The sequence below is a fragment of the Oryza brachyantha genome, chromosome 1, assembly GCF_000231095.2.
Source record: "Oryza brachyantha chromosome 1, ObraRS2, whole genome shotgun sequence".
In the NCBI taxonomy this organism is placed as follows: domain Eukaryota; kingdom Viridiplantae; phylum Streptophyta; class Magnoliopsida; order Poales; family Poaceae; genus Oryza; species Oryza brachyantha.
The window spans coordinates 3,637,379-3,698,326 of NC_023163.2; the positions used below are offsets into that span (position 1 = coordinate 3,637,379).

General features: G+C 43.2%; 3 protein-coding genes and 1 non-coding gene across 4 annotated transcripts; 1 reads left to right on the forward strand and 3 right to left on the reverse strand.

Annotated features, from left to right (window-relative positions):
* Positions 1 to 32,050: 32,050 nt before the first annotated feature.
* Positions 32,051 to 34,004, reverse strand: LOC102700935 (transcription factor MYBS3-like). The gene is made up of 3 exons (XM_006643802.3): positions 33,354 to 34,004; positions 32,645 to 32,841; positions 32,051 to 32,541 (listed from the first exon to the last, which is right to left on the reverse strand). The coding sequence occupies exons 1-3, from the start codon at positions 33,724 to 33,726 to the stop codon at positions 32,248 to 32,250; spliced, it is 864 nt and encodes a 287-aa protein (XP_006643865.1). The 5' UTR covers positions 33,727 to 34,004; the 3' UTR covers positions 32,051 to 32,247.
* Positions 34,005 to 41,288: 7,284 nt separating this feature from the next.
* LOC121053356 lies at positions 41,289 to 41,412 on the forward strand. Its single transcript, XR_005811039.1, has one exon. It is a non-coding gene; the product is annotated as a small nucleolar RNA snoR83 (small nucleolar RNA).
* A 1,367-nt stretch (positions 41,413 to 42,779) lies between these two features.
* Positions 42,780 to 45,802, reverse strand: LOC102701211 (protein NDL1-like). The gene is made up of 11 exons (XM_006643803.2): positions 45,638 to 45,802; positions 44,884 to 44,983; positions 44,692 to 44,789; positions 44,489 to 44,577; positions 44,339 to 44,399; positions 44,169 to 44,255; positions 44,011 to 44,088; positions 43,861 to 43,917; positions 43,704 to 43,759; positions 43,480 to 43,615; positions 42,780 to 43,380 (listed from the first exon to the last, which is right to left on the reverse strand). Exons 1-11 carry the CDS (start codon positions 45,695 to 45,697, stop codon positions 43,159 to 43,161), a joined length of 1,044 nt encoding a protein of 347 aa, XP_006643866.1. The 5' UTR covers positions 45,698 to 45,802; the 3' UTR covers positions 42,780 to 43,158.
* A 12,732-nt stretch (positions 45,803 to 58,534) lies between these two features.
* Positions 58,535 to 60,135, reverse strand: LOC102701486 (1-aminocyclopropane-1-carboxylate synthase 7). The gene is made up of 3 exons (XM_006643804.2): positions 59,818 to 60,135; positions 59,555 to 59,715; positions 58,535 to 59,435 (listed from the first exon to the last, which is right to left on the reverse strand). Exons 1-3 carry the CDS (start codon positions 60,127 to 60,129, stop codon positions 58,535 to 58,537), a joined length of 1,374 nt encoding a protein of 457 aa, XP_006643867.1. The 5' UTR covers positions 60,130 to 60,135.
* Between the last annotated feature and the right edge of the window lie 813 nt (positions 60,136 to 60,948).

A 60,948-nucleotide genomic window follows, 5' to 3' on the forward strand; every position in this document is an offset into this window, starting at 1 on the left:
TAGAAAAAGGAAAAATAAGAACAACATAGGATTCTGACAGAAATGCAAATTTAAAAAAGATGATTGCAAAACACGAACAAAATGTCAGTATGACCGTTTGATTAGACTCAAAGGATTTTTTTTTTCCCATGAGGTTCAACCTCTTGTTAAATTTTCTCCAAAACTTGCATAGGAAGAGACATTTCATAGAAATTTTATAGGATTTCATAGGGTTCATTACTTTGATTCAAAGAGCTTGGTAGGAAAAAATCCTATAGGAATAAAATCCTCTAAAATTCCTATGAATTTTCTTTGAATCAAAGGAGGCCTAAGGTCCCCTCAAATTCCTACGTTTTTTCTGTGGTCCAATAAAACAGTCATTCCTATATTTTTCGTGGGTTTTGCAATCATCTATTTTACACGTACATTCCTGTCAGAACTCTGTGTTTTTCCTATTTCTCCGTTTTTTCATTCATGTGAATTAAAAGAACCTTAGTGAACTCTCTGGGAGTTCTGATGGGATAGCGGGGTTTGACCTTCCATCGTCGTCCAGGCCCGAAAAACAGCTGCTAAGGTGCCGTTTAGTTGGGAAAATTTTTGGGATAGAGGTCACATCGACACGTACGGTTACACATTTGAAGTATTAAATGAACTCTAATTACAAAATAAATTACAGATTCCGCATGAAAATCACGAGACGAATCTTTTGAGTCTAATTAATTCGTCATTAACACATGTTGGTACTGTAGCACTTATGACTAATCATGGACTAATTAGGCTCAAAAGATTCGTTTCACGATTTTTCATAACTGTGTAATTAGTTTTAATATTCATGTATATTTAATGCTTTATTTAGGTGTCCAAAGATTCAATGTGATTTTTTTACAAAAGTTTTTGGGAACTAAGGGCATGCACAGTACTTCTATATGGCGAGGAGCTCTAGCTCACCACGTAGGAGTTAGATCACCAGGTCAGCGTGGACTGTGTCCCAGCCAGGGCGCACATTCCTTGTCGAGGGAACGGTGGCCCGACACGCCGCCTCCCGCCCGCCGTGCAGATCTACCGTAGGGATGCGGCCGCCGTCCTGACGCGCCACCGGTCGGATCCACCATGGTCCGATGAGCAATCGCCCGCCCGTCGCCCGGATCCGCCGCCAGCCGAATCCGCCGTGGCCCAACGCACTACCTCTCGCTCGCCGTCCAGATCCACCGTCCCGACGCGGCCGCCGCCCCAATACGCCCATCGTCCGACACGCCGTCGGCGGCCACCGCCGCCGCTCGCTCCGTCGACCGGGAGGGAGAGAGATGAGAGAGCTCAGGAGAGGAGAGAGAGTTGACTGGGAATTAAAATAAATTTTATGGGTCCACCCAAAGTATCGTGTTATGTAAGATATGTAGCTTCATACTGACATCTGTTTTTTGTACGAGATTGATTTGCATGGTGCATGTCCTAGATGTCGTGAATCTTTATCCTCTTTCACAGAATCACAGTGCACCGCGAGGATGGCAAGTGCACCGCGTGTGCGAAATCTTATCCTCATTCACAGTGCGAACGTACAGACGCAGCGAGGGGCACAGGGAGGGAGCCTGTCCGATCGAGATCTGTCAGGAGAGAGAGAGGGGAAGGAATCGTGGTTGGGTGGGTGGAGGTGGTACGACGGCGCTCCACGCGGCGGCCGGAGGGGCTAGCTAATCACGAGATGTGGGTACGTACGGCTCGCGTGAGCGGCGGGGCCACGTCCCACCCACCCCCCGGAGCCCCGACACGACGCCGACGCCGACGCCGCGACCGTGCATCGTCATCACTGCCTCTACAGTGCCTGCCACTCTGTCCTGCTCCATAGTAGTAGTAGTATCGACCGAATCCACTCTATCCATCTCGTCGCTTTTGGCTAAAAATCTTTTACTCCTCCGTTGTTTCTATCAATCCTACCGCTCTATTTCTATAATTTTTAAAAAATATTTATTAATATCTTTTAATATATATACAGTTTAAAATTATTGGGATAACATATAGTCATTTAATAAAATTTTGATCAATTATAGATTTAAAACATCATATCCTTATCAAAACCAAAAAAATTATTAAACCAGCTTCTTGCCCATTCGTTCCATATAGGCGTGGTTGTTTCACATCTCATCTATGAGCAGTGCATTCAGAAGGCCGGGCTACAAGTACGAGAATTAATGCGGATGTGGTTCCACTTCCATTCCATCACGGCTTTTAAGGCCTCGTTTGGATTGAAAAAGATTTTGAAAAACATCACGTCAAAATTTTAAATACATATTTAAAATATTAAACATAGTCTAATTACAAAACAAATTTTAGATTCCGTCTGAAAACTATTAGACGAATCTTTTAAACCTAATTAAGCTGTCATTAGCGCATATTGGTTACTGTAGCATTTATGGCTAATCACGTACTAATTAGGCTCAAAAGATTCGTCTCACGATTTCTCACATAAATGTAAAATTAGTTTTTCGTTTTATCTACGTTTAATACTCTATTTAGGTATTTAAAAATTTCATGTGATGTTTTTGGATAAAAATTTTTGGAACTAAACAGCCCTAAATGGCCACATCATGCTGCCATAAACCGGGCCGTTGAAGATAAGGTGCAGGTCGCTGGGGAGCAGCATGACATCCCATCTCTCGTCTCGATCGGTTGATTGACGTGCTTGCTTGCTTGGCCGATCGGTTCTCTCCGGTGTGGCTCGCCATCCCCGACGACGCCGATGCTGCACTCACGTGACATTCGATCTCACCACCTCCCTGCCACCGATAGTAGCTAGAGGAATTTGTCCAAAGCTGCTAGCTAGCTCCGCCTTTGGCTTTTTGCAAGCCTGCGGTTTCGACGTTGTTTAGTTCCAAATTTTTTTAAAAAAAACATCACATTAAATCTTTGGACATCTAAATAAAACATTAAAGATAGATAAATCAAAAAACTAATTACATAGTTACAGAAGAAATCTTGAGACAAATCTTTTGAACCTAATTAGTACATGCTTAGCCATAAGTGCTACAGTAACCAACATGTGCTAATGATAGATTAATTAGGCTTAAAAAATTCGTCTCGCGGTTTTCTGGCTAGCTGTAAAATTTGTTTTTTCATTCGTATCCAAAAACCCTTCCGACATCTGATCAAACATTTGATGTGACACTTCTCCCAAAAAAATTTCCAAAACTAAACGGCCCCTTCGTGCGTGGCCAGCAGCAGCAAGCAAGGGATGATGCCACCTTCTTTGCTTTGCTTTGCTCCCTGCCTAGGTTGCTCCCTCATTCCCTGCCTAGGGTGTGTACCCATCATTGCAGCACATCTATCCCCTCGATCGATCCCCATGCTCTCTTCTATCTTTGCCTGCAGACCCATGCATGCACCTGCTGGCTGTCCCTGTAGCTTCAGACCCAAGGCTGGCTGACATGTTCCCGTGCAGGAAAACCCATGGTTTCGGGATTGAGATCATGCGCGGTCCCAACTGCAGTTACAGCTTAAGACTGCACGTAATTTCATCCATTCAATTTGTTACTTTTCGGATTACATAAATTTTATAGGATTTTTAGCGAAAATAGTATAATTCTTTTATTTTCCCTTTAAAAATCGTTCAAACCGAATAGGCCTTAAGTTTAAAGTTCGAGTGCTACTGTTATTGTTACATGTAGTAGTAATTATTTGGTGATGTATCGGATAAATGCTTATGTTGTAGTAATTATTTGGTGATGTATTGGATAAATTGCATTTATCGATTTTAGATCATTAGATTTGCATCATGCAACCTATGTGACCGCTTAAGTTACCATTACACTAGGTATCGTTCAGTACTGTAGAAACCCTTTTTCTTTGCTTGCCTGCTTGGCGCTTGCTCAGTTGCTCCGATCTCAGATTCCAGAATCTTCTTTTGCTTTCCAGGACAGAAACTTTTTATTTTAAAACTTTTTAATAAATAATTTTATTACTAGATCTCAGAAAATGTTTTCACCATATAAACCTTTTGTTTACGTCATCAACATTAACGTGGCGAAACGATTTGCCACGCCATTATCGGTAGCATGGCAGTGTCTTACCATGCCATTCCACGCCGACCAGACTGTGTGGCAGCGTTGTCTTGTCACGTCACCAATGTTTTTTTTTAACGAACTAGCAATATGCCAATTTTATTGAATAGAGAAATAGGACACGCCACCAATACTTACTGACGTGGTCAGAAGGTTTAGTTTTGAAAAATTTCGCCCAAGTGATTTAAAAAGGTTTAACGGTGCCCTTCCCTCCTCCTGCCCGTCCGTCCATCCATGCATGAATAATCCGTAGGCGCGCGACCTCTCGTCCTGCCTCCTCCGGCTAACCAACCAACCACGCCTCGTCCGTCCGGATAAGCGCGACACCGCGTCTCGCGCGTACATGCACCCGGTCGGCGTGGACCACCGCACCGCACCGGATCCATCCGTCCATCCATCCGCCGCTGCAGGTTTCTACTACTCCCAGTATCGTGCACGTACAGTGTGCTTCTCTGCTGCTGCTTTACTTAAAAGCGATGGGGTTAGCCATAATTAGGAGGAAAGTCACCCTAGTCTTCGACTTTGTTTCAGCTAACCTTTTATGATCATTATTTTAAGGGGATATATAAGCGAATAAGCTAACTAATATAACGTGGGAAAATATCGCTCTGTTAGATCAGATATATAGTTTTTTTTTAACAGTTCAAAAAACTGTACATGTTCATGTAATCTAAGATCTTTAACGGCCTTAATTGACCTCCGGATTGGGAGACGGGAATCTTACCAGGTTTTGTTCGTGGTTATCCGCCATAGCTTGAGTTCTCCGTGCTCTACGTACGGATTGTACTTTTATGTTCCTTTATGCGGCAAGCAAGAGACTTATCTTTTCGTTGGTCGTCATGTTTATAAACTACTCCCTCCGTTTCATAATGTAAGACGTTTTAGCTATATTTAGATTTATCTATTAACCAATATATATTGTTTATATATATGTCTAGATTCATTGATATCTATATGAATTTAGGATACACTATAAAATCTTATATTATGAAACGGAGGTGGTAAAATTAAACTTTTTTAGACTTAAATTTATATTTAATTTTATTATCAAAATTTATTTTGCAACTTTTACTTTTAATTCGATAATAACACGTACATAATTTATTCATGAATCGTTTTATGTTTGCAAATATTCTATTTGTTTTTTTAAAGCCATTGTTTTTCTTATAAGACAAACAATGAGTATAAAATTTCGTCCGTAGATGACGTACTCCTTCAGTCCTATCAGAATTAAACCTAGGAGGGAATACCATCTTAGAAAACTTTTCTTCGTCCGTACTATTCCGTCCAAAAAAAATAATTTCTGGGTTTTCTAGGTTGAGCGTTTTACTATTTATTTTATTTAAAAAATTTATTAAAAAATTAAAAAAAATAATCATATGTAAAGTACTATTCATATATCCATGTTTTATCATATAGTAATAATAAAAATATTAATCATAAAAAATTTTAAATAAGACAAAGAGTTGAAAATTCTCAGAAATTCGTTTACGGAGAAGGCTGTAGTTTTCATGGGACGGATGAAACACGTTCTATGGGGGTGATGGTGATGGAAGCAGAACAACATGCCTCTCTGGACACTGTGTGGGCAGGATGGAGAGGCCATTGGACACGCAGTTTATTGTCTGCACTCCAAAATCAACCTCGCTATCGCTCGTGGACCAAAGGCTCGACGACTTTGGACGTGCGCATTGGATACGTCCGATATTGTCGTATGTAGTGGCTACTGTCATTGTCATTTTTATAAAGGTGATGGTTTGATTTTTTCCATAGAAATAAAATCAAACGGCATATTTATAAATAAAAAAATAATTTATAAATAAAATTTTTATATACATATTAGCTAAGACTGAAAATAAACTTCGGTAAAAAAATTTAAAATTAACTTTAAACTTAAGATTAAAATTTTAAATTTTAGCTTATATACATATGTATAAGCGAAAAGATTTAGGTGTTATATAAAAGAATAGTGGATAAGTTGATATTTAGTTATGGTCTTCCTGGCTAGTTAGGCTAGGCCACCCTACAAAGGTTATAGTTATATTTACTATTTGTATAAACCCTAGTTCGATCTCACCCTACTTCTATTTTAAGAAATGAAATGAAATAGGATAGGTCTTATCTGATACTATTGTTTCTTCGCTTATGTTTATAAGCTAAATCTTAAATTTTTAATATTAACTTTGAAGTTGATTTTGAGATTTATTTATCCTAGTTTATTTTTTAGTTTTTACTTTTAGATAGTTAAAATCACGTATATAAAAAAGTTATTCGTAAAATATTTTTCACTTGCCTATTAATATGTTGTAAATATGTTATAAAATATTTTTCGCTTATAAATATGTCGTAAATTTATTCAACTGGACATTAATATACTTGTACGGTGTTTTATGACACGTTAAGCAAGTTCAATAGTATAGCCAACTACTGGCTCCAATTTATTTATAGTCAATCTAATAGCCAATTCATACAATAGTTACCTACAAAACATCAATACATGGTCCCACGTGTCATATACACATTTTGTCTTGGAGCTCATGTGCAGCTAGCTACAAATTAGTAATCCACATCTATTCTCTCTCTCCTCTAATCTTTTTAAAATATGTTTATAGTTGGCTTATAGCCTGCTATTATATCTTCTGGCTTATAGTCTGCTATTATATCTTGTACCTTATCTCAACCCCGCCTTTCCAAAGCATGGGGGAGGAGGAGGTGGTGGTTGGAAGTTCTGGCATGGTGCTTGGAGCCCAAGGTTTGGCCGGTTCCTTCCTTTCTTCCCCTCCTTCCCCGTTGGCCGTATCGCGATAAAGATCAACAGGCCGGCTTTATCCTCTCTTTGTCCTGTTGGGTTTGTTGCCCATCACATGGCCATGCTTACTCCACAACCGCATTCATGTGTGCACTAACACACCCTACAAAGCAACAAGTACGTGCCACTGCACTTTGTTTAGTACTCTCTCCCCGCACCCTATAAAAACTTTATTTTTAACCCTTGTTATTTATCTTATAAAATTTTATTTTTAAAGTAATTATTATATTTGAGTTTGATATAAATGGTAAACAATTATATTAAAATTTCAATGTAAATGATGTATTTTAGTCATGTACTGATAAGTGTCATGTAGTTTAAAAGTGAAGTTTCTTTTTTGGACGAAGCACTCCTCCTATGGTAATACTCTAACACACTAGCTTAATCGCACCAGCTAACGTCATCATCTTTTCCGCTTATGATTACACCTATAAGTCAAAATTTGAATTTTTAATCTTAAATTAATTTAATTTTGGGTTTTATCACCGAACTTTATTTTTCATCTTTTTAAATCGATAAGAATACATATATATATATATATATAAAATTTTAAGTCACAAATTATGTCTTTGCCTTTTTTTTTTCAATCATCTCCCCTAATTCTCTGAGACCGGTAGGAGTGTAGGTCCAAATCGGAATTGTGTGTAGAGTAGGTGTAGTTAATTTAATCACTCGGCTGCCGGGTGTGGTTGTTTGCTTTCCACTTTGAGATCCTCGCGGGCCCTGCACGTGTGCCTCGCCGTGTGGCCTTTGCTTTGCTTATTTTAGCTCACAACCTTAGCTTAATTATGCCATGCTATCTATCTGGCTGCATGCGTACGTAGCACACTGCAGATTCTTCCTTATCCCTCCTCCCTTGCTACCTGTAGATAGATGGTCTAACTATCTGATGGTCATAGGTTAACCCATAATCAACAGAATAAACAACACCAGATTAGTACAGTTGCTGTCCTCTTCGATTCTTGGATGGTAGTACGATATTTATATGGCCTACATGAGTAGCATGGTATAGAGTATCATCTCTCTCTAGCTTTTATGTGTAGCAAATCTTCAAATGTCCACCAATTAACAACCCGACCAAGTCGTTAATCTCACTGGACTCAACCATATAAATTACTGCTGTTTGGGTTTGCAACTTGCAGCATCTTTTAGTTCCACCGAGAGAAAAAAGGCACATGATTAAATTTTGCGTCGCTATCAGGTTAAGCAGAACCCGTAATTTTGGGGGGCGCTGTATACACGCGTAGACCCACGGTTTTCGGGTTTTTATTTAACGTCGTTAAATTTTACATCTACAGTTCGTTTTATTTAAATTTAATATGCAAAGTTAGAATTTATTTTAAAGTTTTTTAGTAAAAAATTAAATCATTATAAAATAATTAATAATTTTATGATAAATGTTTCAACTTAGATTTAAAAATCAACGGTATATAGTACGAAAAACGAGAAAATAGTCAGGATTGGTGACAAATCCGCGGTTGAACCGAAGTCCAAGATCGTGGCCAATGGCCGGCCCCGTTTGTGGGCACAATTATATGAGCAGAGAGCATGTAAAAAGTAGTGTATTATTTTTTTTTTCGCTGTGACCTTGGGCAAATTTTCAGCGGCACGGGCGAGGTGATGGGGCAGCGTGAGAGGAACTCGGTGTGTTGTTAATTGTGGAGCACGTAACAGCGACGTGCTGATGTGGCCGGTTCGGTGGCCGCGTTATCCTCATGATCTATCAACTAGGACATAATTAATAAACAATCATCCAGGGCACCTAGGACTTAGGCAGCTTTCGAAGTTGACTAGGTCAGCATGGCTAATCAGCGCACGTAAAACGAAGAAAACCATCAATACATGATTAATTGAGTATTAGCTTTTGTAAACTTGAAAAATAGATTAATCTGATTTTTTAAACAACTTTCATATAAAACTTTTTTCTAAATAATACACCGTTTAACCGCTTGAGAATCGTGCGCGTGAAAAAAGAGAAAAAAATACCGTTGGTTGGTCGGTTTCGAACGAGGCCTTAATTAATAAACAATAAACCATGTGATTGCTCTCGGAGATCAGTGCTGTGTGGAGCAAGGAGACAGAGCATAGAGGGGTGATAGTTTGTTTTTTAAAAGTCAACGTCCAAACGGCATACTTGGGTAATGAAAAATAATTCGCGAATAAAATTTCTATGGACGTGTTCTTAACGATTAAAAGCTAATGCTAAAAAAATGAACTTGGGTGAAAAACCTTTAAAATCAACTTCAAATTAAAGTTAAAAAATTTAAATTTTGACTTATAAGCATAATTAAAAGTAAAAAGATACGATTGATAAACCTGGTTAATCAGTTTTGTTCGTACACTGCAAGACAGCCAAGGCTGATATACATCGGTTATTTGCAAAGTCTGTCTCTTATAAGTTAGCCAATGCAATTGTACAGCTACATTTTGAGATGGAGCGAGTATGATATAGCTGAAGCATTGATCGAAGCTCTCGCAGAACAATTTGAAGCAGAGGATGAGATAAGAGTGACGATCCATGGCGACAAGTGATACATACATCGAAACACCCTGCCTGCATCGATCTCGCTATCTTGTCGTCCGTGGCCGTGGGCATATGGTCGCCGGCGACACGATCGATCAATCAATCGACCGACCGATCTTACGTTGCAATCTTAACAGACCATACCAACCGTAACATGCATATATATTCTCATTATCAGCCTTCTGACAGAGAGATCAAACGATATTTTTTAACGAGAAATAGTTTATAAATAAAACTTTATAACGACGTAAGAACCTAATTTGAAAAATAAAATACCCTTAAAATCAACTTAAAATATAAAATATAAAATTTAATTTATAAGTATAAACCTAAAAAAGATGGGGATGAGATTGCCTACTATACAAAACCTGGCCTTTTGTTGGTGGCGACCGTCTGCCGGCCGGCCGTCGGCGTCTGACAAGCCAATCCCACCTAAAAATGAGCCCCGTCCCGTTGTGAGTAAGAACGGCCCGGGCGGCCGACGTGGCACGGCGTCGATCGATCCGGATAAGATCAGTTTATTTCCATCCATGTCGTGGTCGGAACATGCATGCAGGCAGCGAGCCAAGTTGTAGTAGTAACAAATTCAATTAACTAGAGGCAGATTAATCAAGACGCTAGTAAAAAGCGTCATTATGGCCGCATTATATTATGGATTGCAACTCAAGCAAAGTGTACCGTCCGTCCAGCTTATATATAGCTAGAGTGAAGCCTGATCGATCGAGCCATGTGTTAGATTTACTGCAGAATTAACTGCATGTGACTAATTATTAATTGGAGTATAAGACATCGGTGATGGCGACGTGGCGGTGTGATCGTTGTGAAAGTATTGGTTGTAGCTAGTGGTCGAGCTGCAGATCGATGGGAGGAATGTTTTGATTTCTTTTGTCGCAAGGTTTGCTTTAGTTGTGTGGTCGAGACGAAGGCAGGCGGCACGGGTACATGCATGTGCCCTGTCCTGGTCTGGTCTTGCCACGTACTGGTAAAAAAGGTTAGCAGTAGATGCTTAAATTGTATGGACAGCTACGACTGCACATGCTGCTAAAATGAAATGGCGGATTCTATATCGACGAGGGTGTTTGGCCGTTGAACCGAGCTGCATATCAAATAGCACTCCATTTTTATCTTTTGTTTATGTTCATAAGCAAATTTTAAATTTTATATTTGAAGTTGATTTTGATGTTTTATATCATATCTTATTTTTTAACTTTAACTTTTAAATCATATTTTTTTACATTGTTCGTAAATATGTCGTTGATACAGGAGACAGGTGGTGCGTAGAGTTTGTTTGTGTTGAGACTGGTAGCGACGTACGAATGCGGTTGAGTGATAGGAGGGACGTGGTGCCTGGCGGCGATCTCCTACATGGTAGGGGCATATGCATGTGCGACGCTGCACACGGTCTCTCGAAGGGGCTTACGCGCGTTACGCCGCCGTGGACGGGACGGGGAGTTGATGGTACGCGCGCACGCAGCAGGCCGAGCTGCCTCCCCGCTGCGGTGGCGCCAGCGCAGGACAGACACCACGCGCGCGGTGGCCCGGACTTTAGTCTTTAGGTACGTAATAATCGGCTGTACATTGGAGTGCATTATTATTAGGCATGTTTAACTGTTGAGAAAAAATGTTGTTTATTTTTTCTTAACTATTGGTACAATCCCGATTTATGCCACTTTTCTTTTTTAACTCGTGCATACTTATTTATATAGTATTTTTGAATTCACCTGATTCCAAATGATATTTTTAGATGAATAGTACAACCTCCGTCCAAAAATAAACGAATTTATGTGTTTTTGGATGGAATTTTCGACTCTTCGTCTTATTTGAAATTTTTTTATACTTTACACACGACCATTTTTTCAACTTTTTTAAAAAAAATTCAAATAAGACGGCGAGTCAAACGCAGAAGCTAAGAAATCCAGAAATTGTTTTTTTAGAAATTGTTTTTTTGGACGGAGTAGTATTATACGATCAGGATAATAATGATCTTGGCCGGACTCAATTAACCGACCGACAGCGGTGGTTTTTTTAAACACCAGCAGTATATGTTATTTTATTGATGAAAGGTGAAACATAAAATGTATCTGATTCTTTGATAGCTCCTTAATAGTAGGAAGCAACCACTATAAAATTAAAAAAAAAAGTATACTCTATATATGTTAAATAATAAACCTATATATAAACTTATTTAAAAAATATCATTTCGTAGTTTCGAAAGTTTCAATGGGTTAAAAGCACGCTGCCGCCACCATCTGAACATTGCACAAGACGAAAGAATATAAATAAATGCTATATAACTCTTATGTCTACACTTGAATCGGCCAAACCGACGAGTGGACCATTAAAGCGGTGAACCGGGTACCCGACGGTTTAGTGCCATTACTGATCGGTCTAGTTTTCTAAACGATGTAAAACTTTATAACATTATCTATATATCTATATGTTTACATATAAAATGTTATTATGACGCTAATAAATCTAAATATTTATACACAATATATATACTCTCTCTGGTACATAATGTAAAATGTTTGAATTTTCTGGTTATAATGTTTGACCATTTGTCTTATTAAAAAAAATTATGGAAAGATCATTTATTTTTCTTGTGACTTACTTTATTATTATTAAAAGAACTTTAAGCGCGACTTGTCATTTTTTATATTTGTACTATTTACATTATGAAACGGCAGTAGTATTATACTCCCTCTATTTCTAAATGTTTGATGTCGTTTACTTTTTTAATACATATATGACTATTCATCTTATTTAAAAAATTTACATAATTATTATTTTTTTATATCATTTTATTTATTGTTAAAATACTTTTATGCCTATATATATATATAACTTTACATATTTTTTAAAAATAAATAAAACGAATGATCAAATATGTGTTAAAAAGTTAACGGTGTCAAACATTTAAGGACATAGGCAGTAATATAAAACAGAGAGAGTGCCATGCTTCCGAGTTGGAACCCAATCTCGCCGTGGCTCAAGCGTGCTCTGCTGCTCGCTAGTCGCTAAGCGTGCCCTTGTTACATGTCCCTTCAATTCTTTCGCTCTGTCTGGGCTTATGTTGTGCCGGCCCATCTAACTGATTACGGAGGCGGTGCTGCCGACGCAAATGGGCCGATGTATTAGATGGGCCGGCGTATTCATCTCGATTCTCATTAACCCCTGCAGATGCCTGCCTCAATTGGACATCCATCTGATGCATTTTACGGACTTGGCTGGCATCTAGTGCTGACGTCATTTTTGGCTGGAGCCTGTCACTGATTATGTCACCGTGATTGTCATGTACTCCTTTGCAAGAGAACTCATGAGATAGCCGATGATTGGATCTTTCATCACATTTGTCAAACACTCGAGAATAACATAGTCATCTTTAGGATATTTGGAAGAAAAAACCAAACAATATATTTATAAATAAAAATTAATTTGTGAATAATTTTTTTATATACGTATTCATAGTGATCTAAAAGCCAAAGCTAGAAAAAAAACTTTAGTAAAAAACCCCTCAAAATCAACTTCAATTTAAGACTTAAAAATTTAAAATTTGGGTTATAACCTAGACCCAAAGCCATGCAAATCCGCTCTCCTTTCTTCTTCGGGCACCATGCATTTGATCATTTGATGTTGTACGGCCATGTCCTGTTACCAAATTCATTTATTTTTGGGAGTACTTTGCAACTATGATGACTCGTTTCAGGACTATAGAAGATCCAAAGTTTCATGTCGTCGGTCTTGTTACGCAATTTATCTGTTGGTGCAGATATTTTTTCTTTCTTGCAGGTAAATTCGAATCAGAGTACATCTCCTGAAACCCCTACGTCTAAAACTTGAAAGTCGTTGAGTGGAAATGAGTTGTGCAGATTCTCGTCTATCCTATATATATGTAAATCTGTCAGTATATGCTATGTTTATTTTAAGCTGGCATTCTAATTAAGTTAAGCTGTGGCTTTTGTAATTCATGTTCATTTGATCTATAACGTCTGCAGTAATTGGGAAGTAAATGTCAAAATGAATTTTATTGTTAAAAGAAAACGTTGTCACTTGCTCATGCCAATTCTTGAAGCATTAATTATTGTATGCGCAGTTTTCATGTCATAATTGTTTGATATTCCCTCCATCCTAAAAAGAAGTTAATATGGCCTCATTATTTGTTTTAAATAAAGCTATTTCTTCATCTAATTAATCATCTCAGTCAATAACAATTATTATCCATTTCATTTTTCTGGCTACATCTACTCTTTCTAGAAGGCCACATCATTGTTAAATCACAGCCGTCCGAACAAATCCGGTGAGCTCTAGATTTTTGCCACGTGTCCATAGATTTCATCTCTTCGTATACCTATTAAAGTTCACCCCCAATAAGTGCAATTAGTGATATCCATCTAGGTGATGATTCAACTGCTTTGGGCCAACAGCTCATTGTTGCTCCCCTTCCCTCTTTATTGCCCTCGCATGAAACTGTAGTTGTCTGACCCCTTTTTAATTGATGCATTTTCTATAACACTTCTCATTCTCTTCCCCATCCAAACAATGCTCTCTTCTTCCCTACCTGCTAGTGCTTCTTTTTTATTAATGTTCTCAGTGTAGCAATATTGTTGACACCAGGCCATTATTACAGGGGATGGTAATAGGTGCAATTTGTTGGCCCATAAATTTAAGCGATGTGTTAAAAAGATGTGGGCTGAAATTTTATAAATATTTGAGCTAAAAATATATTAGGAATGAATTGGGTTATGAAAGAATCCATTGGTCTTGGTCTTACCACTCCTAGGCATGATTCTCATATAGAGTTTGTCAGAAATTAAAAAACAGTTTGATCTAGAGCTAATGCATAATTACCTAATATTCAGAACACAAGAAGTAAAGAACATGTGCAACGATTGCATGACTACACAATTTAATGCATTGTATAATTTATTACAGTTTTGCTCTAAATGTTCTATGACAAAAATATTTAAGTGCAATCATTTTTTGTTGTTGTCCAACTACATGTATGTAACACATAGATTTCTATAAATTCCCACCGCAACGCGTGGGGTATCAACTAGTTTTCTTAATTACTAACCAATCATAACCTTTGTACCGTCATTAATTCTCACCTACCTTTTAAATTCACATACCTAGCTCTAGAAATTGTACATTATTTTAAAGCCAAGAAAAATTCCTATCTTAGAATTACGATCATGGCCGGTCTCCTTGCTCAGATTTGTAGTCCTATGTCACGCCCTGAATTTTACCCTAGCCAAGAAATAATTAAATAATGTATTAAAAATAATTTGTTAATTAAAGTTTAGGAGAAAAGCAGTGTTTAATTTAATTTAATTAATTGGAAGCTTTTCGGAATGTTCTAAAATGTCCCGAAAAGCATTTTAAATCATTAACAAGATTTAAATTTGAATTGCAGTCAGTAAAATTTGCTTAAATAAACTTAATAAAAATCGGCAAAATTAGAGACAATTTCATTTTTTCCCTCCTTCCTTATTCTTCTTTTTCCCTTCTCTCTTTTTCCCTTTTTCCCTTTTCTTTTCCCCTTTTTCCCTTTTCTTTTCCCCTTCTCCTTTTTTTTTCCTTCCTGGCTGAGCTCCTCTGCCTCTCCCCCGTGTGCACGATCTCCTCCTCCTCTCCACACCGTGCACGCCTCCACCTCCTCTCTCACGGTAAAACTAATTCCTATCAATTAGAATTCTATTTCTTATCCCTTTGAAACATTATCTATTCCTTATTAATAGGAGATATGTAACAAGATCTATCTCTAGCTTCCCCCTATAAATACCCCCTACAGCCTTGCCTCTTTTCCCCGTCTCCCTCTCTCGTGCCCCTCCCGCCACCTCCTGTCCAGCAGCAGCGCAGCCGTCCGCTGGTTTTCCTTCCCCCGAGTCTCAGGTTTGCATCCATTTTATTCTTGCGAATCAATCTAAATTCATCTACCGTTTAATTGTTTAGGTTTCCTAGTCGAACAACGAGGAACAACCGCAATCCGTCGCTGATCTCTCCACCAAATCTCAGGTTTGCATACGTTTCACTCATGCGAATCAATCTATCATTAATCTACCGTGTAATTGCTTAGGTTTTCCAATCTAATAGCTAGCGTGAGATTGATCTACGGTGCGGAATTCAATTTTGTACGTGTAGATTGATTTTACGTTAAAATCGTTTAGTTTTCAGTTTAGCGAGTCGTTAAATCTCGATTTAACGGGTCGTCTAATTCCCATCGTTGTTTTGCTAACCGTGCATGGTTTCGTGTTTCGGATCTAATTCGTCGTGCCAATCTATATTCACGCATGTTTTAGTTCTGTCACGCGAATACACGTCCTGTTCGCAATTTTCCGAGTCGCGGCCCAACTAGCGCTCGGAGTCCCCATCACCTCCCTCGGCCCATCTCCCTCCTCTCCTCCCTTCCCTCCCGCTGGGCCGGCCTAGAGGCCGTAGCCCACTGGCGCCCCGTAGTCCGGTTCACCGCCCCCTTCCCGGCCACCGACAAGTGGGGCCTAGCTGTCGGAGGCGTCTCCCTCCTCTGTCCGTCTGCTTGCGCGCGCGCTAGCTGCGCCGCGAGTCGATCTCGCCGCCGCCATGGCCGTGTGCCGCTCGGCCGCCGCCCTTCGCGTCCTCCCCGCATCCATCTCGCTGTGCCGCCTCGCCGTGGCTGTCGCCACCGCGTCGCGCTCCGCTAGCCGCACCGTGCCCTCGCTCCCACGCCCCGTCGCAATCCTCCGGCCGCACTCCGTCCCACTGTGCCTCGCGCCACTGCGCTGGTCGAGCCTATCGCCCGGCCGACTAGCCGCGTCGCCGTCCTGCTCCCCGCGTCGCGCCACGCCAGCGCCCGCGCCATCGGCCTTGCCACCACCACCTTCGCCTCGCCGCCACCGACGAGGTGTTGCCGCCGCCGTTGCACGCCCGTGCCAGCCACGCCGTCGTCGTCATTTCCCCGAGCTGGCCACCGACCGCCTCTCCATCGGCCGCCGCGCGTCGCTCCTCAGCCGGTCGCGCCGCCTCCGCCGTCCATCGACGACCGCCGACCACCGCTCCGCCGTCGTACCGGTCGCCGGCCGTCAATACCGCGCCGCCACGCCAACCACCTAGCCGCGCCCCCGCCACGCCACCTCCTCCCGCGCGCAACCGTCGCTCCGCTTTGCCCGGTCGCGCCCTCCGCTCTGTCCGCTCTGCCCGCTCGCCCGCGCAATGCGCGCCACCTCCTGCAACCCCGCCGCTCGCGCCGGTGTAACGACCGACGTCGTTTTTCCCACACCGGCCACCGCCGAATCCGTCGCCTGGCGTAACCACCTCCCCGCTTCTCCTGGCGCCGTCCCCTTTCCCGCGCCGAAGCCACCACTGACTCCATCTCCGCGGCGCCCGCGTGCGCGACGCGGTCTCTAACCGCCGGCCGCGATCCACGCGCCGCCACGCTAACCATCCCCGCCCTAGCCAGTGCCGTGCAACTATAAACCCCCTCTCCTTGCGCGCTGCCGCCGCTTCTTTCGGCAAGCGCCGCCACGCCACCGTCGCCTCGCCACCGATCGATCTCGCCATCGGTTGCCATGTGCCGCCGCCCACTCGCGTCACCCCTCTGCCTCGTCGGCGCCGACTTGTTGCCACCCTCCGCGACGCCGCCCCAAGCCGCCGCCGGCCGCGCCTGGGCGCGTCTGCGTTGATGGTTGTCCTTGCCGCCGCGCCACGCCGCTCCCCTCCCTCTCTGTCGCGTCGCGACGCCCCTTCCCCACATCGTCAGTCGCCGTGGCACCGTCGCCGCCTCTTCTTTGCTCTGCTGCCGCTGCTCGCGCACGAGCATGCCAGCGCTCGCCGTGTGCCGTCGCCGCGCCATTGGGCAATGCCCTCTCGTTGGCTCTCCCCTTCCTCGCCTCGTGTGGCCACAGGCCGGTGCTTGACACCGCCACCCGATCTCGCCGCTCGTAGCCGCTCCGAGCCGCGCAACCCTGTCGCTGCCTCCGCCTCCTCCACACCGACTTGCCGCCGCCGTCCCCGCCGCTGGTAAGACGTCGCCGTCCTCCCTCTCCCTCTCTTTTCCTCTCCGCCCATGGACGCCGAGCCGGTGTTGCCGCCGTGCCCTCGCGCGCTCTGGCCGTCGCCACCGTTCGTCCCGGCGTCGTCTCCCTCGCCTCACCATCGCCGACGCGACCCCGCCGTTGCTAGGGTGCGCCCGTGTTCGCTGAGTCGTCGCCGTATCCGCCCCGCGCCGTCGGCCGATGTCCTCCCTTCTGCACCGCCCGTCAGTCGCCGCCCTCCGTGCGCTGCACGCCGTCCCCGCGCTTCCCGGGTGTCGTCGCCGCCATCCCTTTCTCTTCCCCGTCCTCTCCTCTCCCTCGCGCCGCCGACGCCGCTCCGCATCGCCGCCGCTCTTCTCCGTGGTCACCCCGCCGTCGACCGCTGCCTCCCTCCTCGCTCCCCCTCTCTTCTCCCCGGCTCGCTACCCGCGCGCCACCTCGCCCCGGCCGCTGCTCTCGCGCCGCCGCGCTCGCATGTGCGCTTAGCCCCGATCTCCGGTGCCGCCGCTCGTTGCTGGCCATCGCTGGGCGTTCGCCATCGCTGTCCGCCACCACCCGTCGCTCGGTCGCCCCCTGTTTGGCCGAAGCAGAGCTCCCTCTTTCCCCCTCTCTGTTTTCCTCTCACCGCCAAGTGGGCCTCTTTGGTCGGCCACCCCCTCCCTTCTCTGTCTCCTCTCCTCCCCGGGCCCACGTGTCATGTCACGCCCTGAGTTTTACCCTAGCCAAGAAATAATTAAATAATGCATTAAAAATAATTTGTTAATTAAAGTTCAGGAGAAACCCAGTGTAATAGATTAATTTAATTAATTGGAAGCTTTTCGGATATTCTAAAATGTCCCGAAAGCATTTTAAATTATTAACATGATTTATATTTGAACTGCAGTCAATAAAATTTGGTCTAATAAACTTAATAAAAATCGGCAAAATTGGAGGCATTTTCTTTTTTTTCCCTCCTTCCTTTTTCTTTTCTTTTTCCCTTCTCCCTTTTTCCCCTTTTCTTTTTTTTCTTTTCTCTTTTCCTTTTTTTTTCTCTCCTGGTCGCTCCTCCTCCTCTCCTCCCTGTGTACGCACGATCCTCTCCTCCTCCTCCCCAAGCCATGCAGTCTCATCTCTATCTCCACCAAAAAAATCAATTCCAATTAATTCTAAATCTTATCCCCTTGAAACATTATCTATTCTTTGTTAATAGGAGATGGATAACAAGATCTATCTCTAGCTTCCCCCTATAAATACCCCCTACACCCTTGCCTCTTTTCCCCGTCTCCCTCTCCCGTGCATCTCTAGTCGCCCCTTCCGCCTCCGCTATAGCTGTGCTGCCCCTATCCCAGCAGCTGCGCAGCAAGCCGCTAGCAGCCCTGCTGCATCCTGGTTCGCAGCACGTCGCCGGCTGGTCTCTCTCCTCCAAATTTCAGGTTCGCATATATTTTATTCTTGCGAATCAATCTAAATTAATCTACCATTTAATTGTTCAGGTTTTCTAGCCTAACAGCGAGGAACAACCACAATCTGTCGCTGATCTCTCCACCAAACCTCAGGTTTGCATACGTTTTATTCATGCAAATCAATCTATCGTTAATCTACCGTGTAATTGCTTAGGTTTTCCAATCTATTAGCTAGCGTGAGATTGATCTACAGTGCGGAATTCAATTTCGTAAGCGTAGATTGATTTTACGTTTAGTTCTAGTTTAGCGAGTCGTTAAATCTCAATTTGACGGGTCGTTCAATCTTGTCGTCGTTCCGCTAACAGTGCACGGTTTTGCGTTCCGGATCCGATTCATCGTACGATTCTCTAATTCGTGCATGATTTGGTTCTGTCGTGTGAATGCGTGTACTGTCTGCAATTTCCTTAGTCGTGTCCCAACCGGCGCTCAAAGTCTGCATTGCCTCCCTCGGCCCACTCCTCCTCACTCTCCTCCCGGCCAGCAGGCCACCGGCCCAGCCAGCCGGCCCGCTCAGCTCGCCTCAGCCTGTCTCCCATCCGCCTCTCCTCCCTCCCGTGCGTGGGCCGAGCCACGGCCCACAGCCACCACGCGCGCGCCAAGTCCAGGCCGCCTCCCCTCTCCTCCCGGGACGCTGACAGGTGGTCCCCACCAGTCAGCCCCATCTTCCACCTCCAGTTGGCGCCTGCGCCCGCACGCGTCGCGCCCGCGACTGCATCGCCGCGCCGCCATCTTTGCTTGCCTCGGCCGCGCCCCGCTCGCCTCGCCGCCGCGGCCTTGCGCCGTCGTCGCCATTGCATCCCGGTCGCCCCTTCACATCCTCTTGGCCGCACCACCCCGCGACGCCGCCGTTGGCCGCCGCCCTTCGCATCCTCCCCGCCTCCGTCTCGCTGCACCGCCTCGGCATGGCCGTCGCCACCATGTCACGCGCCGCTAGCTGCGACGTACCTGCGTCGCCTCGCCGTGCCGCGCCGAGCTCGTCTCAGCTGCTGCCTCGCCCGTGCTGGCTACGCTCGCGCTCGAGCTGTGCAGCCGCGCCGCCCGCAATCCGCGCACCCCGTCGTCGCGCTGAGCTGCATTGCCCCTCGCCTCGCTGGTTGTGCCTCGCCCGTGCCGCCGCGTCGTCGGTCGAGCCGCCTCTCCACCCGCGCCGGCCCAACGGCTGCGCCGCAACTGCCGGGCGTCACCACCAGCCGCAATCCGCGCCGCCGCTAACAACCTCCCGCTTTCGCCGCGCCGCCGCTAACAACCTCCCGCTTTCGCCGCGCCGCAACCACCCCGGTCGCGCCAACTACCTCCCCGCCCTACGCGCCGGCCTCCGCCTTTAAATCCCCTCCCTGGCCGCCACTCGCTCCCTTTCGTCGTCGCCTCTACGCTGTCGCCCTCCTCCGCCTAACCCACGCCCGGCCGATCCCGCTGCTCGAGCGCCGACGCCCCACCTCGGGATGTCACCGATCGTCGCCAAGGAGCGCCGCTCTCGTCGCCCGTGCGCCGTTGTCATCGTGCCGCCGGACACCGATCGCCGCCCGAGCGTCGTCATCCTCGCGCCCTCACCGCCGTCGTCCATCGGTGAGCCCGCTCTCCTCCCTTCCTCTTTTTCTTCGTGTCGTTGCGCCGCCCGCCGCTCGCCGTCGGCCGACGTCCTCCGCCGCCACCCGGCCACCTCTCCGCTCCTTCTCGGTCGCCCGTGCCTGTCGTCCTCCTCCGCCGTGACCAAGCTGCACGCCGCCGCGTCAGCGCCTTTGCCCGCCTCGCTCTGTGCCGCAGCCGCGCTATGCGTCGGCCTCGCCGTCGCCCTGGCCGGGCATGAGCCGCCGCTGGCCACGCTGCGCCGTGCCACCGCACCGCCGCCGCCAGCTGCTCGCCGGGCCGGCCGCACCCGTCGAGCCGCACCGCCTTCCCCCGTGCGTGCGCCGTTCACCGTCGCCGTCGGGCGCCGTTGCCGCCGTCGGCCATGCGCCTCCTCTCTTCCTCGGTCCCCGCCTAACCGCCGATCCTTAGCACTGCCCCTCGCCGCATCGTCGGTTGTCGCCGCCGTCGCCCTCCCGTCGCGCCGACGTCGCCGACCACCGTTCGCCCGGCCGCCTGCCGCCTAACCACGCCACCTCCTCCCGCACGCAACCATCGCTCCGCTTTCCCCCGGTTTTGCCGTCGCTCGCCACGGTCGCCGCCGATCCCGCCGCTCCGCTCGCGCCGGCCCAACAGCCTTGTCGCTTTTCCCGTCCGTGCCGCACAACCACCTCCTCCGCGCCGCGCGAGGCAAAGCCGTCGTTGCGCCGACGCCGCGCCAGTTCCCGGCCGTCGTCGCCGCGGTTTCCCCCTCCATCCTCCTCTGCGTCCCCGTGCCATGCCGCCTAGCCGTCGCCGGCCGCCGCTGCCCCCGCGCCGCCATCAAGGCCGCCTCTCCTCTCCTCTGTCGCTGCCGCTTGGCCGCTCCGCTCACCTCCACCGCCGCCAGTCACCGGCCGTCGCCGGGCATCCGCCACCACTGGTCACCGGACCCCGTCGCCATCGCTGGTTGTCGACCGCCGCCGCTCAGCCGCCCTCTCATTCCTCCACCCCGGCCGAAGCCGTCACCGTCGCCCCTCCGCCCATCGTTACCCTCGCCTCGCCGTCGTCGACGCAACCTCGCCGATGCCAGAGTGCCGTCGCCCTCCCATCGCGCCGTCGTCGCCGTCGGCCTTGCGCCTCCTCTCTACCTCGGCCGCCGCCTCACCTCGCCGATCCTTAGCGCCGCCGCTCGCCGCGCCGTCGGTCGTCGCCGCCGCCCGCTGCCGTTGCGCCGACGTCGCCGGTCACCGCTCGCGCCGCCGCCCCGCCGCCTGCCGCCTGCCGCGCCTGCGCTCTCCCCTCCCTCCTCTGCTCTCTTCCTCTGTCCAGCGGGCCAGGCCAGTCGATCTCTCTCTCCTCGTGGGCCCCCTTGTCAGCCCCTCTTCTCCTCTTGTCTCACTGCCAGTGGGTCCCGGCTGTCAGCCTCCCTCTCTTCTCAGTGCTGACGTCAGTGCCTCCGATTAATTGCGCAATAAATCAAGTAAGGTTTTCTGTTTAGTTTAAAACACAGTTAATCTTCTAAAATTCATAAGTAATTCATCTAGTCTCCGTTTAGGTCCAGTCAAGTTTCATTAAATCCAGAAAAATGCCAAGAATCCATTAAAAATAGTTTCTTTCTCTGTTTCAGTAGTTTTTTTAGCCTGTTTTTCTTGTTTTGCCTTGTTTGTCGTAGGTTTTGACCCCGTCGCAGCGCCGTTCGTTCTCGAAGTCATCGCCGAAGTTCCTCGTGGGTCTAAGCAAGGCAAGTGGCACCCTTCTTTGATCATATTGAACCTATGATTATAAAATCCCCCGCTTTTACATTCAAACATGCATTGTTTTATGCAAATCTATTTATTGTATTTATCTATTGGGCATTTACCTTTATATCCGTTGATTCCTATTCATTTATTATTGTCATCCCTGGGTTAATTTGACTAGACTTAGGGTTAGTCAATGCTTAGCCATGCTTAGTTCAACTAGCTCACCAATTATTATTTAATTATTGTTGCACTTTGATAGACCTTTAATGGTTGAAATCATTATTAATTTCCCGAGGTGGATTAATACAACTAAAATATTGCTTATGGTGGGCTGTGGGTGCATGGTTTTGAGAGTCGTGCCCATGGCAATTAAGGACCGGTTCTCAGGAAACCCTGAAGGTCTTACACGTACTAACCACAAGCCAGAATGGGCAACGGTGAGACTCGTAATCTAGCTTGTCCCTATTCGACGTACCCAGGCAAGGGTAGGCGTGATGGAGTATGGACGGGCAATCGTGGTGTAACGAAAGCTTCTCCTACTTCCGGATCTACCAAGGCACAAGAGGGGACTGCCCGACTTGGTGTAAAGGAGGGGGTGAAACCTGAAGTGTGGTGCGATTGTCCAGGGAGGGCTAGGTGAAAGGTCTTATCATGGTTTCCGTACTGAGGTATCGTGGTGATACGTTGGGGCATGGTAACATGCTTGGCAGCCATGTCTTGTGGGTAAAGTTGTACACCTCTGCAGAGTAAAACTATTCGAATAGCCGTGCCCGCGGTTATGGGGCGAACCGACAGACTCACTGGGATTAGTTGAACCTCTTTAATAATTTTATTAATCTTGGAACTGGTTTGACCCTGCGCAATGTGGTGTAACGTTGGCAGTGGTTTGGGTCTGTCGCAACGTGGTTTAACGTTGGACAGAGGGTTGACCCTGTCGCTACGTGGTGTAACGTTCGACAGCGGTCTGGGCCTGTTGCAACGTGGTGTAACGTTGGACAGTGGATGATTATTTTAAATGTTTACTTTTATTTCAGTCTATTCTATCTACTGTTTTGCTAAATTACCGCAGCTTCTGTGCAATTTAACCTTAGCCTATTCCTTGTACCCTGTTGCATTCATTATTCTTTCTCTCTTGGGTGTTACTTGTTGAGTACGGTGGTTTGTACTCAGCCTTGCTTAATTTTTTCCCCACCAGAGCAAGTGCCAGAGCCTGAGTCAGAAGGTTGTTCCGAAGGTTGAAGTAAGGTTCAGTCCGCCGTCGAGAGTGCCTGTGGTGTGGAGCCGTCTTTGCTAGCTGAAGCTGAAGATTAGATGGTTTAGTTTGTTTTCCTTTTCCGCTGCATTTCGATAGATAATTGTTTTTATTTGTTTTTAAGACGTGGAACTGTATATTAATTTGTCATAGTGTGTACTCGGGCTGATGCCTGGACCGAGATTTAATACATGCTATTGTTCAGAAATTTGGTGTAAATTTCTGGGCGTGACATGTCATACTCCCTTTCCCTCCATGACTCACTGACCAGTGGGCCCATTGCGTCAGCGCCAGCTTCCTCCCTCCGCTGACGTCATCCCTCCAATTAATTGCGCAATTAAATCATTGAGGTTTTCTGTTTAGTTTAAAAACACAGTTAATGTTCTAAAATTCACAGTTAATTCATCTAGTCTCCGTTTAGGTCCATTCAAGTTTCATTAAATCCAGAAAATGCCAAAAATCCATTAAAAATAGTTTCTTTCTCTGTTTCAGTAGTTTTATAACCTGTTTTGTTTGTTTTGCCTTGTTTGTCGTAGGTTTTTTCCCCGTCGCAGCGCCGTCTGTTCCCGAAGTCATCGTTGAAGTTCCTCGTGGGTCTAAGCAAGGCAAGTGGCACCCTTCTTTGATCATATTGACCCGATGTTTATAAAATTCCTCGCTTTACATTCAAACATGCATTGTTTTATGCAAATCTATTTACTTTACTTATCTATTGGGCATTTACCAATATATCCGTTGATTCCCACTCATTGTTATTGTCATCCCAGGGTTAATTTGATTAGAATTAGGGTTAGTCAATACTTAGCCATGCTTAGTTCAACTAGCACACCAATTATTATTTGATTGTTGATTAAACTTTGATAGACCTTTAATGGTTGTAATCATTATTAATATCCCGTTGAGGATTAATACAACTAAAATATTGGTTATGGTGGGCTGTGGGTGCATGGTTTTGAGAGTCGTGCCCATGGCAGTTAAGGACCGGTTCTCAGGAAACCCTGAAAGTCTTACACGTACTAACAGCAAGCCAGAATGAGCAACGGTGAGACTCGTAATCTAGCTTGTCCCTATTCGGCGGTGAGCGTGATGGAGTATGGACGGGCAATCGTGGTGTAACGAAAGTCTTTGCTGCTTCCGGATTCACCAAGGCACAAGAGGGGACTACCCGACTTGGTGTAAAGGAGGGGGTGAAACCTGAAGAGCGGTGCGATTGTCTAGGGAGGGTTAGGTGAAAGGTCTTATCATGGTTTCCATACTGAGGTATCGTGGTGATACGTTGGGGCATGGTAACATGCTTGGGAGCCATGTCTTATGGGTAAAGTTGTACACCTCTGTAGAGTAAAACTATTCGAACAGCCGTGCTCGCGGTGCGAACTGACAGATTCATTGGGATTAGTTGAACCCCTTTAATAATTTTATCAATCTTGGAACTGGTTTGACCCTGCGTAACGTGATGTAACGTTGGCAGTGGTTTGGGTCTGTCGCAACGTGGTGTAATGTTGGACAGAGGGTTGACCCTGTTGCAGTGTGGTGTAACGGTGGACAGTGGTTTGGGCCTGTTGCAACGTGGTGTAACGTTGAACAGCGGATGTTTATTTTTAAATGTTTACTTTACTTTTATTTCAGTCTATTTTATTTACTGCTTTGCTAAATAAATGCAGCTTTTGTGCAATTTAACCTTAGCCTTCCCTTGATACCCTATTGCATTCATTATTCTCCTCTCTTGGGTGTTACTCGTTGAGTACGGTGGTTTGTACTCAGCCTTGCTTAATTTTTTCCCCACCAGAGCAAGTGACAAAGCTTGAGTCAGAAGTAAGAAGAAGGTTGTTCCTAAGGTTGAAGTGAGGTTCAGTCCGCCATTGAAAATGCCTGTGGTGTGGAGCCGTCATCGCCAGCTGAAGCTGAAGATTAGTTGGTTTAATTTGTTTTCCTTTTCCACTGCATTTTGATAGATAATTTTTTTTATTTGTTTTTAAGTCGTAGAACTGTGTATTAATTTATCATAGTGTGTAGTCGGACTGATTCCTGGACCGAGATTTAATACATGCTATTGTTCAGAAATTTGGTGTAAATTTCTAGGCATGACATCCTACGACGAAGAGATAGCAACATTTTGCAATCGAGAGAACTTCCACCGTCTCAACATGTAATCCTCGTTTCTGGCTTTAAAAGATGCCAAGTTGCAAAGGCAGATGCTGTCACTACTCACTACCTGCTGCCAATTCTTGAGGCATTGATTACTGTATACAATTACTGTGTCACAATTATTTGACAGTAATCTGCGTGACAGCACATTAATTGGCGCCACAGAAAATATCCTGTGTTTAACTCTACCGAACCAATCAATCCTTCTTGTGTTGTGCAGTTTACAAGGTGCGTCTACTTTTGCTATTCAACAACGATCACTTACAGCAAGTCCAATAGTATCGTCGAATAGTAGCTCTAAATTATTTACGCCCAATCTAATAGCAATTTATATGGTAGTCACTTACAAAATGTATGCTACACTACTAATACACGGTTCCACATGTCATATACATATTACGTCTTGGAGTCTAGCTATAACTTTATAGCTCGCTGCTGTTTTCTCGTCTCATTTATCTTTTTAAAATATGTTGGCTTATAGTATGCTATTATACATGCTCTAAACAACAGTGTGTCTCGAACTTTGAAAATTCTTCATGTTGAGTGCAGAATCAATCTACCGACGGATGGAAAGTTTTCTTAGCATACAGATGGACACACATTATTACATATCATATCATCTAAATAGTCATAAAAATTAAAATATATTAATATGAGATATACCACTTCACAAATATATAAATTTAAATTCGAATTTTGCGAGTGGTAACAAAAATGACAAATATAAGTGTGAGTGTGCATACACTAGTTTTATTTAATTTATTTTTTTATTAATATGTAGTCGAATTTAAATTTACATGTTTGTGGACATATTTTATATTAATATCATGTTTTATTTTTAATATCTGTTTAGGTGGTAAAAAAACGAGTGGATATTTAAGCGTGTGTGGTAAAAAATCAATGAATGATAGGTTGATCCTAAAAGTTGGGTTCTTTGCTTAGCTGTCGCCTTCAAATTTCTTGTCTCAACAAAAGTCTTCACTTGCTTATCATGCATCTTTCTCTATCCAAAATAGGAGGAATATTTTTTAGTTTTTCTTGGCAGCCACCGCTCTTGCAATAATTTGTCCTTTTCCTGTTTAGACAGATACACTGTAGTGCTACGCATACGAGCAAAAACTGGTCACGAAAAGGACGCGAATGGTTGCCCATACGTTTCTTACATAGGAGCAGAGTGCCAGAGTGTGTCCTTTGTATGCATTTTCAACGAGGAGTTGTAGCCATTTGCTCATTTCAAAGGTTATATTTTACTCTCTCTGTCCCATATAATATATATGAGATTTTAACTGTATGTAATGTTTGACCACTTGTCTTATAAAAAAAATAAAAGTATTATTTATTTTGTGTATTATTTTGTTTACTATTAAAAGTTATAAATTTTCATATTTGCACTAAATTTTCAAATAAGACGAAAGGTTAAAAATTACAAATGAATAGTCAAAATCCCATATAATATGGAACGGATGGAGTATCTTTTTAATGAAAAAACGAAGCGACATATTTATAAATAAAAAATAATTTATATAAGTATTTTTAGTGATCTAAAAGCAACCAATAGAAAATAAACTATGATAAACCCTCTAAAATTAACTTCAATTTTAGAATTAAAAGTTTAAATTTTGCTTATAAGGGTAAACATAAATGAAAAGACGAGAGTACTCGTTTGAACTTGAGGGTCAATCTAATATTTTTTTCTTCGTTATCTCTGTATTAACATAGGTGAACAAAATGAGATGAGAAGGGGTGCATTGGCTTCATCAGAGTCAACCTGACTTCAACTGTGGACGCAACGCAACTAACACATGATTTCCCTGGATAATCACGAAGAAGATAATTAAGTAGGCATATTTTCTCTCCTCTTCTCCTCTTAATTGCTAGCTAGCTTCACCAAGAAAGGAAGCGAGCAATCAACGTACACACCACAACTATATACACATCTAGCTCGTCCTAGCTAGCTAGTTTCTTCAAGGAAAACTTAACGTCGAAATGGTCCATGCATGCAGTCCGTCCTTCCTGCTGCCGCGTGACACGTACAGCTTCAGAAAGAGAAATGGCCGGCCCAAGACTTTCGGCGGCCAGAATTAGGTTTCCGATCACATCGATCATCCGTTGAGACCATCATATTCATAGAACAGCAGCAGCAGCAAAGTCTTGCAGACCATACATACGATGTCCATGGAAAGCCTGAAAGCGATATATGCATCGAGAGCTGGCTGGCTAGCCCTAATTATTCGATCTTTGGTTGGCTCTACTTTTCACAAGGTAGCAATTCAGCCATATATCCTTTTTTTTTCCCCATCCAATGCATGCGTCGACGTACGTACGTGTGAAACATGGCGAGAGAGAGGATGACTGATGAATTGGACCAGAAATTATTTGGCAGCTAGGTCTCTCTCTCTTTCAGTTCAGTCGTCGTCGTCGTCGTTCGTCGTTCGTCAAGGGACGCCCATGGAGACTGACGGACGGGTGCCATGATCATGGCCTCGATCGATCCTTCGGTGGCCGGCTTGATTAAATTGGTTTGGCCTTTGGCGTCGTCGTTTCCGACGTGTTTGGCCGGCTCAGGCTGGGTTGCTGCCTGCCTGCCTGCCCTCCTGTCTCCTCTCCTGCAGAGTCGGCGCCGGCCGGACGCCGGCAGGCATGGCTGGTGCTCGTCCACTTTAGGATAAGATCTGATCAGGAATTTTGAACTTTTGACCATCGATATTTTCTTGAATGTACAGATCTTTCTTTTCTAAGGAAGCTATCAATTCAGTGTATATAACACGGTCTTCTTGCAAGATCCAAGCATAATGATGCTCGTATGAGTGCTGCATCGATGATGGACCAAGGCCCTGTTCATTGGTGAGATGGATAAGATAACTTATCCGGTACGGAAAACGTAGCAATAGATTAGTATATGATTAATTAATTATTAATTATTAAAAAATATGAAATAGACTAATATGATTTTTTAAAAGCAACTTTCCTATAGAAATTTTTTGTAAAAAATACACCATTTAGTAGTTCGGGAAGCGTGCGCGCGGAAAACGAGAGGGATAAGATAACTTATCTAGCTCCCAAACGTGGCCCAAGTGTAAGGTATTATCGTCTCTATTATGTGATGTTCGCTGACATAATTGAATGAATAAATCTAAAACTATGCTGAATGGACACTTTTTATGAGCACCCATATTAACCAGACAAATATGGTCATTGATTAGATCACTACTTTAAAGAAAATGTCACCTAGAGAAATAACATGAGATCCTATAGATCTAACACCGTATATGGCAGTTAATTTTTGCTTAAGGAGACTTAAGTGGACCACCTGCAAAAATATATTCCTTTTCGTGGTCAGTTGTCGAAAGAGGCCTACTTAGAGGAAAAAAAGTGGGCACACAAAAAAAAGGCAACGTTAGATGAGCAGATCGATTAAGTCCCATCTCTCTCCTTCAATCGTGCAAATCAGGCTAGAGTGGTGGCAGAGGGGGTTGTGGCGGGTGTGCTTGAAAGGGAGCGACGTCCATGACTTCGGTAACGAGGGCAACCACGACCACCTCAACACATTGATCCCTCACCCGCTTCCCCTCCGGTCCTTTCCCTCCCGAGGCACGCGCAACACTGAAGCACACCTACCCCGTTGAATCTAGCGACCTCGGCCCCCGCTGGTAGATTCAGCTAGATGGGACAGCGAGGACGAGACAACAATAGCGATGTCTCGGCTTCCATATGCAACGAGGTCAGATACACTGCCATCGAGCACAATAGTGGCGGATCCACGTGCTGCTCATGGGCTTGGGAGCTAGGGAGGGGAGCATGGATTTGTGTATTTAGGGTACATGGATTTAGGGAATTTGGGTTCAATTTTCTTACCTCGAAAATCCTTATCGCAGGTGGTCAGCTTAATCTTGTTGGCAATGAGTTTCTTTTGCACTAGTGGCTAAGATGTCCGCTAGCGAAAATGTTATATTTACACTGGTATTTAGTCGCAGGTGGCACGGATAGCTGACTATGACAACCCATTTTCGCTGCTAATAATTTCTTTCCTTGTATCATTGTGGATGGATCGTACATATGCATTTAACATCACGTGCCACAAAATCCACATGTTTTTCATGTTGCGGGAATTAAGACTCCAAATTGGACACACCTTATTTCGAATTGACTCCCAAGTCTCAAACTCATCAAAACATCAAAAAGCTATCCTACCCATCCACAAATAATCTCGTGTACACTTTTTTTTTCCTTGTCTATAAAAGATTTTTTTAGCCTACTTTTAATTGTATGAGGTTGTAGCTAATTGCATGTCGATGTGGGAGTTATGGCTGCTATGGACATGTTACAAGCATGCAATCATTTGATTGGTGAAAAGAACATAACTTTTGAAGTGAGAGGCTAGATGGAGTAAATAATGGAATTACTATTCATAGCAAAATTCTCGAGATTAATAAATAAGTAGTTGATCTGTTAATTGCTCTTCTTTTTTTTGTGATTTCTCGATGTAGATTATTTGCCGACGAAGAGAGAGTTCAACTTAAACTTCAGACCATTTATAATCCATTTATTATTAGTTACAAATTTTAGAATTATTGGATCACTAAAAAATCTCTTTAATTAATATGTTTGGGCAACATAACGATAGCCATATAATGCATTGGTCGGCAATCAGTAACCTATGCTGATTCATCAAAAAACAAAATTTAGTTTTGGAGTTGATTTGTGGCTTATTTTTTTATAGTTTATTTCACCGTATTTGACTTTGAGTCTTAGATATGAAGTTTTATTAATACATTATTTTTTATTTAGTTGATAATAAGCCACTTCTAATAAGGGAAACGATGGAGCCGAAGTGACCCAGTCAATCTCCTTGAAACACTAGCTCCACATATAATTTCAGTACGTGTTCTGTATTTCAAACGTGTTTCCCAGCATCAATAATCGATGTGGGACCAATCCAATAATTTCAACGAGATAGAATTAACTTTGAGTTGCATGACAGGAAGAAAAAGAAAGACCTGAAGAAAAAGCTCATTATCCTTGCCCGATCCTCTCCGACCTAATTTGATTAAGATCACAGAGCACCAACTTTTTATCTGAATTAATTTTCAATTCTTTCCATCTCTTCTTCTCCCATCACTTCATCTCTCCAGCCATTCAAGTTGTTAATTAATCAACACAAGTATACCTTTTCAGCCATGTGCAAAGGGGCCTACCTGCGACTCCAGTTTGCTATCTTAGTCTTTGGCTTCACTCTTATCTTTAGTTCTTTTCACCATATCCCAATCTTTGATTCTTTCCTTCCATTATATTCTCTCTTTGCTGCTGCTGCTACCTTTCTATCACCTCCTAATGGGACATTTGTTTACTCCCAAATTGGCAAGTAAGTTTGCTTTTGTTAGGTAAAATGGTGTGATCATTAGCAATAAGAAATGATGAAATTACTGTGCCTGAGTGAACAGAAATGATTCTTTTAATGAAGTTGTAATTAATTTAATTTGTGTGTGTGCCTTGAGCTAACATGCATCCATCAGTGAGAGCGATGCATGTCGCAGATCCAACCACCGTTCGCAAGCCGTGTGACTTTAGGCCGCCACCTGGCGTGTTTGAGCGGCTTGTCAGATATTTGTTCGTCAGGATCCCATGATGATCCTATCTAATCTTGGGTGAGACTGACCTGAATGATTACTCGGTTCATTGAACCCGTCGTTTCAGGAACTTGTCGACTCCGAACTGAATTTCATATCTTGTCACAAAAAAAAGAAAGATGATGTCTTCTCGGTTTTCCAGAAATCAATATTTCCTCTGACAATAAAATATTGTTACTGTTGCGTTTGTGACCTAAATTCCTTTACAATAGTAAGGTTGTTTAAGCATACGTAGTACAACTCACGAAGCAAACACTATATTATCCTACGAGCGAAGTAATCAGAAATATAATAACCTTTTGTGGTCCTTAATTATCCTATTAGCGAAGTAAGCAAACCTAGGATAATTACAGTATGATTTGATTTCTTTCTAGGTCCGTGAAAAAGATGGTAGCTAGAACATTTATATATTTTGATATTTGCTCCATTCTAATAAAAGTAACTTGAGGTATTCGAGGTACTGTACCTCGAGGTATCAAATCGTTTTCCACCATTGAATCTAGCTGAGCAGGATGTACACGGATGTACACGGTTAAATCTAACTATCAGAAACGATTTAGTACCACGAGGTACCGGTAAATACTTTTTATTACTTTTTGTTGGAATGAAGCGAATCTCGTATATTTTTTGTCACTTTGGTGGGAAATAGGGACGCTTTGAGATGCTTGGGTCCATGAAAAATTTTATCTTACAAATTAAGCAACTGAAGAGAGAAGTGGGTTTCTGCCCTAGCCGGTGATTACCTGTCCTTCTCAGTATCCACTGCAAACTGAATAAGTGAACATCATGAGCTCATCTCTCACCTTCTCCTGCCCCATAAAACAAACCAAAACCAACTCCTTTTTGCGTTGCCTTTGTGTCAACATAAAGAAGCCAATCAACCGATCAAGGTTGATAGCCAGAGGGAGCAGCAGCCGTTCCTTTTATTTGCAACACTAAATTAGGCCATTAATTAAAAGCTTTCACTTCCTAATGATACATGGTGGATGATGGACGGCATTGTGTTTTTGCCAAGGGGACACACACATACACCACTACCAAAAGCTCTCCATTTTTAGGTACAAATAATTCAGTCATCTCTAAGATGGTTCTTTTTTTCCCTCTCTTTTTTTTTTGGATCAAGTGACCCTGATTGTGCCGAAAAAAGGCGTCCTCGGCGACGAACCAGGCTGATCGTTCTGACGCGTCGTCGAGATCTTCAGCTCCAGGTCAGGTTGCACCTGAGGCTTTGCCACCATCAGAGAAGAAGGATGGATTCTTGGTGCTGCTGCTGCTGGTGAGCAGCTTGGCGTCAGGGTTAAGGATGGAGGAGGCAGCATGGCCTCTGCCGGCTCTGGCCTGCTGCTAATGCCTAGTGACAGTGCAGGGAACCCCATCTCATTCACGCTCGGAGCCTTCTCTGCATTCTCAACCTGAAAATGAACAGCAAGTTTTCAAACATGTCAGGTTACTGTAACTGAAAAGAAAAATAACTATGAACGGCGTCTTGTTGCAGAGATGTTTTGGTGTGTGTACCACGTCAAAGAGACTGGATCTTCTCTTCTTCTGCGTGAGGCTGCTCTGCCTGAGGAAGTACTTCTGGGCATGGCTGGCCACCTGCGTCGGCGTTCTTGTCGTGACGAAGTGCCGGGAAATGCCGCGCCAGTCGCCCTTGCCGAGCTTCTCGAGCCCTACCAGGAATTTCCTGTGCTCCTCCTCGGTCCATGGAACACCTGATGATAATTAAACCGAGGACTTTGAGTATGGTTGCAGCTTGCAAATCTTTCTAGGTTGAAACTGACATGTTCAGAGCTTCAGATGTACAAAACAAAGCAGTAATTCAAGCAAACTTCGATTTTTTTTTTATTGTTGATGTATGTAAATACAGTGTTAAGAGTCCAGGAATCTAAATGGACATGATTAGGAGGAGATAAATAGGCAAAAATCTGGTCTTTGTTTGTGGCAAAGATGGAAGTTTCAGATACAGCAATCCGATTCTTGGTAAATTCAGTCAGCACCAAGTTGGAATCAGAAAAATGAGCTCCTATGGCAGACAGCAACTGGTGGCAAAATTGAAGAAGGGAACATAAAAAAAAGGCAAATAATTTCTCATCAACAAAAATCTTCAGAATATTTCTCAACTAAAATTCAGTCTTAATGATGATTAGATCATCGTCTGGGGGCTATAATTAGTGCTAAACCGCAGCACATGAAGCATGTACAACCATGTCTCTGAACAACTCACCCTTCTTCCTCTCCTGAGCTCTCGCCATGAGGCCATCGGAGAGGTACCCGTTGGCCATCTTCTCGCCGGTCTCCTCCACCGACACGAGCGACGACGACGTCGACACGGTCGGCGACGAGTTGGAGGCGGCGACCGCGGCGGCGGCAGCATAATACGCCGGCGACGGCGACGACGACAGGCACTCCATGCTGAAGCACTTCTTCAGGGGAGAAGCTCCGACGTGCAGCTGCACCCCGAACAGCCTCACTCCGCCGGCGCCACCGCCGCCGCCGCCGCCGTAGCTACCGCTACCGCTGCTCTGCGTGCTCCTGTGCCCAGTGCACGTCCTGGAGTTGTGGCCATTGTTCCCGCAGCTGGAGCATTTCCTGGCCATGCTGCCGCCCACGGCACAGGCCAAGAACACCAAGAACACAAGAAACAAGCAACAGGAAGAAGAAGAAGAAGGTAGAGGAGGAAAGAATTCTATGGCGTTGAGATAAGATGGTGCATGTGGAGGTGTAGCATCTAGTTTAATAAGGGAGGAGAAAGATGTGGTGTGGGACAATTAAGTAGCTGAGGAGCTCACACCTGGTGCCAATGGAAGGGGACACATTGGCATCATCTCCTTTTATGGTATTCACAATTCAATCCAAATGCTGTGCATCATACACTGATGCTACTATATGGCTGCAGCTGCTGCTGGCCTATTTAACTGCACCTGGAATCCACAGGAATCTCTGCAGAGTCTCTTGGATGCTAATGACATGTATTATCTAAGTCACCATCGTTGTTGCATATGAAATTTGTGTGTATGGTTCATATCAGGAATCTTATACCTTTGCTTGTGCATTTTTGCCACTCCTGCTTTTTACCCTTGCAAGGTCAACTAGTTGGAAAAAAAGGAATTTTCTTTTATTCATGGCCTGAATTGTTAATAAAATTTATTTGGGGTTGATGCATTTTACTGGTAGTATAATTTAATTCATATCGTTGATATATTTTTATTGAACGACTGTGATTAAATTATACTACCGACAATATTAGGTGTAGTAGAAATTTGAAGGGGTAATATCGTCCTTATTGCAAAAAAATTATAAAAATATTACTAATCAAGTAATTAACAAAGTAAAAAATACCCTTTTTTATACTATCAGTAAAATGCACCGGAGAGTTGCCTAATTTATTTATTTTCCTGTTTAGGTTGTGCTGAACGTGTATGCCATGGCACAAAAGAAAATGGCTAAAAAATGGTTTTTTGTTGGATCTAGAAGAAAAAGGATGGCATTGATATCATCGAAATTGTTTTGAGATTGGATTGGATCCAGTAGCATTCTTAGTTTGGTCCAGAGCAATTTATAGAGATATCGTTTTTGTGATGTGAAAACTACTTAGACCTCAGTGTCTGAGGTGTATGCTGATGTCATCATCAAGAAAAATTATTCTTTGGTAGATGTCCTTTCATAACGTTCGGAATAGCATTATGGTCTTCTGTTTGCTATCGCAAAAATAATTCTAGAAACATAGTGAGAGCGACTTGAAGAGGAGAGTCTATTTTGTCAGCTCCTCCAAATCAAATAATATATCCATATGACATGCACAGCAACCTCAGCTAACCTCCCAAGATAAAAAAGAAAACAAGATTCATTTGAGATACTATTTGATCTGCTTTGACTAAGAATATTCAGATTGAAACAGTACAAAATTGAAGATGAGATTTTATTGTGACAAGATGTGATAGTAAAGGAGGAGAATATAAGGTAGTTGGTTAAGGTGAAGAAGATTTCTTGTGTTCTTCAGTTTGTCTCATCTCAATAATCAAGGACATTAATTGGCCAATAAAAAGATATCAACAGACAACAGAAGAGCCCTTATTATTCAAGCAAGCATAATTATCAAGGTTAGGTGCCAAGATCCAGGATTGGACGAAATTGCGAAAAGGTCTCACTATAACAACCACAAAAGGGAGAGATACCAGTACTCTGTACCTTCACATAGTATTATTAGAAACTATGTGCTAGTTTTTTAAGTTCCAAGAAATAAAAATTCAGACAAGTAGACAACTGTTCTACTTACACTCTTCCTTTTATATACATCCATCTAGATGACTATTAGTCTGAAATGGGTGATTATTACTATATTAGAAGAGATTTGCTTCGGTCCAACAAAAAGTATCTCGAGGTACCGGTACCTCGAGATACCAAATCGTTTTTCACCATTGGATCTAGCTGAATAGGATGTATACTGTTAGATCCAACAATCAGAAACGATTTAGTATCACGAGATACCGGTATCTCGAGGTACTTTTTTATTACTTTTTTTAGACTGAATCAACATATGTACTTTGTGCAATAAACTTTATTAGTGGAAATTCTTACTTTTGATGAACTCATCTTTCTTCACATCCATTGGTAGACCCAAGTATCCAACAGCAGGTCTCTCTTTAGGCTTTCCATGACTATATTTGGGCAACCACCACGTTAGAGTTTGTTGTAATCCACACCAAACGAAAGTAAACAAAACAAAGCTGCGAAACATAGGGGGGCACATCCAAATTATTAAATTCAGCTGAATTTTGAAATTTTTGTTAGTACTTACAAATGGGCAATATGCCCAGCTTAATTTTACCAGGAAATTAAGCACCGTGCGATTGCACCCCTTTTTTTTTTGACAAGATCCCTGTTTCAGTGTTCTTGGAGGCTTATGTTGTGAAACACATGGGAAAAATCCTACCAGTATTGTTTCTTCACTTATATTTTAGCTTCTCAATGGCATCATGCAAATGCTACGCTACCCTACTGAACCAATGATTTGAAGTAGCACAAGAGACACTCCTTCGAAGGAACCTATTATAGATGTGTTAGGTCTGCTAGAGGATCTACTGTAGTGAACAGACCATTTTCTGTTCATCTTCATGTTAGATGAGATGACATTTGGACTCTACTGCATTTTTTAAAAAAATAAAATAATGCATTCTACTGCTTGAATGGGTATATGATAATGATCCTTGAAAAAGTTCTTTGGGCTCCTTGGAATAAAATGAAATTGTACAGATTGAGAATGACATGGAGAAAAAATGTAGATTCATCATCCTAAAGGGAAAACACAAAGATATTACGTTCAGTGCTGATCGATCCATCAATCCATCGCAGAAGCACCAACCTTATTTCTTGCAAAGCTACAAAATTATGGACAGTACACAGAAATGCCTCCAATGATTCTTGCCCTTGTAACTGACAAGTTCAGGCATGAAAAGGAAGCTGTGACAAGGTAGGAGAGGTATCCAAATCGAAAGCAGATGTCGAGTGAGACATGTTATTCTTGGTGAATTAATTGCAAAGGAACCAAACTTACAATTTCAGATAGATATCCGGCAACAGAATCCTGCATCTTGTCTGTTTCTCCTCCAAGAATATGTACTTTTTTTTTAATAGTTCAAGAAGATGTACTGAGGCTCACTCAAGATAGCAAAAGTTTTGTCATTTTGAAATACTTTTTGGCAAAATGGATCTAAACACTTGGGTAAGAAAATGACAACTTTACATTTAGCATTTGGCAGTCTAGAGTAGCAAATTTCTCCAAAAAGTACATAGGGACGCAGAACATCTCTTACTTTTGCCAAAAAAATGACAACTTTTGCATACCTCTAAACACCAACTTACAAAAATGTAATACCAAAACTATTGTTACTGAAACTTTTGCCACTAAGAGGCGGAACAGGGCCTGAAATTCTCTTTCCTTCTATCCAACTCCCTTTTTAGGTGAAGAATCCAATCCATTGGAAATCCAACTCTTTTTTGGCGAAGAATCCAGTCCGTTGAAAATCATTAGGACGAATATTAATTCGGATAACGTCCATTTCAGCTGCACTTTATGTCATCCAAATTATTCCCTTTCTGCCCCCCCTTTTTTTTTGGTGCCAGGAACACTTTACTGAAAGTCTGAAACACATAAACGCAATACAAAACGCATTGCTTAAAGCTGTGATGGCACACATTTTTGCCCATCATTTTAAACTCAGACATCCATCAAATTGATAGATAGAGAAACTGCAGCCGGTCGCGTCGAGTTAAGGGGGTGTTTGTTTCTAGGGGCTAAACTTTAGCTCCTAGTCACATCAGATATTTGGACAATTATTAAAAATAGTAAACGTAGTCTATTAATAAAACTCATCCATAATTTTGGGCTAACTCACGAGATGAATCTAATGAGCCTAATTAATCCTTGATTAGCGTATGTGATGCTACAGTAAATATTTGCTAACTATGGATTAGTTAGGCTTAAAAATTCGTCTCGTGGATTAGCTCTCATTTATGAAATTAGTTTTTTTATTAGTCCATGTTTAATACTTCAAATTAGTGCCCAAACATTCGATATGACATGGAGCTAAAAAGTTTAGCCCTATCTAAACAACCCCTAACATTTGTGTCACTAGCACACCATCCAATACTAATTCTCCTACTCCTATATGTTTTTTTGTTGGAGTGTGATATTTGAGCTGCCAACAAGGTCGTCAAAAGTCATCACACATGCATCGTCATCAAATTATTTAAACACAGTTTGCGTACCATCCATCGTACAATGCTTAGCCCCCTCTCTTCTCTCTTCCTTCTTATCTCTTTAAAATAATCTAAATTTTCTCGTTAAGATGGCCCCCATGAAACTTGAAGCTCCAGAGGTTGAACTCTTTACCGTGTTTCTGAATTTTTTTTTCTGAATACTGTCAGGAAGAAAATGTGAGGTCAGATGATTTGGCTACGATGATAACACTGTTCAGATTATTCAGACCTACAAAACCACAGGTGAGGAACTGACAAAAACACATGTATGGCATGCAACCAAGGACCGGCTATGAAGTGTACAGCCACCAAACATGCGCACAGGGATCAAAATCGCATCACACAAAAATTCCTTTGCCCTGAAAAAAAGCCGTACAGGTTTCTGAAACTTGAGCTCATTTTCACAATGGTCAATGAGGCAAACTGTCATACTTGTCTCTACGCGTTTCATTGATAGCTAACCCTGCAGGGACATGGCGGCCAGTGCGGCAGCACCCATTGTTTGACAGTTGAATCGACAGTCTCTGAACCTGACCAAACATTCCAAAACGTCTGCGGCCCAAAAACTTTTCTTAAAAAAATCATATCGAATCTTTGGACACCTAAATAAACATTAAATATACATGGATATTAAAACTAATTACATAGTTTTGAGGAAAATCGTGAAACGAATCTTTTGGACCTAATTAGGACGTGATTAGCCATAAGTGCTACAGTAACCATATGTGCTAATTACGGATTAATTAGACTCAAAAGATTCGTCTCGTGGTTTCTAGGTAGAATCTGAAATTTGTTTTGTAATTAAACTATGTTTAATACTTCAAATATGTGTTTAAAAACTTGATGTGATGTTTTTATAAAATTTTTTTGCAATCTAAACAAGGCCTGAGTTTTTAGAGCTTTCCGGAATATGTTTCCATGGAGGGAGTATGAAAGAAGCAGACAGGTCAAGTTAGGTGTAGTAATAAGATCTCAATACACAAGTTATTCTTAATTTCGATTGAGATCCTCTGCTATTACTGTCTGACGTGTGAGTCTTGTCATCCATAAGATCCACGTGTCAGTAACTATAATATCACTATACACTACTAGAATGGTAGAGGATCCGGATCCTCCTAATTCGTCGAGTGCAGGTTTTCCCAAACCATCGGTTACCACGTGATTACCATCAAAGTATAATATTATGGTAATCACACTAAATTCGGACAAATAAAAAAATAATTTAAGATTCCAATAAATTTATATGGTTTCGCACGGTTTGTCATGGTTATCGTGCACCAACCAACGGTGGTTACCTTCGTTATCCACGCTGCGATGAGATGGTTTTAACTTTTCAGTTCACATGGATTGATGGGTTGCACGAGCACATGGCCCATGGGCCGCCATACATGGGCCGACTCACTCGCCGGCCTACAAGTCACAGCGAAACCACTGGCCTCGAAAGAGAATTCTCCGACGCCCATTGGGCCGAAGGCAACCGTTCGATAGCTTCATGGACCGGCCCAATAAAATTGCGGAATAAGTCCACCGAGGGTCCCTCAACTTAACGTCGAATCTCTCTAAGGTCCCTTAATCACAAAACTATAAATGTGTACCCTTAAACTTGTATAAACGGTTCACAAAAGGTCCCTCGTCAGTATTGACTCAATTCTTGCCCGGTTTTGCTGACATGGCATACACTAGGTCCCATATGTCCGGGGTTTTTCCTTTTTTTTTCTCTCTTTTCTTTTTCCGTCATTCCTTTTCTACCGAGCTCTCCTCTCTCTCTTCTTCTCCTCTCCTCTCTATCAGGCCATGGCGCGCGCTGGAGGACAGAGCATGGTTGGCGGCCTACACGGGCTTGCGACGATGGCGTGCGACGGTCAAGGCAAGCCGGGCTACAGCTGGAACGTGGACATGCGACAGAACCGCGCGCGCGGGGGTGGTGGCAATCGACGAGGCTGGAATCGCTGGATGCGTCGCATGCTTGGTGGGAGCCAGCACCTTCGTGCGACGGCGTCCGACGGCTGAGGCAGGCTGGAGACGCAGAACGTAGGCGGCGGCCGACGAGGGCTTGCTGCCGCCGAGGCAGGTCGGAGGGCGGAGCGTGGGCGGCGGGCTGCCGCCGCCGCCAGCCCGGCTAGTTCCACCCCCACGCGGTTCCGCTGGCTCCCGCGCTCCGATTTACGGATTCAGTTCAGTTCTCACGGAGACCCGACATAGCCAAGTGCATAAAAATGAAGAGGCCCAAGTGTATTATCCTGCTTGATACATACAACAAATGAAGTGTCTTCGGACACTCCAGATCTTCAGAGCCATCGACTGACCAACTTGATTAACTAAGTAGTACTCATAAGTCATATTCACCTTCGAAAGATGAGTTAACTAATCAATCTATCTTCAATTCTGCATTGATGGAGTTGCCTACGGGAGAGGGAGAGCGTGCACTGCATAATGTGACCTGCTGCTAACTTTGACAATGCAAAGCTCAACACCATGCATGCTTCGGCTGACAGAAATGCTTGAACTTTTGCCCTCTGGTCTGCCTCGGCCACCACAAGCCTGTGCCGGCAGTGCACCTCCTGCCCGCCTTGGCCACCACCTCGATCCCCTGCGTGGTTCCGTTGCAAGCCACGCCCCAATTGCTGCAAGCCCGCGCAGGCCGTGGACGCACTCGGCGCTCCGCCCTCCAGCCAGTCGCCGTGCACGCCCCAGCCCGAGAGAGATGAGAGGAAGAAGAGAGAGAGGAGAGAAAAGGGCAGGAGAAAAAGAAAAGAGAAAAATATCTGACATGTGGGATCCACCATATGCCACGTTAGCAAAACCGGTTAAAAGTTAAGTCGATACTGTCGAGGGACCTTTTGTGAACGGTTTATATGAGTTTAAGGGTACATATTTCTGTTTTTAGGGTTAAGGGACCTCAGGTAGACTCGACGTTAAGTTGAGGGACCTTTAATGAACAGCCGGCCCAATATACGGCCCATTGGCCCGCTTGTCCCGCGCTGCTGCGCCCTATATGAGGCGCTCGAGCCGCCGCCCCCTCACCATCCGCCGCCGCGTAGACGAAATGAAACCCTAGTGGTTTCTGATTCTCCCATCTTCGTCTACGTGATCCTGTCGCTTCTCAGTGATTTCGCCTTCTTCTTCTTCTTCTTCTTCTTTTCATGTCTGTGTGTTTTGCTGTTGATTTCTGGCGCCTTTGAGAGAACCGGGTGGATTTGTTGCTGGTGCCGCCTCGGTTCCGTTGCGGGCGTAGATGGATCTCTAGGTTCATCCGCCATTGCTCACCCTTGTCGCAAATCGTGATGCTGGGTGGTAGGGTGATTCTGGGACATCTTTCGTTTTGATGGTTTCTTGGTTGAGATGTGATGTGGCTTCGTGGAGCCCTGTTTCTTGGTTTGGTTGGTTGATGGCCTTCATAATCCCGGATTAACTCGCTTAGCTGTTCTTCTGATTCATGGGAGGCCGAGATCGTTGCTGGCCGGTTTCGCTGATAGCGCCTTCTTCTCCCTGGAGGCGCTTCATTAGTAACTGGCCACACACACAAACACAAACAACTTGAGCTTGATTTCTCTGTGTTTGGGAAGACTGTTTATCCAAATCTCGGATTTTTACTCAATAGCAAGTGGCCACATGAGAATATACGAATTTGAAAGGATTGTTTTTTTTTTTCAAATGTCAGGTTTCTGTTTTGAAACAGACTGAACTGAAGTAAGTAGAACGTACAGAAGCGTTTTCTGTGTTCTCTGTGATCTGCTCAGAGCCTGATCTGTATAGGCAGAATGAACTCATTATTATATGACGTTGAGGACAAGAAAATATAACTACAATTCATGTGAATTTAGTTGTAATGGCGGTATAACCAGAGGCATCGGCCGAATAAACAAGGCATTTGACAGCGAAGAATGAAGAAATGACAGCTAGAAAATGATCTTGCAAGCATAGGAATGACCACCTATTATGTATTGTTCAACAATAACCTGCAAGCTTATTGATCTCCCAGAATGAAACATGATAACTCTGCACTACGATCACGGCTCAAAATAGTTGAACAGCTGCTGAGCTGCCAGCCTGCAATTGGAACTTTGAGGACCTATTTGTTTTGGACGAATTAATTGGAACTTTGAATGCCTATTTGTTTTGAACGAAATTTGTGTTACTTTTAGAGGATTTGAGCCGTTTTCTGTAAAACGTCTTGTAAAATCCATTCGTTCAAACGAATTTTGCGTGAGGTTTTGGAGGAACTAAGCTGCTTTCTGTCAAAATTCTGTAAAATCTGGTTAGCCCGATGAGATATCTATCTGATTAGCTCAGTCGTGCGTAAGTATACATCCCTACCAGCTCCTACAGTTTACAGCTGCTGAGCTGCACACATTTGAAACCTACTCTTATCACGCACAGTATATAAAGTATGTCAAGATTCATTTCAATAAACATGTATACATGATTATATTTTGGAACGAGTAGTACTAAATATGAGTGCCACACACCTATGAACTACGAATTTAGAAAATATTACAATGGATCTGGACAAGAAGCACGTCTAGATTTGTATTAACAATGTGCCAAATTTCGTTATCTCCATCTTAGAAAGACTGTTTTAGTTTATTTACATACCTCCTAGTGTATTTGTCCCATACTTATTTGAATTACAATATATTTTTTCTACTCTATCAAACTCTAATACAATAATTATTTAAAAATAAAATCCGGTCAAAAAAACAAATTCTATGCGTACGCGTGTTTTTTCTTTGACGGAAGAAGATCGGAGCGACAAGATAACCTTTTCATGGTACAGATCAGAGCGATAAGATAACCAAATACAGTGTGAAGAATCTGCGAGTCATGATGCCAATGATGAAGACAGCAATGTACACAGGCGACACCGACACCGACAGCAGCGCACACAGCCTGAAGGATGGCAGCACGGCTACGTGTTAAATACTGTAGTAGATGTAAAAGTTTCTTTAAAATTCACAGCAAAATTCTGCTTCTATCATTTTCCCTCTCTTTTTTGTATGGAAAGATGTGATGAGATATACATGTGTTTCTGACTACAAACATATGAACAAACAGCCACCCTCCTTCCCTACAAACTCACCCCACATTTCCTACCCCGTCGATACAGATTATATCAGTGATCCACAGTGAAAAAAAACTGCCATTAGCTGCATCACTGGAGGTACCAAAACTTGTGTGGCAGTGACCATGTTCCAATTAGCCCAAGCAGTGTGCTTCACCTTCATGAGCTGTATTATATTGTCAGGCCATCAGGGGTTCATCTGCCCATGCTAAACTTTAAGCGAGATCCGAGTCTTGATGGGCTTCAGCTTCACTCCCATGCTCTCAGGTGACAGAAGTTCAGGCGATATGCAGAAAGGGTTCAGTGTACTCCGGGGGCTGCTATCGAGCTGGGAAGGTCTGTAGAGCCCATACCCCATGAGGAAGTACTCCATGGGGATCAGCATTGCGTGAGGTTGCTCCTCGGTGACAAGCGAACCGCATGCCTGAACCTGCAATTTTGCAGGCAAAAGACACATTCAGAACCTGCCTTACTTTTCAGATGGATCAATTTGCTGTGTCACCTATCAAATTGTGATATAGCCTTATACCTCAACTAGAGCGCAATATCTCCGGTCTAATTTTGTGGTCATGTGGACAGCGTCGTCATGGAATTGTGAGTTCTCTCCCACAAAAATCAATGTCCGGCACTGAAGCTTCTTCAGCGCGTCTGTCAGGTCATGTCTCCTGATGGAAGAAAAATTCACTTGAGTATATTCAAATCGTGCTTCCTCGCATGTCCAGGTTATGCACGGCAAATGATTTGTCCACTTACTCATTTATCACTTGAAGGAATCGCCATACATTAGCTCCCTGCCTCTCATGAAGTAACTGGGTAAAAGAAAACCTATTTCTTCAGACTTACTTTCTATCAACGACTACCAATCTTATCAAAATAATTCAGAAAGCTGAAGAGGGCATGAAATACTTACACTTCTACAGGCTTGCACGATCTCCGATTCAGGATCTTGTCCATTCCCACGAACTTCCTGCATATAGCATTAGCAATATGTTGAGTGAAGCTTATACGCATAATACATTAAAGGATGCATATGAAAGCAGCTAACAGAAGACCAGTATACCGTGCTAAAATACCGCTGAAGCAAGCATTCCTTGACTAGCCCACGACTCCCATAATAGTAAAGCAAATTTAACAAAACCTGATACATGAGAATGTGATGTTAATACAGACCATATTTCCAAAACCACATTACTGAAAGATGGAAGTGTAGATTAGTACCTTATTGTACAACCATTCGCTCCAAGATGGCGCTTTGCATACAGGTGATACTAGCATAAGGCCAATAACCCTCTCCCGGTACTTCGTCTGTGACAATGTGCAAATACATTCTTAGAGAAACAGAGAAAAAAAAGACAAGCTTTGAAAGACCTATTCATGACAATAGTTACCGCAAAGAGGGTGAGAATATAGGCACCAGCCGTGACACCCAAACACATCACAGACCCTAATCTGTAGCAAAGAAACAAGCAAAATATCAGAGGGGTTGCTTAAGCACCAGCTGAATAAGTCACAATTTAGCCAGTGCCGTGATATAGTACCCGAAGAAATCAAGAACATCCGCAACCTGATCCACAAGCTCATCAACAGATGGCACAGGCACATCGGATGAAATTGGAGCCGCTCCCAACTGTAAGACTCTTGATAGATGCCGTGCAAAATACCCATGTAAGTATCAAAGCTAACACGGGCAAACAGTGGGTGCTTACATAATGTTGGGTAAGAGAGAACCATCATGACTGACCTCATGACCTTGAGGAGTGATGTGGTAAATACAAAAATTGTGAAGCAACAGCGACGCGGCCTCTGGGCAGAAGAACAATCCTTGAAAGCAAGACATATCTACCGAACAAGAGAATAGCAACATCAGCTACCTTGCCATGGAAAGATTAGCAGTTTTTCACCTACAAAGTTGAAGCCTCATCACAATACTCACAATTTAGAGCTACGTCTGGGTATGTTATGAGCGCCGGCTTGTCTTCGTCTCCGAATACAGAAACAGATACAGACCCATATCTGGTTCTGACTCGGTGCTCCTGATAAAAAAACACAGGACACAGTAACATCTTTAGCCCATTGAGATTTAACAACCACATTGGAGCAACAATATAATGAATAGCTCAATCAAAACCACCAATTGACCGAGAGATATTGCTTCCCCTTGGTGAAACCTCCAGCGACATTGCTTAACAAATAGAGCCAACACCAAAGATTCCTGTTGCCATTGCTTCATAACCACTAATTCTAAGCTGTGGCGTCGGGGTTTCCATACTTGCATTAACAGCAAGCAAATATACCAAATTTCTGCCTGTTTTTCTCTTCCTACTGCTACCCACAAGCAACATTACAACAAAAACACAACTACGAGCTGCAAGAACTGGCTTTTAACCAAAATCATAGGCACCCAATGCTCCTAATTTGTGCAATGCCCCCAAGAACACACCCAAAACGGTAACTAAACGAACCTCGTGGCATCCCAAATTCGAAGCATTGCTGTTCTAATCATAATCATCATCATCAACAACAGCAAGAAACAAAATCAGGGAGCGGCGAATATGCCCCTCTACCTAACCCACAGCCCCTCCCATGGAACCAATAGCACAAACCCCCACCACCACCAAACCAAAGCTTCCTAAGACGAGCACGAATCAAGCAAGAAGAAACGAGAGCCGGAGCGAGAAAGCACGGACCTTGCCGCCGAAGGAGATCCGCTCCACATCGACCGACACCGACCCGCTCGAGTCCCCCATGGCTGGCTCCCTCCCGGCCCGGCGGCGCCCTTCTAGAAGCTTCTCCTCCGCCGCGCCCGCGCCACCAACCTCCTCCTCCCTTCTCTCTCTCTCTCTCTCTCTTCCCCTCGCTGCCTAAATTCCTCGCATATATTTGCGCGTGTATATATACACAGCGCGAGACCGCAACCACCGACGGCGGTGAGCTCACCGGAGAGGGTGACCAGAATGGCGGGAGAGGAGGGGAGGGGGTTGGATTGCCTGTTTCAGGGGATCCACTCGTTGCGGTGGGGCCCACCTGTCAGTGACCGTTGCCCCTCCCTTGCGCGTTTGACTCGCCTGTGGGCGTAGCGTTTTTGCGTTGTCCTTCCCCTGTGTGACAGCTTGGACCGGCCGTCGTTGCTAGGGGCACCAAACTTGTCTGCACCCACCTTTTTTTTTCGCCCGCTATGCCCGATTTTGACGTGAATCGTAGCGTATTTGTCGCTCCAGCTAAATCTAGCGACATGAGATACTTGTGACCAATAGGACTGAATAATTATTTTCACGACTTTTTTTATGTGATTTTGTTGATCGAGAATTGCTTAAGGCAGTGTTGGGATATGAGGTTTGGCTTGAACTAACAATTCGTTTTCATGAGCACGTTTCTTGAACCTTTAAAATTTATATTTCGTATGAAAAAAATGTATATATCAATTTTCTTAAAACATAAGTAAATCCATTTTTACTTAACCTTCAGCTAGAGACATTGCCTAAAAGACTTTTGAAAATGAAGATACATGAAATTTCAGAAACTCAAAATAAGTCATTTTTCCTAGGTCAGATTGGATGAAATGCTCTGGAAAAGCGATAGATGCAGCACGATGGAATTCATCTACTGGGAATACGGTGTGCCTTTTGTGCCTGCCAGCTCAGAGCTTTGTGGCGGCCCATCAGATGCTGAGCTGGACGGGGCCCACAGGTCAGTCGAACGAAAGAGGAGGAGGTGGAGAACACTTGAGCGCGTCATGGGGTTCTCCTGATTGGCCGCGCCCTGGTGGGGGCCACCTGTCAGTGGTTAGCAATGCATTTGGGAGTACCATGCTCTGTCTCGTGAATCACGACAAAAGTTAATACTGTTCACTAGCCTCTCAAGCCGGTATATTTTGGATTAGTCCAAATACTTATCGTTCTGTGATTTTGGTATACAACTCCATTTCTATATCTATTTTTTATGCTTTTTTAAAGTAATTTTATAGTTTTTGAGAATGTATCTAGATACTACTATCAAATTTATCCTAAAATTTTGATATCTCTTGGTACTTACTTAAGTACCGTAAAATTGCACTTTTTTCTGTAGGAGTCAATTAAATTAGTGAGGAAATATAAATGGTTAGAAAATTTATAATGTTTTATGCATGTTTTTTATGCGGTTTCAGCGTTAACCTGGAGTGGGTATTTTTAGCCGGCAATGTGTATTTCAGTATTATTTAACAAAAAGCAAAAAATAGAAAAATATTATACTTATTTTTCAAGTTATGTTTTGAGAGCCTTACAGGTGGTCGGTTTGGTTGACTTGCCAGCTGAACAACGTTTCTCATACTTCTTTGCCTGTCCTAATTAAGCACCTCTCTTTCACACACAAGCAAAGCAAGCTTAGATTCTTAATCGTTAGCTTTCCTTCTGTTTGTTTGGTCGTCTTTGTCAAACCTTTTGGATGGTAAAGGGGAGCTCAAGCTAAACCAGGACAGCCATTGTTATTTCAGCCAATGCTTTTTCTTTCTTTGTTTGTTTGTTTTCTTTTTTAGCTTGCAAGGAGGCAAGGAACCAATGCTTTTTCATTGCTACGAAAGGTGCTCGATTTTTTTAAAAATAGATTTGTTTTTAACATCTGCTAAACACATTTGCATGTGGAGAAGATCTCACAGGGTCGCAATGGCTTATATAATTATGTTTGTTCTAACTGATCATGAGATCTTCAGATGGAAGCTTAATTTAGTGAGCTCCTAGTAATTAGCAAGTGGCCATATATAAACCGGTCATAAATGTGATCCACGTGAAATAACCCTGCAGTGCAGGCGGTCGATGGATCGATCCCGAGAGAGATCTCACCACCGCACGCTTCATTGAATCATTTGCGAGGTCGCAATTAATCATCGCAGATGCATCTGAAACTGAGAGAGGCAGCTGGGACCTGCAGGTGATGGACTCGCATATTGCGATCAGTGAACGATGATGATGATTCCGTAATAATCACAAGTGTTAGTGTCACTGTTTGTTACTCTGAAGAAAAAAGCTAGCTGAACCTTTGATTGCAAGCTGAATTCGACTGCTAGTCACTGGCTTGCTGTTGCTTAATCACCCTTCAGAACTGCAGCATTGCCACTTGCTAGCTAGTGTTCAAGTGGTAAGTAAATTAGTTAATTGCCTTTGATTAGTTCCATGGCAAGCGTGGGAGCTTTGTGGATGGATCTGAATTCTGACGAGGTTTGATTTGGTGCAGAAGCTGCAGCAAAGGTAGATCGAGCAGAGGAGAGCACGAGTGGCACAGGGATCAGTCGGTCCAAGGTCTCCATCAGAGTTCGTCGGTTGGTCTAATTACCCCTACTGACCAAGGCAAATACTATACTATATTTGACTTAATTGCATCCGAGATCGTGTGGCGTTCCATGTCTCCGTGTACTAGGGGAGATCATCGAAGCTTCTTCCTTTATTAATCCTTCTGCTCGTCCATCACGTCGTGGGTGCAGCGTGAGTGCGTGCAGTAATGGCCGGCGATCTCTCGTCGATTGGAAGTTAATTACTTTCTTTTAATCTTCTTCTTCGTGTTGTTGCTCAGATAACCCCACGTTGTTGATGTTCGTAGAGAGTACGGCGTGCAGTCTTAATAAGTAGGCTTAATTTCCACCGCTGTGATTCAATTCGGACATTCAGTTATAGTTTCGTTCTTTCTCTGGAGTTTTGCATTTCTAAGTCTCATGAGATCAATTCAGAGTTTCAGACATTTGCATGATCTATTCAGTAGATCAGTTATATCTTTTAGTGTATTCTTTTTTCCCTGAAAAAATATCTTTTTTAGGTCTCATGAGATCATTTCAGAATTCCAGACATTCACTGATCTATTCCGCTACTACTTGTACTATTCCTTTCTCTCTGAAAAAGAACCTCTTTTGCGTTCTCCTGAGATCAAATTACACAAAATTCCAGAAATCAATGTGATTTCGTATGATATGATGAAGGTGTTGTGCCGGTAAGCGGTAGCCGGCAATATAATTGGGTTAGTTATCAGTTGACTTGCAATTAAGTAGGCAGACCAGTTAAACTTTTCGTGTTAGGATTATTGTTAGGTCCAATGCCAACCAAATACTCCGTTCTTTTTTGTCCATATATGTGTCACTCGATCTCGCATGCTGTATAATCTGTCAAACTTGTCAAATTTTCCTAAAAGTTGTGACAGCGAAGCCAATCAAATCGAGTAATAGTAGGCTAGATTGGCTCTTGTGTCGATGGACAGGAGCAGGGAAAATTTCAGAGTTTCAGTACGATATATGATAGATACAGATCCAACTTCGATCACTTTCGTGAAAAAAAAGTTTTTTTTTTTGCTGTGAATCAACAGAGCATGCAAATTAATCCTGAAAGCTGCATTTACTGTTCATGCATGCAAACAGGCAAAAAGAAAATAAAAAAAAGAAGCAAAATATGCACATGTCATCGCTAGCCTGACACCTACCGAATACGCATAAGCAGACCAGCTTGCAATCGAGAAACACTGAATAATTCAAGCAAATCAGATGATTCAGGAAAGGCAACAAAATCATGGCACTAACATCTCATCTGTAAACAAAGCTTAATCAGATTATGGTAGTGCGTGTAATGTGTAGTATGTGCATTGCACCTGTTCGTGACAGGCTGACAGCATACATACTTTTCTGAATTACGTACACTTCTGAATTTCTTCTTTGATTAATTAACCTATTGCCTAACGCTCCTGATTTTGTTCTTTGTATTATCTGTTGGCTTCGTCCTGTAAGTTATCAATTGACTAGGCTTCATTGGTCATTCGGAAATGGAATTACAATAAACAATCATCAGTTTAAGCTGGCAGCTAACTGCATGACAGGCCATCGGTTTCATATACGTGGGTAGTTCCAGAAGTAGTGGCACACAGACGAGTCAGGACTATCGTTTAGTTTCAGCAACATTTTCTCCATAATCAATTGGAACAAGCAACCGGATTAAAATAAGTGCAGGCCGTATAACCAATCAAAACAAGACAAGAGACTTCGGCCAATTGGCCATCTGTTTGAAACCCACGAATTACACGTGAACGGATCCACTTCACAAGAAATTGGAGAAATTATAACTAAGTTCCTGGAGATTTGCTTCAGTCCAATAAAAAATAACAAAAAATATCTCAAGGTACCGGTACCTCACAGTACCAAATCGTGTCTGACCATTGAATCTAACAGTACACATCTTACTCAGCTAGATCCAATAGTGAAAAATAATTTGGTACCTCGAGGTACTGGTATCTTGAGATACTTTTTGTTGTACCGAAGCAAATCTCAAGTTCCTGACACTTTGACGTGAAACTTAACTGGTTGAACGAAGTCACCGGATTGAGAAGCTCTGCAGATTACAGCACTAATCTGAACCACGTGATAAACATTACCACCAAGAACTCCTTTAAAAAGAAAAAAAAATCTCCATGGACTGTCGGTGAGCAAAGCTTAGCAGCAGCATGGAGCTGGTCTCCATCATCGTCCACATCTGCATACCATGGCCCATATGTAGTACAGGTACTCGCTGCTGTGCCATTGTGGCTTCATCGTCTCCATTGATGGAGCATGCAGGTGAATGATGATGATGATGTTGATGACGACGATCAATTGATGCTGTGCACTGCATGGGAATCATTGATGGCGAAAAAACCCATCGGTAAGTAGATTGCCTGCCCATTCTTGACCACCGGCAGTAAATAGCAGCCGTGCAAATAATTCAAGCAAAGCATGCTGCAGGCCAGCAACAGCAATGGCAGCAGCCAGCAGCCACTGGTCACTTGCAGAGATGGCACAGGAGGCGCCTCTGAACTGTGTTGGCATCCATGGCCATGGCCATGGCCACGGCCACGCGGCTCGTCAGAGGAAGAATCTGGAGGAGACATGGGTTAATTCAGCACCAGTGATGGTACTGCAGGATTAGGGCTATAATAATGCAGGGTTTGGTTTAGGCCATTGTGCATCAAAGTTAAGCTACTGGTTTCCAGTCCTGCAGAACCAGTAGCATGAATGCATTGCAGGATTGGGTTTTCAGAGCTTGAAGTTACTGTGCAGATCTACAAGTCTCTGTCGTGTGAGATGTTTGTTTGGAGCTGAAATACGCCCCAAGAAGAATCAAGATTTATGTCTGAAATTCTTCCAGTTGAGAGAAGAGTTTTTTCCATGAAACAGCCAAGGTCGTTGTACGAAAGATTCTTGCTACGTGTGGATGGATGCGAGCTTTGGTCTAGCGACAGCAGGCGGCGTGCAGTGGGACGTTGTTTGCAAGCTACCGGGCGTTGCAACAGTCTTCAGAACCCATGATTGGGTTGTGCACATGGAAGAACAACATCAGGATCCCGTATCTGAATATATTTTACCAATCAACTGAAATCCGACAGGCACACCGCACATCAGTTCTTCTTCTCGGTCGGTTCAGACTCCGCGTTGAAATGATTAAACGCACCGAGATTAGCTCCTAAATTTAGTGTTTGAAATGGGGATGAATTCTGCATGCGGCTAGCCATGCTGATCAATCATTTGATTGGCTGGTTGTCAATCTGTTGTGCACTTATTCCTCTTCTTCTCCCAACTAATTATAATAATCCTATGCTTTGGATTTTCCTTATAAAAAAGAGAGAGAAGCAGCAGCAGCAGCAGCGAGCAATACAAAGATTGTTCACTTCATTGCCGAAAAAACATTACCAACACCATGGTAATGCCAAATTTTAACATTACCAAATATTAGTATGGTTGGGTATTGTTTAGTTTAAGTCCTTTCTAAATTTCGGTATACGTTTTAAAAGTAGAAATTTTTAGAGTTACCGAAATTTGGTAGGGTTATGTGTGTCATTTTTTTTTTATCGGATGCAGGTAGGGTTGTGTTGATGGTGATATGTTCTTGCAGATTTTGGAAGGGTTGAACAAGCCCATAATATGGTTATAAAGGGCCGTAAGGGTACAAGAAGATTCAAGCCCATGAATGCAAGATGAGCTAATCCTGTGGGCTTAGCTATATATGGGCCTCAACGCTGGGGTGAAATGAAAGCCCATGGGCCTCCCTAAACGAAAGGGTAATTGAAGTAGACATGGTCTAATGCTGATTGAAGCTACATTGATTGTTCTTGATATTATTACGAAGTTTTACCGAAGTTAATTGTCCCAAAAAATCCTCATGATAAAAAACATCATTTTTTAGCCACTGATATATATCTACATCACAATTCAGAAAATGCTATTATCCATGGTTGCATGTTGGCAAACCAAGTAGCACAAGATTCTTTCTTTTAGATGGCCAGAGGACAAACATCAACATGGTTTTTGGAGTTCAGTGGCTATTATTTTCGTCTGAACATTCAATTAGCCAACTTGATATATCATCCATATATGATGTATCCATAAGCTGTCTGTTGCAGCGGCGAAAAGGCAAAATATAGGAGTATCATATTGCTCCAAATGAAAGAAAATGACACTAGGAGTCATCGCATCCAGTGTGTGCTCAATCACCACACATCCAGCAAAACATAAATATTTTCTTGCTTGAAGGAAAAAAAAAGAGCAATATATGCATGTTTAGTCACCAATTCACTACTGTGGCATTTATTAAGCAGGGTAAGAAAGTCATCTATGTTGTCTAGAAAATCCAAAAGTTCTACTAAATTACTAATACATTATAGATTATATATTTGACCTGCATGAATGAACAGCCGGCGCCGATTTTCCTCTCCGGACACAAACCAAAACTGCAGCAGAAGCCCACAGAATTCCAGGCAGAATTGCCCAGAATACAGGAGATGAAGTCACCAAAAGCAGGTTCAGTTATGTGCAGCAATGACCTTTGCCATAAGTCTAATCTGACAAGACTGACATAACTGCATAAACAAATTGCAGGATTAATTAGTCAAACAGAATCAGTGGTTACCAGTGTAGTGTTGGACTGTGAAACTTCTAAAACTGCAGAGTCAAAACCCTATCAGTTATATTCAGGCCAGGGGGAGAAGGACACATGCAGTTGCAGGTGAGATTGATGAGTTGTTTATCTCAAGGTTGACTTGCAGAGATGGCCATGCATGCAGCTGGTTTACTTATTGTGCTAAAATAACATTTTTGATCATCAGCTGCATTATCTCTGCCAATGTCAATGCACATCTCGTCAAAAAACACTAATTCTTTTTTCCTTCCTCGAAAAGATTGTCAAAAGCATTACGTTTATATGGAGTGATAATGACACCATGGTAATAAACTAGTTTACTTTGTGGAGTGTTGATTAATTAGCATAGATGGTATAGTATACTAGTATATGTATATTGCACTTGCATTTGCATGCATGCGTACAAGCTAGCTGATTAGGAGATCCGTTTGGAAGATACTCCTCTTTATTAATTCTTGAGTGCTTATCATCACCGTCGATCCATTGTGGCGTCATTAGCTAGCTTAGGGGATCGATGTATAGTATAGTCAATGATCAAGATATACTTAGTATTTTCGATCAGTCTGTAAGTTCGTTACTTTATCTACTAAGGGTGAAACGGTATATCTACAAATAAAAAATAATTTATTTGTACACGTCATTGATTTTTATACACGTTTAACTATTCGCCTTATTCAAAAAATTACATAAGTATTAATTATTTTTATATCATTTCATTTATTGTTAAATGTACTTTTATGCATATATATAGCTTTACATATTTGATAAATTTTTTAAATAATACGAATAGTCAAATATTCATAAAAAAATCAACGGCGTCAAACATTTAGGGATGGAGGTAGAATTACAATCACCATCATAGATGACATTTTGGCTGTTATGCAAGAAGTCATCGTCAACCATAGCTTTGCACAATCATGGTTAGCATGACAATCACTAGCCAAGTTGCTATTGTTTTGATCATTCTTGTCAAGAGAACCAAACAAATTTTCTAGAGGCAAGTTGTCCTTTCAGATGTGTCGTCTGTTGTTCTCACACGGCAACTAGCCCTAGCATTCCTTCCCAATCTTCTGCAGAAGAACACATTAAACTAGTAACCCAACTTGAAAAATTTGTAATTGCACTGACTGCAGATCCAATGCATGCAGCATGAGAAAACAATGCACAACTGCATGTGGCTGCTAGCTGCTGCCAGCTCCGGATATATCATATATAGATGAGGCATGGCAGATATATATCTGAAGCTAATTAAGCTTCAGGCTGGCATGGAATGGAGGAGCACTATCAGAAAATGACCTTAGTGAGTATAATGTTGACTGTTCCAATAGTTCAAGTGCTGACTCTTGTGATAATATAGAGAAGAAAATTTTTCACTTGGAATGCAACTCACAATGACTGTTGAATCAAGCTACATTGGTCCATCGGAGTACAGAAAAAACTAGGATTTACCATGTTAAAGGTTCTTCTCGCTCATTAGCTTACTTTCTCACTGACATGTGGATCTACATATAGCGTGAAAAATACCAACTTGTCCACGACAACATACCTACGCTTTCTTTAGGTAACCATGAACATATTGCTGATTTATGCCTTTTGAATTCTGAATTGATGTTTATTTACTATTAATTGACTTTGTTAGGAAGTCCATTTGACAACAAGTTCCTTTTATGTATTAGGGAATTTCATTTACTCTAAATTGTATTCGGCATGGGTTTTCATTTACAGTACAATTGTCTCAATGGAAATATGAATGTCATATACCTTCTTTTGGCTACCTTTTCTTTTGTCAAACTTTCTCATGGATAGGCCTTAAAATCAAGTCATACTTTAGCTAGTAAAATAAATATCACCCTCACTTTGAGAGTCATTGTCACAATTCTTTTTTTTATAGAAAAACTATACTTCATCAAACATCAAACTTGCTTAATTGTGCGCAGGACAACTAGGGGCTACAAAACAAAGGCCTAGGGCCGCTTTCGCGGTGAGGGTAAGTTAAACTTACCCTCTTATTTTTCATGCGCACGATTCCCGAACTGCAAAATATTATATTTTTTGCAAAACTTTTCTATAGAAAAGTTGTTTTAAAAAATCATATTTTTTAATAATTAATAATTAATTAATCATGTACTGATCTATTACTACGTTTTGCGTGCTGAATAAGTTAACTTATCACACCACCCAACCGAACAGGGCCTAGGAATAATCTGTGAGTACTACCACACTAGTCACAACTCATGCCATCTTTTCCATGATATTACCAAGTGGCTGGTCACAAGCCATTCTATCTTTTCCATGATATTGTAAGCATCTAGTCAATGCAAATTGAACCCATGATTGAAAAGCATAGGAGTTGTTCATGCAAGTCTACCTATCATTAATTTGTTTAACAAAGATTTGTTTATTCAGATATTAAGAAATAACTCTATACTGCTCTTGTTCTCCCTAAACTCTGGTGTTACAGTACTAAAAAGATCATAGAATTGAGTTCTAAAGCATAAACCATGTGGGATGACCACAATTCACTCGTATCACGATTACAGAAAGATGATTTCTCAAAGAAAAAGAACTCTTACATCCGTATTATTGCTTAGTTAGATCTCAAAGGTGTATGTTAATATTTAATCAACACACATATTAATTTGCACGATTTCCCGAAAGCTATAGCAGTTTTTGTGAGTTGTTTGTCACATGCCGGTTGCATGTTCATAGCACAGTTACATTTTAAAGATTTTTGAAGGGTTTTTTTTGTCGAATGTTATATAGACAGTCTCTTAATTTGTTGGCTAATCAACTGATAAGTTGATTCAAGCAGAGCATTTGACACAACCTGTTTGAAATGCTTTTATTTATTGATAGAAATGTTTTACACTTCCAGCCACTAGCTTGATCAGGTGCGCACAGTCAGGAATAGTATCCCTACATTTTTTTTAATTTGGGATCTACTGTTGATTATTGGACTTATTAAAAAAATTATATATTTATTAATTATTTTACTATGATTGATTTATTATTAAATAGACTCTAAGTATAAATTATAATTTTATATATTTATACAAAAAATTCAAATAAAACGAATTATCAAACATAGATATAAAAGTCAATGATGTTAAATGAGAAAGAAAGAATGTGTAAGTTAGGCCAAATTTTATGATCACTGAGAAAGTAACTTTACTTTACGTACCAGGTAACGCTAACACAGACGTTTTTTTTTTAAAAAAAAAGAAAAGAACTTATAAGACGTTCACGTGGAACCGTCCAAGACAAAAAAAAAAAAAAAAGGAAGGCGGTAAGACAGACAACTGTGATCCGTTAATGGAGCTGTGAGGCCGTGATTAGGACAGTGCAAAAAAAAAAAAAACCCGTTCCGGCCGGCGCAACATACATAGGAAGAAGAAGCTCTCCATATTCTCCATGACAACCTGATTAATTAACCTACCTGGACACAGCTAGATCGATCGATCGAAAGGTCTCCCAAATTCTCAAGAACATATTCTCGATCGCGGCCGGATGCCTGATAGCTACTACACCTAGCTAGCTATGCGCTCCGCCGCTCGCCGGGATGTTTGTTCCTTCACGCGCACGAGGCATGCAAATTACAGCGTCGTCGACGGCGACCTGAGCGAACCGGAGCCGCCGCCGCCGCCGCCGCTCCCGAGCGGACAAGTGGACGTCGTCGGTACGTTCTTCGTCTCCAGCCCCGGCCCAAATGCGGCGATGCGCAAGCGTGTGTAACAATATTCCAATGCTCCAAATCAATCATGAATCAAGATCAATCAGTCAAGCAGCTGAAAAGCTGAACACTACACTTCGATCAGTACGAACTAATCCTTGCCGATGCTTCTCCCAACAAGACCCCGTAATGTAATCAGGCACAGCTAGACTGCAAGAAACATGAGAGATCTGCTGCCTGCTACTGATGAGCCGTTCAGTCAGACGATCGACGACGACGACGACCAAGTTGCAAGTGTGGTTGAGAGAGACGATCGAATTAGGGTGCATGCCAACCTGGCGAGAATTCAGGCGCCGATCGATCACACGCGCACACAACGACGACGATTCGGGCGCCGAGACAGCCGAATATCTTTGCCGGCTCCCTGCCTGCCTACGTGTTGGTGCTAGCTTCGCATCCATGGTAACGGTCCAGCACTCCAGCCTTGCCTGTCGTCTCGTCTCCCTGCTTGTCAGCTGGAGGCGGCATAAGCTCAAACCTAGGGAATGTTTGAAGAAACTGAAAAAGAAAACATAAAAAGACACATGAATGAAGATGTGAAACATGATTACTTTTTAATCGTTAATAAGCGCTTTCGCTTATGCTTATGCTTATACTTAGCAAAAATTTTATCACTACGTGACAAATTGAAAAAATAAAGATAGAATAATATGAGATATATCATTTCACAAACATGCAAATTAAAATATGACTTCTATAATTCTTAATAAAAATAACAAATTAAACTCTAAATAGTATACACATATTCACATTTATATTTGTTATTTTATTATAATTTTTATAAGTTTTATTTGAACTTACATGTTTGTGGAGCGATATATCTCATACTAATATACCTTCCTAAATATTATTTTAAAAAAATTATAACTATTTAGTTGATATACAATTAACGAGAGAACACCCCTTAAGAGTTAAAAATTGCTTCCCTGGAAAAGAATATGCCAAGGCCATTGGATAGAGAACCGGTATCCAACGGTAAATTTACTGACACGGTCCTACGATAAGGCCTTGTTTATAGTGATGGATATTGTTGCTAGGATTTTTGCTGAACCAAACTAATCCTACAAAATTCATATGTTTCAACAAAAGTTTCTAATTAGTATCAACGTTGTCAAAGGGATTTGACTGTTGTGCATACATGATGCTTTTCCAAAGTTACATCAAAGTGATGAGCTCAACCAAATAAATTTTCTTATCCTGGCATAGGTGGTTACTTATAAGTGTTTTTTATACAACGAATGTGACTGACTTAGCATAGGGGTGGGTTGACATTTAATTTGGGGATTTATTCTTTCATTCAATGGAGGATTCTAGCAAGGATTCAGAATTGATGTTTGTAGTTTTGATAACTACAATTCAACCATACAATATACAAATGAATAAGGTCAAAGCAAAACTGAACCACAAAAGTCAATCAACTAAAAAAATGCCTATAATGATATGCAGTTAGGATATCACTTGAGCAACCAGATGGGAAGAACGACAAGTTTGTTAGTGCAAAATAGTTTTCAAGTCAAAGTAGTCCTTACTGTAACAGTACATCTGTGGAGTTTAGAAATTTTAATGCAAGAAAGGTATCAAAAGGACTCATATACACACAAAAAAATCATGGTAAGAAAAATACCTGCAGTTAATAAATAAATTTTGTGGAATTTTCATATGAATTTTACATTAATCCCATAGGAGCTGAGAAGATTTCTCATGATATAACTGGAGCCTGAGGAGAGCCTTGCATGAGCTAAACCAGTCTTATCTGTATTTGCAGTCCCTCCAATATGTGAGAGACAAATTTCGTTTACAAAATTGATGATACATCGATGAAAAATAGATAAATGAAAGAAGTGAAGGTCACCAATTAATCCCCATAATAACTACATTTCCAACTGATTAATATGGTTTTTAATTTACCCCCCAAAAATTACTGCTACTTTTTTTTACTTCTTCAACTAAATAATTAATTAATAATGCTGTTCTTGCTGGCTTGTTGCTTTGTTCCACCTGTCCATGAAGCGGCTTATTCTGGCGAGTGCAAGATCCAGCGTGGCCAAGCTCATGTTGGCGAAGCACACCCTGAACCAGCCGGGCTCCGAGCAATGGCACGACGATCCCGGAGAGATGTTGAGCTTCACCTCGTGCAGCATCTTGTCCCACAGCCTCAGCTCCCCGGCGACGGTCGCCTCGCCGTCGCCGAGCAGCCGCCGCATGTCCATCCACACGAACAGGCCGGCATTGCCCCGGAGGCACGGCACGCCGGCGCGCGCCAGCCCGGCCACGACGTGGTCGTGCCGCTCGCGGAGACGGTCGCGGTTGGTGCGGATGTAGCTCTCGGCGAACGCCTCGTCGGACAGCATGGCGGCCAGCGTCTTCTGCGTCTGCGACGACACCAGCGTGAAGCTGGACATCCGCCGCGCCGTCGTCACGACGGCGTCGTTGTACGAGTACACCACGCCGACGCGGAACCCCGGCAGGCCGAGGTCCTTGGAGAGGCTGTACACGATGTGGACGCGGCCGGCGATGCCCTCGCCGTCGCCGCGGCGGGCGCGCGACTCGACGAGCTCCGCCACGCTGACGAGGTCCGGCGCGGCGAACACCGAGCCGGAGTATATCTCGTCGGAGATGAGGTGGATGTTGTTGCGCGCCACGAAGTCGAGGATGTCCTCGAGCGCCCTCCGCTTCACCGTGGTGCCGAGCGGGTTGGACGGGTTGGTGATCAGCACGCCGCGGACGCGCACCCCCGCCGCCGCGGCCTCGTCGTACGCCGCCTGGAGCGCGGCCGCCGTGACCTGGAACCCGTTCGCGCTGTCGCAGTGCACCGGCACGATGTTCACCCCGGTCCTCCACCTCAAGTCCCTATCAAACCTGCATGCAGCGGAGCCGCCATGGATGTCAGCAACCCAGCTCTAAAGTCTCAAGCTAGCTGCACGTGTGTAGACGAACACTATGCAGGCAATGGAACAGTAGCAGTACGTGTGGCTTACCCGGGGTAGTAAGGGGTAGGGATCAGCAGCGCGTCGCCGGGGTCGGCGAGGATGAACGTGAGGAGCTCGTTGGCGGCCGTGGCGCCGGCGGTGAGCACGATGCGGTCGGGGTCAAACCTGGCCTTGCCGCCGCGTACCTTCTCCATGAAGCTCGCCATCGCCTGCAAGCAAAATGGGCAGCCGCCGCTTCTTGATCAGTCCACCATGTGTGCATGGCGTTCGAGGCAAGCAAAGCGGCCAAAGCAGAGCACGTTCTCACGTACCGTCCTGAAGCTCTTGAGTCCATGGTAATCCTGGAACAGGGCGTTGTCCCTGAAGCTGGTGGCGCCGGCGCCCCAGCCGGCGGCCTCCGGGTGCTCCCGGAGGTAACCCTCGAGGAGGTCGAAGGAGACCTGGTTCTCGGCGAGGCCCATCTGTATGACGCCGTCCGGGTTAGCCACGGCGTCGTAGGGGTTCTCGTCGTAGGCCTTCCACCCGGCGAAGTAGGGCGAGTCCTCGCCGTGCGCGGCGGAGGTGGCCACCTGCGACAGCGGCGGCGAGCCGGCGAACGCAGCAGGCAACAGCTTGCCACCCATGATGCTCTCCCTCTCTGTCTCTGTCTCTCTCTCTCTCTCTCTCTCTCTCGCACTCTGCAGTGTCTCCCAGAAACTGGCAACCAATGCAACAGAGATAGCTCTCTCTCTCTCTTGACTGATTCCTCTTGCTTGCTATGCAATGGCAGTGCAAGAAGCCCCAAGAAGCTAGTGCACAAGTGTCTGTGTGTGTGATGATCCTAGCTTCCAAGTGTGGAGGGGTATATATAGGCAAATGCCAGTATATATACCTGTCTGAAAACACACTCATCACTCATAATCATTTGAAGTGGGAAATGGATTCTAATCCCTACAGATAATGTCCCCTCGCTTTTGCATATCATTCAAATAATTATAAAAAGAATCAATAAGATAGATTAAAATATATCATATCATTTTGTAAACATGCATATCTAAATTCGATCTCTAAGTTATAACAAATAAATAAATTAAGAGTAATTTTACCATAAAAATCAATGATACCTCTTGATACCTTAGGTATTAGGTATTATAAGATATCAAATTTTACATAGAAAATGATGGTACCTTATAGTATCTCTTAAGGATAGAAAAAAAACTCATAAATTAAACTCTGATTACAAAAAGTCATACTTTCTTTTGTAGTTGTGGAAGTCAAATTAGTGTAGTGGTAACTATTCATTAATCTATTTTGTCAAAAAAATTCCGTAGCTATTTAAATAATACGCAAGAAACGAGATAACATTCTATCTAGACTCAAAAGAGTTTCCCTTAGAGATGTCAAAGCTGTGCACAGCTAGGAGGGTTCACTGTTTAGAGGAGACCAGACTTTTTAGCTTGAGA

Coding starts and splice junctions, on each gene's coding strand:
- LOC102701211 (XM_006643803.2), bottom strand. CDS start 45,697: ATGGGGGACTCGAGCGGGTCGGTGTCGGTCGATGTGGAGCGGATCTCC. Junction 44,790..44,883: donor CCCAGACGTAGCTCTAAATT/GTGAGTATTGTG, acceptor CTTGTTCGGTAG/ATATGTCTTGCTTTCAAGGA. Junction 43,760..43,860: donor TCGTGCAAGCCTGTAGAAGT/GTAAGTATTTCA, acceptor TCTTTTACCCAG/TTACTTCATGAGAGGCAGGG.
- LOC102700935 (XM_006643802.3), bottom strand. CDS start 33,726: ATGGCCAGGAAATGCTCCAGCTGCGGGAACAATGGCCACAACTCCAGG. Junction 32,842..33,353: donor AGCTCAGGAGAGGAAGAAGG/GTGAGTTGTTCA, acceptor AATTATCATCAG/GTGTTCCATGGACCGAGGAG. Junction 32,542..32,644: donor GATCCAGTCTCTTTGACGTG/GTACACACACCA, acceptor GTTCATTTTCAG/GTTGAGAATGCAGAGAAGGC.
- LOC102701486 (XM_006643804.2), bottom strand. CDS start 60,129: ATGGGTGGCAAGCTGTTGCCTGCTGCGTTCGCCGGCTCGCCGCCGCTG. Junction 59,716..59,817: donor GACTCAAGAGCTTCAGGACG/GTACGTGAGAAC, acceptor TTTTGCTTGCAG/GCGATGGCGAGCTTCATGGA. Junction 59,436..59,554: donor CCTACCCCTTACTACCCCGG/GTAAGCCACACG, acceptor CGCTGCATGCAG/GTTTGATAGGGACTTGAGGT.